The 72,089-nt window shown below is 47.3% G+C and overlaps 2 long non-coding RNA genes across 2 annotated transcripts; both read right to left on the bottom strand.

The window, feature by feature from the left end:
- Window positions 1-12,557: 12,557 nt before the first annotated feature.
- LOC125083623 (uncharacterized) lies at window positions 12,558-41,676 on the bottom strand. Its single transcript, XR_007122325.1, has 3 exons — window positions 41,558-41,676; window positions 38,400-38,513; window positions 12,558-12,606 (listed from the first exon to the last, which is right to left on the bottom strand). It is a non-coding gene; the product is annotated as an uncharacterized LOC125083623 (long non-coding RNA).
- A 591-nt stretch (window positions 41,677-42,267) lies between these two features.
- LOC125083622 (uncharacterized) lies at window positions 42,268-52,827 on the bottom strand. The gene is made up of 3 exons (XR_007122324.1): window positions 52,737-52,827; window positions 44,063-44,145; window positions 42,268-42,432 (listed from the first exon to the last, which is right to left on the bottom strand). It is a non-coding gene; the product is annotated as an uncharacterized LOC125083622 (long non-coding RNA).
- Window positions 52,828-72,089: the final 19,262 nt, after the last annotated feature.

The raw sequence follows: 72,089 nt of genomic DNA on the forward strand, positions 1-72,089 counted from the left end.
TGGAGGTGTCTTCGGGTTTAAGATGAGTTTCTTGTAGGCAACATATAGATGGTTTTTTGTTTTTTATCCATTCTGATACCCTGTGTCTTTTGATTGGGGCATTTAGCCCATTAACATTCAGGGTAAGTATTGAGAGATATGAATTTAGTGCCATTGTATTGCCTGTAAGGTGACTGTTATTGTATATTGTCTGTTTCTTTCTGATCTACTACTTTGAGGGTCTCTCTTTGCTTAGAGGACCCCTTTCAATATTTCCTGTAGAGCTGGTTTTGTATTTGCAAATTCTTTCAGTTTTGGTTTGTCCTGGAAGCTTTTAATCTCTCCTTCTATTTTCAATGATAGCCTAGCTGGATATAGTATTCTTGGCTGCATGTTTTTCTCATTTAGTACTCTGAATATATCATGCCAGCTCTTTCTGGCCTGCCAGGTCTCTGTGGATAAGTCTGCTGCCAATCTAATATTTTTACCATTGTACGTTACAGACTTCTTTTCCCGGGCTGCTTTCAGGATCTTTTCTTTGTCACTAAGACTTGTCAATTTTACTATTAGGTGACGGGGTGTGGACCTATTCTTATTGATTTTGAGGGGGGTTCTCTGAACCTCCTGGATTTTGATGCTTGTTCCCTTTGCCATATTGGGGAAATTCTCTCCAATAATTCTCTCCAATATACCTTCTGCTCCCCTCTCTGTTTCCTCTTCTTCTGGAATCCCAATTATTCTAATGTTGTTTCGTCTTATGGTGTCACTTATCTCTCGAATTCTCCCCTCGTGGTCCAGTAGCTGTTTGTCCCTCTTTTGCTCAGCTTCTTTATTCTCTGTCATTTGGTCTTCTATATCGCTAATTCTTTCTTCTGCCTCATTTATCCTAGCAGTGAGAGCCTCCATTTTTGATTGCACCTCATTAATAGCTTTTTTGATTTCAACTTGGTTAGATTTTAGTTCTTTTATTTCTCCAGAAAGGGCTTTTATATCTCCCGAGAGGGTTGCTTTAATATCTTCCATGCCTTTTTCAAGCCCGGCTAGAACCTTGAGAATCATCATTCTGAACTCTATATCTGACATATTACCAATGTCTGTATTGATTAGGTCCCTAGCCTTTGGTATTGCCTCTTGTTCTTTTTTTTGTTGTGAATTTTTCCGCCTTGTCATTTTGTCCAGATAAGAGTTTATGAAGGAGCAAGTAAAATACTAAAAGGGTGGCAACAACCCCAGGAAAATATGCTTTATCCAAATCAGAAGAGATCCTTGCAGAAAGTGGTTGATTTTCTGTTTCTGGAATTGCTGTTCTTCTTCTCTTCAATCTCCCGTTGGATTTGTAGGTGTTTGCAATCTTTAGATAAGCTATTTAGCTGATCTCCCGCTACCCGAAGTAGTCTCAGCCTGCTACTTCTCCGCCATCTTGACTCCTCCCTCCATATGCAATGATTCTTAAGCTTCTGCTCAGAACTAAACTCATTGATGCTTCCACTCAGATTTCACTAGCCAAAGCCCAAAATCAATGAGTTAGGTATGTGCCTTCCGCCTACCAGAGGCAGGTGAGTTACATGGTAATGGATGTGAATCTATACTTTCATGGGGAAGGAGGTAGTGATGAAGAGTTGTGAGGAAAATCAAGTTGATTATAGCCACTTGCTGAATGTATTTACTATACACAGGAGATTTAACCTCTCAGCATCTGTTTTCTCACCTACGAAATGGAAATGATAAGGCCTCCTTTACAAAGTCATCCTAAGAACCTAAAGAAGCAATGATTATAAAAGACCCTAGCACAATGCCTGGGATATAATCAGTAGGTCCTCGTTTTTCCTTACCCAGTGGCTGGTGGTGTATCGAGATGTGGAGATTTCCCAGAGCAGCGCTTCTTAAATTATGCTTGTTGAAGGAGCAACGTTTTGTTTTGTTTACTCCCAGCTGGTACTTTTGTAAAACACAATAAAAATGAGTTGCTAGAAAAATAAAATAAAATTAGAGACATAAAGTGCTAGCCCTAATTCTTTATTATTAGAGTCAACGGGTTTATCAAATTGCATTCCACAAGAGACAGCCCGCTATAGCAGAGGTCACTGACGGTCAAGTTCCAAGAGTCCTGGTCTCATAAGACTTGTCCCTTCTCCCATTATCCCTCCACTGCCCAGCTTGACCCTAAAGACACCACCCAAGGGAGGAGTGTTCTGAATTTTATGGGAGGTTGAAGTTTCCACTTGGACCAGACTAGAATTAACCCCTGAAAGTAGGGCTATTTTTAACACCTAAAAGTGACTGAATAACAATAATGTTATCAATATCTGTTCATTAATTATAACAAATGTGCCATACTAAAGTAAGATGTTAAGACTATAGCAACTCTCTGTACTATCTTCTTAATGTTTCTGTGAATCAAAAACTGATCTAAAAAGTAAAACTCAGTTAAAAACTTTGCCAAAAGTGATTGAAAATCTCTGGGATCTGTTGGGGATGCCCTGGAGGGGTGAGGCATTTAGAGCCAACAGAACATGTTGGAAAGCAATGGAGAGAGAAAAGGAAAGCTGTTTCTGGTGTGTACCCTAAAAGGCCAGTACTTCAATATCAGATTATAGTAGAGATCCATACAGATGGAATAGTCTTTAAAATATGACAACATTGAGCTTTATCATTTTTTCCCTCTAAACCAAATGTAGTAAAACTCATCAGCCTTTCTTCTGTTTCAAGTATGGTGATACAGAAATGACCAAAGACCCTGCCTGTGATTATCTGGAACCTGTCATTGTCCCTGTCCTCATCTCCCTATTTCTGGTATCAGCTCCTTCATGTTCCTTCTGAAAAACACCCCGTCCCACTCACCATCCCGGTGACCCAGGTAGGACTGAGTCCAGCCTCCACCCCTCTGAACCATAGATCAGACATGATCCAGGTCTGGCCAGTCCCCCAGGTCAGAGTGATTCACTCTGCGGTGGTCATACATTCCACGTTAGCCCTGTGGGTTCTGCCCCTAGGATGGCAGAAGTTCTCTTTCAGCTCTGAGGTTGGGAGGGAGCTGCAGCGCCCTCTTCTGATGGATATTGTACCAGAGGGTCCGACTCGTAAAGAGAACTACATGGAAACAAAACTAACCTGGAGGAAAACAGAAAAGAAAGTGCTAAATCCTTTGAGCACCTAGATCCAGCCCTACCTGACCCAATACCCTGGGACTTTTCAATTATGTAACCCAATAGTTTCTTTTCAGTTCTTGTCTGGTTGGATGCTTCTGAGTTTTTGTTTAAGCCAATTTCAGATGAGTTCTGTTCCTTGCCAAGAAAAGACTGATGACAAATTTTGCATGAGTCCCATCCTTGAGCTAATTTGATAGGGGAGACAAACCTAAAAAGGAATATAACCAAGATGGTGGCTGGACTCTCCTGGCCCTTAGAGATGCAGGTGCCTGGCTCAGGGATCCTCATTCCAAGAGTACAACACAGCTTCTTCTCATTCCCAGAGACGGGCCGCTTCCTGGGCTTCGCCCCACACCTGGGGCTGAGGTTTGCTCTCTGTGTCTATTCTAAATCCACTCAAAAGCGGAGTCTGAACTTTAGCAACTTCCCAACATACCCAAAAGCATTTGTGAGTGATACAGACTTACCTAAAACTTCGCAGGGAAGATGGGGGAGGCATCGTGCACATCCCATAGGGATCAACTTCAACCTTCAGTTCTAGATATTCCCTCCCCCCACCACCCCTCTGCCGCCTCTGTGATGGAGGGGAGCCGAGGGACTTGCCCAGCCTCAGAGGCCTCTCCCTGGCCCCACCCCGAGTTGTTTTCCCATCACCAACCCTATACTCCTAGATCTGCACACCTCTTTCCTCTTATTATGCAAAGTGACCTAACTTTGGTTTCTGCCTGGAAGCTATTGATTCACAAACACACAGAGGTGCTTGGCAGAACAAAAGCTTACCTGTTAACTTAATCCACTCTCTTTAGAAGCAGTTTGGGTTTTAAACAGGAAAAGAAAAACTTATTACAGACAAAAAAAAAATGTTACAACATAATACAATATATACTGCACTAGGTGAAGATGGCAAGGTTTAGAGAAGAGAGGGGAGGGGACTCATGGACTCTGCCCAAGGGGCCTCTAGGAAGGCTTCCTGGAGGAGATGACATTCCAGGGAATCTTGAAACAAGGCAGTTTTGACAGGCAGAGAATAGAGGGAGAATGTGACCAGCGGAAGGAAGGACACAGACTAGAGTGCAGAGATGGGAAAGTTCATGTCCACATGGGAAGCACCTTTTGGAGAGTGCCCACGACACAGAGTGCTTGTGGCAGGGCCAGGAAGTAAGTAGGGTGAGGTTGTGGGATCCCATTCCAGCAGGGGTTTGGATGCCCATGAGCACCCAAAGTGGAAGGAAGCTACTAAGAGATCTTAATCAGAGCTGTAACACAGCCAGAGCAGAGGCTGTTTCAAAAGATCAGGCTGGTCACTAGTTTGGAGAAGAAGGTGGAAGGCTGCTGGAAATGGGTAGAATTGGTGAGGCAATGATTCCAAGCTAGAAATGTAAGCAATCTGATGGGATTGGGCAGGGGAGCATCTACACACACCGCAGAACTTTGTGACCAATTGAAGAAGGCTGGGAGGAATAATTATCTGTCTCCCCTTTACAGTGTGCGCCCCTGACCAGTGGGTCTAGACTTTTCTACCTTGCATTCCCAGCACAGCCCCTGGTGCAGGGCAGGCACTCAACTGTGCAACACACTGTGCACGTGTGGGTGCAAATGCAAGGGTACTAACTGATGATCTGCAGGGGTGGGGGGGTGGGTCTGTCCTGAGCACTGAGGAAGAGGTTGCTGCCACAGAGATGGGAACCAGGGCAAGACCCTGGTTTCAAGAAGAACGAAGGAGAGTGTTTAGTGTTGCTTATGGACAAGGATACCATAGACCAAGATGAACAATGAGAAAGGATTCACTGAGGAACCCTAGCCTCCATCGGCAAAGAGGTCACCAGGTGAGCAACCCTGTGAGTGCGAAGTACTTGGGTGCTGACCAGGGCAGGGCGGGGCTGGTGGTTCAGGTCCAGGATGGTAAAGGATTCTCAGAGATCCACCTTATGGGACAGTCAATCAGACAGGCTGACAAATCTCCAGGGGACAAATCTCAGGCAACATTCCATTTCCGCCATGTCGAAGGTAATTAACGCTGCTGAGCAAACCAGCCCAGAACCCAGTGGTTTGAAACCAGAGGCGGTGATTGTAATGCTGAGACCCTGCAGAGAAGCAGGTCATCGTGGTGAATAGCAAAAGCATAGGGGCCCACACCAAACCACACAGGCACACAGGCCTCTGATCAAGTCTTATCTGCTACCGTTCCATTGGCCGAAGTGACGCACCTGGATGAGCTCAACAGATACCCACAGAGGGCAAAGCTCGGCAAAAGGTGAGAGTATATTAGGCTATTACAATGGAGTGAACTGGGACTGATAGTCCAATCCATCATACACCATCTTCCTCCCCCCAGAAGCTCCAGGCTCCCTCTGACACCAGCCAATAAGGCAAAACTATCATGTGAAATGCTCCCACCAAGAGAGGCAGACACCAGGATTCTGGAAAAACACAGCTGATGGAGGTCTAGTTAACCATAAGATCTGGGCCCCCATCCACTTATTCAGACAACCCACACATCTGAAGCAATTAGAAGTCTTTTAAGGAAGGTTAAGTTGGAGGGTCTAAGAAATTTGGCTATGTCCTTATGACAAATCTTCCCATCTCCTTGAGAAGATCAGAGAGGAGATTTCCGTAGTGAATTCCAACCACGTAAGTCATAGCCACCAAGGTTAGCTCTAATGTCATCCACTCCTTCTCAGCAAGCTCCTCCCTGCATACCACTTCATGCATATTTCATCAACACCTTAACGCCTTTATAAAATATTGATTGCTCATTCCCACGGCCCAGCTCAGGGCCCCAAAAGAGCTTGCGTGCCGATGTCTGGAGTGTGGGGCACGTTGCAGATGGCAGGACCCACTTGGGGGACCAGGAAGACCTTCTAGCCCCAGCAGGGAAGAGACACTTGGGGAGTTAAATTAACACCATGTTTGCTAATGAGAAAATGAGGATCCAGGAGGAGGTTCACGGGAAGGCAGATGAAAGGAAATGAAAAGGTCAGGAGGAAGGAAAAAGGAAGTGCTGGAGTTGATGGTGGGACCAAGCTGAAAGCCTGATCATCAGCCGCATTTGTTGTTAAATTTAATGGGCTATAGGTGTTGATTGCTCAATCCATAAAATGAGCTATTAATTTGCTGTTCTAACAAGATAGGACCCATCTTATGCAAATTGGTTTGAAAGTCAGCATCAGCTCTGAGGAAATGGTTCCCACCTCTCTAAGTCAGAAGTTTCCCAGATTTTTCCATCAGAGGGTGAAATGGTTCCCACCTCTCTAAGTCAGAAGTTTCCCAGACTTTTCCATCAGAGGGTGCTCAGTCTGCTTGGTGCTATGCCAAAGAGGAGGGTCGCTGAAGTCAGAGAATCTAGGTCCCTTGTCCATCCCCTACAAGACTGATCCTCGAGGCAGGGCTATGTCTCTCTTAGTCACCTCCAAGTCCTCAGCACCTTGCACAGAATCTACTAGAAAGAATGATTGACAGAAGGAATGTGTGAGCTCCAGCAGCAGATCTGCCACAGCCCCATGTGGGAATTTAGACAAGTTACTGCCTTTCCTTCAGCCCCTTGTTCCACCAGCTGTAAAGTGAGGGCTTTGGACCAAGCATGGTTGTGGAGCTCCCATGGTCTGGGTCATCAGTGAGCTCTTTGCATGGTCTCTGGGGCTGTGATCCCTGAGACATGACAGGGAAAGGGACAGGGACAGGCTTAGAGCCCTGTATACACATGCCTCCACCAAGTTACTGTCCACGACGCGGTCTTCAGGAAGCCCTAGCCTGAAAAGCCTCATCTACAATCTTGCCCTGGTGCTGACTGGCTGGGGGACAGTCACTTTTCTTCCGTAGGAATAATGGCTTTGACCTCATGGGGTTTAGGGAAGCTCAAGCTGAAACAATGAGGGTGGGGGCAAAGAGATGCTTTAAAACTGAAATGTTGTGTGAACACATTAGCTGAAGGAGAGTGGGCTTTGGGGACAAAGGGATCGGGGTTCAAATCCCAGCTCCATCACATGTCAGCTGTGTAACTTTGGGCAAATTACCTAACCTCCCTGAGCTTCAGTTCCCACCTCAGCAAAGTTGCAGTGATAATTCCTATCTCACAGGATTGTCAGAAGAATCAAAGGACATAAGGTACGTAAAGTGCCTAGTCCTACAATGTCAAGTACGGCAGGCCTGGGTTCGCCATTTGCAGGACTCGATGCGAAATGAAAACACCAGGTCCCTTGTTCAAAATTATTGAGAATTTTAAGGCATGATCACAGAATAGTAAAGCCTGCACAGGACCTTTCTCTGTGCAGGGTCCGGTGGGATGTGAGCCCAACACTGCTGACACATAACAGCTGCTTCAGATATGTTGGGCCTTTTCTTTCCTCTGCCTCAGAACTTGCTCTCCTCCACACATATAAATAGGATTTGGAAACTGTTTTTAGAAGAAAATCACTATTATTATTCCTGAGATGGCTTCACTTTTCTTCCTCTGAGCAGAACAGAGTCACCCGTCCTGATAGACATCAGATAAAGGTGGAAAGGAATCAGCTTGCTGGCTGCCAGCACACGCTGCCGCTGGAGTAACAGGTTTACAGGATAAGCCAGGAATTAGAACGAGGAGGCGTGACCAGCAATGTTTTTCCACACATGGCAGGAAACCATGCACAAGTTCCTGAGCACACCATGTTCCTTGTTTATGAACCTTCTGTGGTGCCCCTGGCAACCTCTGGCATCTTCAACGTAAAGTTCATTATCCTTAGCAGGCCTTAGCAGTGGCCTCTGTGGTCTGATTTTCCAGCTGTCTTCCCCAGACACCCTACCACGGTGCTTTGTGAATCTGTTTTTGCTCATTGCCTTCATGCACTCTAGTGTATATATCCATGCCTCCGTTCACTCAGCTTCTGCCTCCTGGAATGCACTTTCCCCATTTCTCAGTCCAATAAAAGTTTTCCCATCCTGAGTTTACATGCTACCTCTTCCAGGAAGCGAAGCACAATAGTCTCTACAATATGGAGACTGTATCAGTCAGCTCTGCTGTTAGTAACAAGCAATCTCCAAATCTCAATGCCTTATAGCATAAACATGTGTTTCTTGTTCACATTACCAGAGGGCCACTCACTGAATGTGGGTCAATTCTATGTGTCTGCCTGCTCAGTTTTGCTCCAAGTTTTTTCTCATTCTGGAACCCAGGGAGGGAAGAGCAGCACCTGTCCCAGGGGGGGAAGAGCAGCATGTCTCATGGTTCCACGTGGTAGAGAAGAGGAAGGCACAAGAGGCAGAGCCAAACCACATGGGTGTCTTTAAAACTGCTGCTCACACAGGGTGTACCTCATGCTCCACTAGCCAAAGTAAATCATGTGGCCAAGCCCCAAGTTAATGGGGTGGGAAAGGACATGCCACCTACAGGGAAGCATAAGGAGGAAGGGAATGAGAGATTGTGAGCAAATCACAAAACGGACTCAACAATCAGAGACCCTGTGCTTTGAAGTCAAATACTTCTTTCTGGTTTGAATCCCAGTTCTTCCACTTATTTATTGAGTATGCTTAGGCAAGTTCTTAACCTTTCTGTGCCTCCATTTCACCATCTGCCCAAACAGGGCAATAATACCTATTTTAAAGACATCTAGGAGGGACCAAGTGAGATAAGGGCTGTTGACTGTTTTGCACGGTCCCTGGCACATGGTAAGCATTCATAAATAATATTTTTATCAATATATTTTTTTTAAGAGAGAGAGAGAGTGCTGGGGGTGAGGGACAGAGGGAGAAGAAGAAAGAGAATCTTAAGTAGGCTCCACATTCAGCATGGAGCCAGACCCGGGATTCAATCTCACAACCCTGAGATCATGACCTTGATGTGAGAAACAGAGGCAAAAGAATTTCCTTACTACCTAGACCCCACTGACAAGTCCTTGAAACAGGTAGAGTGACCTTCCTCTAAGAACTCAGCTTCTTCAATATTACTACTTTGTTAAGGGCAAAGGCAATCTTATCCCGGCCCCCAGGATCCTGTAAGTCTACTTCAACATACAAAAATTCTTTCAGAAACTTCTTTTATCTCTACTCCCCAAGATACATGTTGGCACTCATCCCCCAAGGATAAGTCCCACCAAAGTCCATCTAGAGTGTCTCATGACTAAGGTTTTACTAGATGTAATAAATGACATTTTCCCAATAATAGTTAGCCACCTCAAGGTCCTAGAAACCTTCCTTCCAAAATTCCTTAGAGAGTTGCGTAATCTCTAACCCCCTCCCAGCTTGAAAGTACACAATGGGCCACTCCTCTTGACCCCAGTGCAGCTCTTTTTGCTCCCCAGTTCTGTCCCCATGTTTTCATGACACCACCTTTTTGCACCAAAGGCATCCCAAGAATTCTTTCTTGGTCATCGACTTTGAACCCTAACGTCCTTCTTACAATAACCTGAACCAAAATCAAGACTTGGATGATCAACCAACCGAGTCACCCAGGCACCCCTAGCAATAGCATTTTTTTTTAAATTTTATTTTTTATAAACATATAATATATTTTTATCCCCAGGGGTACAGGTCTGTGAATCGCCAGGTTTACACACTTCACAGCACTCACCATAGCACATACCCTCCCCAATGTCCATAACCCCACCCCCCTTTCCCAACCCCCCTCCCCCCAGCAACCCTCAGTTTGCTTTGTGAGATTAAGAGTCACTTATGGTTTGTCTCCCTCCCAATCCCATCTTGTTTCATTTACTCTTCTCCTACCCCCTCAACCCCCCATGTTGCATCTCCTCTCCCTCATATCAGGGAGATCATATGATAGTTGTCTTTCTCCGATTGACTTATTTCGCTAAGCATGATATCCTCTAGTTCCATCCACGTCATCGCAAATGGCAAGATTTCATTTCTTTTGATGGCTGCATAGTATTCCATTGTGTATATATACCACATCTTCTTTATCCATTCATCTGTTTATGGACATCTAGGTTCTTTCCATAGTTTGGCTATTGTAGACATTGCTGCTATAAACATTCGGGTGCACGTGCCCCTTCGGATCACTACGTTTGTATCTTTAGGGTAAATACCCAGCAGTGCAATTGCTGGGTCATAGGGTAGTTCTATTTTCAACATTTTGAGGAACCTCCATGCTGTTTTCCAGAGTGGTTGCACCAGCTTGCATTCCCACCAACAGTGTAGGAGGGTTCCCCTTTCTCCGCATCCTCGCCAGCATCTGTCATTTCCTGACTTGTTAATTTTAGCCATTCTGACTGGTGTGAGGTGATATAGCAATAGCATTTTAAGTGTATTATTACTAATCATAATTTTTTATTTACTCATTTGTCCATTTTCACATTCATTTATTCAACAAACATTTCCTGCACATACATTGGCATCTGCCTGACTCCCCTTCTTAGGGCTTTTGTCCTGAAGAACTTGGTTTCCATTAACAAGTCCTGTGGTCCCCAAACCAAGGTTTGGCTGACATCTTCAGTCACCCTACAACTGCACACATAACCTCATCTTCATAGGAGAGTCCTGAAGATGTTTCCCTCTTGGCCCATTTCCATTTCAATCTAAGGAATCTATGATCACTCCAGTAAAGGAATGTAGGCACATAAAACTTTAATTAGTTTCATGAAGTTAAAATTGCTTTCATGGGTGGAAGGAATAAGGTAGGGGATGTTGAGACTAAAACTGAAAAAAAAAAAGAGAGAGAGAGGAAAGAAGGTTGTAGGGAGAAGGAAGAAACTCTCACATGAGGCTAAAAATGAATTGTCTGCATTTTGCTGAAAACACTGCAAATGTCAGCTGATTCTGCTAAGGAATTGTCTTTGTAAATCACTCAGCTTTTCAAATGAATGAGAACAATGGGAGAACCCTGAGCTGGATAGCCACGTAGGTCTCAGCCCCAAACAAAGGAGCAGACAGTTCCCTTGAGGACAAATAGGGAAACAAGCAAAGAAAGGCACACTCGCCCAAATGCCTCCAGCATCTCCCAGACAGTTTCATTTAATAGAAAACCCACAAATCCCAGCTCTGCCTTTACCATCTGTGTAGCCATGAGCAAGCTGTTGTTCTGCTGTGAGTCTCCGTTGCCTCCAGTGATGAGAAGCAGCTGCAGGATCCCCTTCTCAAGGCTGCTGGAAGACTAAATGAAATACTGTGTGAAAAGCACCTAGTCAGTGCTTGGCACAGAGAAGCCAGGTGGAAAGAGTTAGATTCCTTCCCTCACTGTGTTGAGAAGCAAACTGTGCTTGCTTTATTCAGAGTTGGGTGATTGCTGGGTTAAGCAGTCTTCTCCAGAGAAACAGAACCAATAATATAGAAAGAAAAAGAGATTTATTATAGGAAATTGTCTCACACGATTGTAGAGACTGACAAGTCCCAAGATCTACCAGCTGTAAGCTGGAGACCCAGGAGACACCTTGGCCTATGGGACCAGGAAGAGCCTATGTTTTGGTTTGAGTCTGAAGGCAGGAAAGGCCACCAATGTCCCGGGTTGAAGGCAGTCAGGCAAGAGGAATTCCTTCTTACTTACTAGAGGGGCAAATTTTGTTCTATTCAGGTCTATTCAGACCTTCAACTGATCGAACAAGACCCACTCACATAAGGGAGGGCAATCTGTTTTATGCAATCTATTTATTTAAAGGCGAAACTCATCCAAAAATACCCTAACGGAAACACTCAGATAATATCTGGCAAAATACCTGGGCAGTCCATGGCTCCATCAAGTTGGCACATAAAATTAACCATCACAGCTCCTAAGACTTCTGTCTAAAGCCAAGGTCTCCTAAAAAGACAGTGTCATAGCTTGCAGGTAAGCACAAGTCAGATTACTTTCTATTTTCCATGCTACTGAGAGGGTCTCAGCAACCCAGAGCATATGGCATGATAATTGCATGTGGTAAAAGACATCAGTCTCTGAGCCTGCTTCCTCCTCTGTTAACAGAGGCAGTAATGTCTTTCATTCTAACCAGATACTATAGAGGGTCAAAAGGAAAAATCTGATACATGTGTGCCTGAGTTCTGTCCTGTGCAGTACACATGTGGCAGGAGAAATCAGGGTGCAGTCCTTGTACCAGTTGTACCAATGGGCAGATCACTTAAGTAACAGAACAGGCCAATAAAGAAGTTCTTGAGTAATAAAGATATGGAATCATCTCACATGACAGGGAGCCTGGGTCTGTGCCCAGAATTGGCTTATTCAGCAGTTCAGTGGCATCTGCACACTTGTTCAGCCTCTCTGGGCCACATGGGGCCTTCTGGTCAGTTCTTTTTCTTTTTTTTTTTAATTTTTTTTTTAAGATTTTATTTATTTATTTGTCAGAGAGAGAGAAAGAGGGAGAGAGAGCAAACACAAGCAGACAGAATGGCAGGCAGAGGCAGAGGGAGAAGCAGGCTCCCTGATGAGCAAGGAGCCCGATGTGGGACTTGATCCCAGGATGCTGGGATCATGACCTGAGCCGAAGTCAGCTGCTCAACCAACTGAGCCACCCAGGCGTCCCTTTCTGGTCAGTTCTTAAAAGGGCTAAAATAGCTCCCATTCCTGGAAAGGAGGACCAAAGTGGGGAATGGGCTTTCTCCTCCTCCATCTCTCTCTCCAGACAGGAAAATTTTGCCTGAACTTCCCCAACAGACTTCCCCCTTGTGTCTCATGTTCATGACATTTGCCAAGAAGAATAGTATCTACGTCATTGGGGTGGGGGGCGATCCTGATTTATCTCCAGAGGTTGGGCACATTGCCCTTCACCAAAATCAGAATTCAATCAGCAAGAAAGAAAAGAGCGTGATTGGATAGGCAACCAATAGTAGTCCCCATTGCTTTCTACTCAGGCTTCCCAATTAAGAGCAACAGGTCAGCATGAGGCTGTGTTAACGTGGCTATGAAAATAAATAGGTGAAGCAGAGGGACAAAGAAACTCTTGATCCCTCAGTAAATCAGACCATGTTTTATTTAAGGACTATGCCTCCATCTTGGGCCAAAAAATTATCAAAAAACATCAGTAGACAAAAAGACAGCATAAACTAAAGAGAATCTGGTTTTAGTAACACAGACAACTCCGAAATAATACCAAACTGACATAGCATGGTCATCAAATAGGTTCTTTTTTATTTTTTTCTTTTTTTTTGAGGAGGGAGGGAGTTGAAATCTCAGTAGTAAATAGTAGTTTATTATTAATTCCTTTACTTTGCTCTAAAAGCTCTGTCTTATTAATTTTGTATTATGCTTACTTTGTTCTGCTATTTGCTCATGAATACCTCATCTTTTGTTCATAAAGTTGGAGAATCCAGAGCTTTTGTTTCCCTTGTTTCTGAATCAAAGATAGATGGTCTGAGAGCTACTTTCCCAGACTCTTACATCATCCTTCATCAAACACCTGACACCTGTTTACCCCTCAGGGCATAGAATACCTGTTTGCCCCAGGGGATAATAACACAAAACAGAGGTAAAACTCTTGTCAGAAATCTGCAAGACCAAGTCAAACAGACATTGCTCATAGTAGGTACTGAATAAATGTTTGTCAAATTAATGAATGCTCAAGCACAACAAATAAACTCTAGCAAGGAAATGACATTTTCCTCAGTTTTCTTCTGGGGCAGGTAATGTAGCTGGTTGGTTGGTTGTTTGGTTCATTGTTTGGCCAATTGGTTGGTTGGTTGGTTGGTTGGTTGGTTGGTTGGTTGGTTGGTTGGTTGATTGATTGTTTGGTTGGTTCTTTAATTCATTTGTTTACTGGCCAGTTGGTTGGTTGCTTGCTTGCTTGCTTGGCTGGTTGGTTGGTTCCTATTATGTGTAAAGCACTCTGCTCAGTGCTGATCCTTAAAAAGCATCTTGCAGGAGTGGCACACACAGACTTTGCCATCCATTCCTTCATCTTCTCCAAGCCAGGACTTAATGCTGGGCTGTGAAGAGAGAGACACCCAGGCCCAGCTACAGACAGTGATAGAAACAAATGACAAATAACCCAAAGGGGTACTGTCAGGATAGAGAGCTGGAAAAGCAGAAGACAGTAGATCAAGTGCTCAGATGATCTACTGATGGCTTCTGGCATCCAGTGCCTGATCGAATCTCCTCACCATCACTGACACACTGAGTCACCTTCTGCAAGCCACTTAACCTCTCTGTGACAGGATTGTGATAGGAAATAAATAGGAAATGCATGAAAAGTGTTTACACAAGGCCTAGCCCCAGAGCAAGAGCTTAAGACCCATTAGTTACTAGGATTATTATCAGGAAGGTCAGAGGAGACTTGATATAGGAGAAAGGGGCACTTGAGCTGAGCTGCAAAGTTAAGTAGATGTTTGCCAGGACAGGTGTGACCAAGGGCAGAAAAGTGGGAAAGGATGAAGTATGTTTAGAAAACTGCTAGATGAAAAGCTATCTAAAGTGGGGAGCTATTTAAGACACAAACTTGCAACTAGGAGATAAATAAGTTCTGGACAGACAATGCGCAGCATAGTGATTATAGTCAACAATAGTGAATTACACACTTCAAACTTGCTAAGAGAGCAGATTTTACTTGGTCTCACCACAAAAAAGAAATAACTATGTGACATGATAGAGATGTTACCCAACACTTAGGTGGTAACCATATTGCAATATATAAATTATCAAACCAACATATTGTACACCTTACACTTGCACAATGTTGTATGTCAATTATATCTCAAAAAAGGAAGGAAGGAAGGAAGGAAAGAGAAAAAACTTATTTTTCTCCAGGGATATGGGCTACGGTCAGGCCATGTGTATAGGGAAGGAAGGAAGGAGGAAAGGAAGGAAGGAAGGAAGGAAGGAAGGAAGGAAGGAAGGAAGGAAAGAGGAAAGGGAGGGAGGAAGGAAGGGAGGGAGGGAGGAAGGAAGGAAGGATAAGGGTAGTTGATAAGGGGATGGGGGAGGGAGGAAAAAAATCAAGATGGAGGTAGAAGTCCTAACATCTAGATAGGAGATCCAGAAAGAGAGAAATGAAAATGAAGACAATATTTGAGAGAGTTAATGAAGATAAATGTCCTGCAGTTTAATAAAAGGTAAAAAAAAATTCTAATTAAAAGGGCTGAGGGGAGCAAAGAGAAAAAGCAAGGAAAACCCACACCAAATACCTCATGGCAATGTATGAGCCTCATTCAAGACAAAGGATGAAGCCAGAGAGTTGGAGGGAAAGGAGGGGAAACTCTGCATTTCAAACCTGTCTGACCTGAGCCTTTCTCCAGTCCCCAAACTAGAAAGCCCCATCCCCTGCTTTACAGTCTCAGAGACTCCTGTGGCTTTCTCTCAAGCTGAAGTTTATCAGGCCGGTTTCATCACATTATTATTAAATTCAGGTCTCCTCCTCCTCTGTAAGCACAAAAGACTCCATATCTGCTTTTCGGAGTATATTAAACACAATTGCCACTGAGCAGCTCGTGGTCAAATGAGCTAACTCATACTCTAGTCTGAGCATCTCACTGTCCAGTGACCATTCCTTGGGCCCATCTCCCTCCACAGGGGTCTGGCATGCATGGCTGTGACCCTGACACCACCCCCCCCGGGCTGTGGCCAACCCCTTCCACCTCAGAGGACTAGACCCAGCCTCCCTGACACCACTGCCATACACAGGTAGAGTCTAATGGAATTCGACTCAAGGTCCGTGACAGGAATCTGCTCTTGCTTCCACCATCCACTCACCCCACCCACTTTGAACCCCCCAGTCCCAGGATAGCATTTCATAGTTGTCACACATGCCTAAATGCAAATGGACTTGACATGGTCACATAGTGCCAAGGTGAGAACCTCAGGCCTCCTGGGTCCCAAACCAGGATGTTTTGTCTGTCATGCTCCACTTTGCCTTCAGAAGACGCCCGTGAGAGCAAGTTTTTCCAACTGAGTTACCTGGTAGCTCTAGGTTTGAAGCAATGAGAAACCACAAAGGCTTATGAAGCTGGATAGCCATAGGTGTCCCTCTCCTGTCACTCCTATGGCATTGGCTCTGAGTCAGAGAGACCAAGGTTCCCAACCCAGCTCTACCACTGACCAGCTGCATGACCTTCAGCATTACTTCTCTCTCTGACTCTCAGCTTCCTTTCCTCTAAAGGCTAAGTATTAATCCCTGGATCTCAGGTGTGAGGACAAAAGCAGATCATGCACCACCCGGGCCACAGAGTTGGCACTCAATAAATCTATCTTCCCTACCCCTTTCTTCCTGCAGCTGTGTTGTAGGCAATTCAGTGAGTACTGAGATAATGTCTCTCTAACTCACCACTGTATCTCCACACATATCAGAAGTATGGAAGGTGCCCATTAGATGATGGATGGATGGATGGATGGATGGATGGATGAGTGAATGAGAAGTTTTGCATTCTGATTATGCTGGGGAATTGATGGGAGGTATTAGGTTGTATAATGACATTTATTGGTATAAAATAAGTCACTAAAATGACTCAAAGAAATCCTTTCTGTCATATTACAAAATCCAAGGCAATCCTCACCCCAGTATTTATTGGGCCAAGCTCTCTGTGTTGGGAAAATGGCTAAATTCTCAGGAGAAGAGTAATATGTTATGTCACATAATCTCAGCCTCTAATACTTGACATTATAAGCTCTGCTAATAACTCCAGGTCACTTGTCTGTGAAAGAAAGATAAGGATTTGAAAATTATGCATATTAGCATATGTAATCTACTACCCAATGTTGTTGACTCTGAGACCAAGATGTTTTAATTCACTTCCCCCACACCTGTCCTCTGACAACATCGTCATTTCAGGCATGTGAGTGAAGAGGGATGACTACAATGTGACTCCATTCTGGATCTTTCGTGTCATTCCATGTAGTACTGGTTTCCACACATATTAGGAAGATAAGGCCCTTCCCTGGAAGTAGGAATGTTTCTAGAGCTAAATACTAGCAATAATAATCCTTGAGGAAAGTCTGGGCTCACCTAGGATCTGCTGTGTGGCATTCTGCAAATTGTCTATCTTCTCAATATCTCCTCATTCATTCATTTATTCCCTACCTTCTTCCATCCTCTGAATCCATAGTAACTTAATCATGGAATATAGAGATACTCTTTTGTACCAGATGAAAGATGGTTACTAATCCCTGACCCTCCTCCAATGAAGAAGTGACCTGTATACCCTCTTCTTTTACCTGGGCATGCTTGGTGGCTGCTTTGGCCAACAGAATACAACAGAAGTTATGCTGTGCCAGTTTTCAGGTCCTGGCTTTAAGAAACTAGCAGTTTCTACTTCTTGTATCTGAGACTACTCTCCCTGGGAATTCCATTATTCTCCACTATTCTCCCTGGGAATTCTGGATGTCCTTGAAAGAAGCCTAACTTCCCTGAAGCCACCATGCTAGAGAGGACACATGCAGGCTATTGATCATCAATGGTTCCAGCTGAGCCCAGGCTTCCAGCCATCCCCACCAGGGCACCTGCAGATGCCACATTGTGCAATGACTGTCCAACTGAGCTTTTCCCAAATTGATGACCCAAAAATCATGCACGAAATAACATGGTTGCTTTAAGTCACTAAGTTTTGGAGTAGTTTGTTACACAGCAGATTGCCAAAGCATCTTTTTCATAGGGAACAACAGAGGACAATGTGTTTCAATTTAAGGCTTATTTGCTCTTAAGTTCTTCTTGTTTGTTGTTCATTTGGGGAAACCATGTCTGTGGACAAAAGTCCAAAGAGAAAAAAGCCACCTAGAAAGAAGGAGATGATCAAATATAAACAGACAATTCCAGAAAGAGTAAATAATTGCAAGTAGTTAAGAAACGTTATACTATTTACTTGCCCATGCTACTAAACAAAGAGATGCAAGCCAAAATAATAATGAATACTCTTTTCATCTATCCAATTCACAAAGTTTCTTCCTAATGATAATAGTCTATGCTGGTGAAGGGAGGTGGGTCATTGAACATCCTCACAGACTCCTGAAAAAAGTAAAAATGGAGTATAAAATTTCTGGAAACCCAGTTGACTAGTAAGTTTTAGATCTCGGTGTCTATCCTAGAAAAATTATCTGATGTGTGGACGAAGATTTATGTACAAAATATACTCATCACGGTATCATTCATAAAAGTAAAATATTATGGGTAAAAAAGCTTAAATGTTGGGTTTGGGGGAATGGCTAAGTAAATTGAACTGCCTCCACAAGATGGAATATCGTGCCACCATTACAAATGATGCTTATGAAGTGTTCTTAACGACATGGAAAAAATGCTTAATGATATAACATTAAGTAAAAGAGCAAGATAGAAAAAGGTTATAAAGTATGATTTCAGCTACTTTGAAAAGCATAAAAAGACTGGAAGGAAATACGATAAAATGTTAATGGTGTTTATCTGTGGGTGGTGGGATTACGGGTTGTTGTTTTTCTTATTTATCCTTTGCTGTATTTTCAACATTGGGAATGCATTACTTCTGCAATCTGAATTTTTTCTTTCATTGTTGTTGACCAAGAAATGGTCAACAGTGGTAAATCTTAGGTCCAAGTTGAGACGCATGAATATGGAGAAAGGGGTATCAGGAGGCTTTCGAGAGTCTCTGGAATTGAAAACCTGTGGTAATGCAGACCTTTCAGGGTGAAGTTTACTTTTGTCCTTGTCTGTGAAAGGAACAATATTTGCTGAATGCATGAATGGTGTAAACACAGAGTCTGCTTCCACAGCAGGGCTTGATTTGATAAATAATCCCCACCTCGTTCCCAGGAAGTAGCTCTGGGCTCACCACACGCACACCATTTGGGACTGAGAAACTTACAACCACTGAGGCAAACGGAAATAGGTCAGAATCCAGGTAAATTGTCTTCAGACTCAAAGTGACAAAGTCCTTGAATTTCAGACACCAGGAATCTGCTTCTGCAGCTCCTTGGGCACCTGTTTGGGGCTTTTTGTGGCAATTTCATATAGTGTTATTTATGAAGAAAGAAATGAGAGAGCAGAACTTTTTAAGGACTTGGAATTATAGAATCATGGGCAGCAGGGACTCTCAAGGTCATATTTCTAGTCCAAACTGTTGTTTCACTAATGAGAAACAGAGACCCAAGAGGTGAGGTGCTTTGCCCAAGGTCAGCCCATGAGTCAGTGCAGAGCAGGACTAACACCCGGGTGTCCTGACTCCAGCTGAACTTACTTCTCAGTGCTGCATTCCCTGAGGCCTTAGTGGCATTGATTCACCAGGTGATATGCAGCTTATTTATTTATTTCTTTGATTGTCTTTTATCTGTATTACCTCATGAGAGCATGGAGCTTGCCTACTTGGTACATGGTAAGTACTCAAAAAATATTTGTTTCATGGAAGGATGGATGGATGGATGGAGGGATGGATGGATGGATGAAGGATGGATGCATGAACAGACAGACAGACAGATGGGTGGATAGATGGATAACCTGAGGCAGAATGGTATAATGGAAAGACCATCTGTTCTGGAGTCATGCTGACCTGGGGTTAGATCCCAGTCCTGCTACTTATTGGCTGTATAACATCAAGCAAGTCATTCAACCTCTCTGAGTCTCACATAATTGCCTCATAAAATGACAGTGGAGGGTTTCTGAGAGTTAAATTAGCTACTATATATAGTATCTAACACTTTTTTGCTAAATTCCTGTTGCTATAGAAATTGCTAATTAGGAGAGCCTGGATGGCTCAGTCAACCCAGTCCATGATCCCAGGGTCCTGGGATAAAGTCCTTCCCTCTCCCTCTGCCCCTGTCCCTGCTTGAGCTCTCTCGCTCTCACTCTTGCTCAAATAAATAAAATCTTAAAAAAAAAAAAAAAGCTATCTGTCAAATAAGAAGAAATTGCTAATTAAATGCTACCTTCTCTTCTCCCTCCCATGAAACCAAGTCTGAGGCATAACTGTTGTCTCCTGAGTCTTAACATGGAGACATCAGTTTTGTCCTGACTTCAGATAAACTCACTTGGATATTCTGGGAAAACAACTTCACATATTACATCCATCAAAATAAAAGCCAAGTCAATTCAATGAAATTTGTTAAGTTTACATTGGTGGCCAGATTGATGCTAAGACCTATACAGACACAGAGAAGAACAAGGTACGGTCTCTGCCTTCAAATATTTGTAAAGAAAGAAATTCCACATGTTCAGCCAAAGAGAAATTCTATGCCTCCAGAGCTCATCAGGTCAGAGGAACAATAATAATGCCCCCACAGCAGGTACAGATAGTCATAAGAGCTCCAGCCTTGTTCAAGGTCTTCCCACCTGCACAGAAATCCCGAGGAGCTATGCCCCATGAAGTCAAACTTAAGAGAGTCTGGAGTCAAACTCCAGGTTTAGTGATGATGTCAAGACTCAAAAAGCTTCAAAGAACAGACAGCTCACTGTGTAATTAAAATTAGTAATTAAAAATACCTTCAGGAAGAGGTGGCCCTTGGCTTAGATCAGGGATGGTACATACCTGTCACTTGTGCCTCCCTCTTCACCCCATGCCATCAATCATAGCACACACTTACACTGAGCTCAGGATCCTACTGAAACCCAAGGCCATTCTCAAAGACAAATAAAAAGATACCTACTTGCTCCCCCTGAACCAGTCATTGATTTGGGGTCAAGTTTGGGAAGCAGCATGATGCAATGACAGAAGTACATCTCAAGTCACACAGACCTGGGTGTGACTTCTAACTTTTCCACTAATCTGCTGTGTGGCATTAGCTGTGCCAGTTTAGTCAGGAAATCTTCCCTCTCAGACCCCGACTTATTTACTTCTTTAAGAAACATGTTTGTAGCATTTACCATATGACAGACACCCTTCTAAGCACTTTACAAATTTTAGCTCATTTATTCACTGCCACCCTGTATGGTGGATGCCATTATTATCACCAGTTCACAAATGGAGAAATTAAGACACATAAAGGTTAAGCAGCTTTCTCAAGGTCAAACAGCCAATAACCAATGGAGTCATGATTCAAACTCTGCCCTTAACCAACATACTATGACTCTATAGTTCCTTTATCTGAAAAGGGAGACTTTAAAAGGACCCTGGATGAGCTTCTCTGAGAATTAAGTGATGTGAGATCAAGATAAAGGGAGAAGCAGATAGCAAAAGTGAGCAAAGCACAATGGAGTTCATCAACAAACCCTGAGGCTGATTCTTTACTTTACCAGAATTAACCATATGCTGGTCTATATATACAAGACAAATCTCATCAAATTTCAAGAATTGAAATCCTGCAGGAAAAAAAAAAAGTGAAAGTAAGCTACAAATTAACACCAAAACAAGAGATTGCTAAAAACAAATAATAATAAAATAAAAAATAAAATAAAAAATAAAAAGGTAAAGAAATGCATGTTTTAAATAACTCTTGTGTCAAAGTAGAAATAACACTGGAAATTAGAAAGTACTTTCAACTGAATGATAATGAACATACAACATTTCAAAACTAACAGAGCTGCAGCTAAAACTGTGTGCAGAGGCAAAATGTTAGCCTCAATTGCATAAACAAGGAGAGAAGATAGCTGAAAAGCCAAAGATCTAAGCTTCCATCTCAAGAAGGTAGAAAAGACAACAAAATAAAACAGAAGGAAGTAGGAGAAAGGAAATAATGGGCAAAAATCAGTGAAAGAGAAAACAGCACAATAGAGTTGATGAACAAAGCCAAAAGTTGATTCTTCCAATACTAATAATATTGATAAGTGCCTGGCAAAACCAACTGAGGATTAAGAGAAGGCGCTGATAACCAATACCCAGTATCAGTCATGACAAGGAGAAGGTCACTGCAGGGTCCCATAGAGATTCAAAATATAAGAAGATATTAGCAGCAACTTTTTGCCAGTAAGTTGAAAATATAATTGAAATGGACAAATCCTAGGAAAACATAGTCTACTAAAATTGACAAGAGGACAAATAATCTGACTACTGTCCAAGAGCTAAACCAAAAAAAAAAAAAAAAAGGAAAAAAAAAAGAATTCACCATGGAAACTTTCCCCAAAGAAAACCTCCAAGCCTGCCCAAGAGGCTTCTTAAAGGAATTCTACCCAGTGCTTAAGGAAAAATGCCATTTTACACAAACTCTCCCAGAGACTGAAACTCTTCTCAAACCATTTTATTTTATAAAGCCAGCATTATCTTGATACCAAAACCTGAAAAATAAATTAGCAGAAAATTACAGACTAATTTCTCTCATGAACCCAGAGGCGGAAATCCTCAGCAAAATATTAACCAACAGAATTTGGTGAGTTGATCTCTTTCCCATGTTTGAGACCAGCTTAGCACAGTAAAGTTGCTCAGGGAATCCGAAACAGAAGTAGGGGTATAAACTGAGGTCCCTCTTCTCTCAGGAAGCTGCATCCCCAGCCCATCAGAGGTGCCATCATCAATACATTTGAGAGAAAAAAGGAAAGACAGAAAGAGAATGAATGAGAACATTGTGATTATTTTAGGAAAGGAGAATGGAGATATTGCAGGCAAAATCACAGACCCATGGGCTAATTCACCCTTTGAGAAGGGAGCAGCATGCATGGAAAAGGTAGCTGGGGCGGACCCAAGGAGCCTGCTGGGAGCCTGGACATCTTTGAGGCTTGAAAGCAGAGGAGTCAGGGGGAAAGAGTCAGCATTTCCACACCTGAGAATGGACTCCAAGAGCCTCGATTTATAATTGAATCTAATACCCTCTGCTCCCTCACCTTTGTTCTCTCCACAGAGAGAACAAATGAATCCCTCTCTTAGCTTGGCAGAAGCGAGGCAGATTGGAGAGCTGAGCTCCTTTTGAAATGACTGCCCATCACGTGCCAGCCCTGATTGGAATGAAAAGGTCTCACCCACTCTGAACAAGTCAACTGCTGAGGTGATCTGGGCCCTGCTGGAGAGAAGCGAGGGCCACTTCCCTGACCCACTCCTTACCCTCTGTTATGAGCTCTGGGGAGGCCAGCAAATGGCCAGACACCATGGGAGTCCCTGGGGACCACCATCAGTGTGACCAAGAGAAGGTCTGCAGATGGAGGATAGTCCAGTCTTCTCCTTCCCCATGGGAGTGACTTGCCCAAGGTCACCTTCAGTGAAGCCCAGAGCCCTCCTGCTCCTCCAGCCACTCTCCAAGGGGCTGTGATTACGGAACTCAGGATGACCTTCCACACCCAGCTCATCACCTCCTTCATTTACTGGACAATTTCTACCCTCATTCCTTGCACCCTTTCCAGTCCTAAAATGAGAGAGCCCATCCCTCCCACTTTTCATTCATTCATTCATTCATTCATTCATTCTTCGCTTCATTCATTCATTCACTCAACAAGCATGTATCCAGTTGTCTGGAGTAGAAAGGGCACACACTTCAGAGCCCTGACAAGTTTACCAAGTCACTTGATCAAGGCACTTCCCTCTCTTTGAGCCTGTGTTCTCACCTGTAGGCTGACTTCAAAGACCAACCCTGAAAGGCAGTAAGGATTAACTGTGAATTTACTCTTGAAGCCTGTGATATACTGATCAGTGTTTAATGGGTGTTCAATAAATGTCTGTTTCTTTCCTTCCTTATTATGTGCAGGCACTGGGATGACATTGGTGAGTCCAATGTTTTTGCCTGACATCAAGAAGCTCATAATAGGGGCGCCTGGGTGGCTCAGTGGGTTGGGCCACTGCCTTTGGCTCAGGTCATGATCTCTAGGTCCTGGGATCGAGCCCCGCATCGGGCTCTCTGCTCGGCAGGGAGCCTGCCTCCTCCTCTCTCTCTTTGCCTGCCTCTCTGCCTGCTTGTGATCTCTGTCTGTCAAATAAATAAATAAAATCTTTAAAAAAAAAAAGAAGCTCATAATATAATTAGGGGAGATAAAAGATATACAAGCGGAGCTGGAAGGAGAGGAGAACATCACGCAAAGCTAGGAGAACATTTAGAAGAGACGGAGTGGCTAAGCTACTTGGGATGGAGGTGGGACAGTGGGTTGTTCTGCTCATCACAAGGTGAGCAGGGACAGCTTGCAGCTGGCAAGATCTGGAGCAGACCCTGGGGGATCCTGAATGCCAGGCTTCAAGTGTGGGCCACGTTCTGTTACACCATGCCATAAAAGACAGGGGATAGGAGCCAGTTAGGATCCATTGTCAAATGAGTCTTTCAGACCACACCTTCCATCTTCTTGCACTGAGATAAGGCACTCTGTCCCTGCTGCTCCCAGTCTTAACAGAATGACCTCCCCAGTTCCCAGCAAGTAACTGGCTCTCTGCTGTTCTGTTACCACAAAGGGGGTCTGAGCCTGGGGTCCTCCATGTCAGGCTCCTCCTGAGGCCTCAACCACAGGTGGGGCCCCCAGCACCCAGATGAAACAGAAACCAGGACACCATCCTGAAGCTTCCCTTGTGCTCACACCTCTCCGGCCAACCCACTGGGAAGCCCTGCTCAACCCCCCTCTCTGAAATCCATCTGCAGAGAGTTCTGACCCTGCCACACCCTGTGTAAAATTCTTCATGGCTCCCAGGACAAGCTGCAGGTTCCAAGTCTTTGAGATTCTCCCAGATCTGACCCCAACCAACCTCTGCAGCCTCACCTCTGGCCTCCGCCATCTGACCCCAAACCCACCCAGTCAGACCCAACAACTTTCATTTCCCTGGACTCATGGTGCTCTCTTGCCTCCAGAATTTGCACATATTACACCCCACACACACCTGGAACCCCCATCCTTCCCCCCCTCCCCCTCACCGCTTTCCCCTGATGTTACAGATTCATCTGTGTCCCCTCAAAATTCATGCTATGAAGTCCTACCCTTCAGTACCTGTGAACGTGAACTTATTTGGAGATAGGGTCTCACGGAAGTGGTCAAGTCTAAATGAGGTCCTCAACGTGGGCTCTTATAAAAGGAGAAGTTTGGAAACAGACACATAAACAGGAGAACACCATGTGAGGACGAGGGTAGGGATCAAGGTGATGCTTCTAGAAGCCAAGGAACTCCAAAGACTGCCCACAAACCACCAGCATCGGGAAGAGGCATCAAGCAGACTCTCTCTCACAGCCCCCAGAGGGGACCAACCCTGCTGATGCCTTGATTTGGGGCTTGTGGCCCCCAGAGCTCTGAGCCAATAAACTGGTGTTGTTGAAGCTGCGCCATTCGAGGAACATGTTATGGTTGCCCTGGCAAACCTATAGAGCCAGTCAAACCCTAATCACCCGCCAAAACTCATCCTAGGTGCCTTTCCTCTGGGAAGCCTTCCCTGACCCCTGGCCCTACACTCCCAGAGCCTCTTGTCTGTCCGTCCCCATACTGTAGCACCCATCACACTGTGTGGGGCTCATCTCTCCTCAGACAGCCTGAGCACCTGCAGCTGCCCACCATCCATCTGGCTCACCAGTCCCAAAGCCCAGCATCCTGCCCAGGGCAGAGAAGGGCCTGGTCTATGTTTCTGAGGAATGAATGAATGAATGAATGAATGAGCAGAGGCTCATAACACCCTGGGCCGAGTGGAGAGATGAGAAACTTAAAATTTCAGTGTCCACAAAGATGTGGAGGACTCAGGATGGAGGCTGTTCTGAAAGCTCAAGGCAGACTGGCTGGGAGCCATGTTCTATCAGAGACACCCCAGGCTGGCTCAGGGTGTGATTTGGAGGAGAACACAAAATGCTCCCCAAGACTGGGGCAGGGGATGGAGGCAGGGCTAAGAAGGGTCAGCCTGGAGCCACCTCATGAAGGGTGGAGACCTCTGAGAGCTGCGTGTGGCAGCAACGGGTTCAAGTTTCTGCTTCAGATCAGCAAAATTCAGACTGTGAGAAATTTGATGGAACTAATTACCTGGTTTCATCCACCAGATATCGCAATGAGGGAAACGAGAGATGGGATAGGAGAATCTATAGGTTGAAATAAAGGCCAAGTGTGTTGAGGGATGGGGGTACCTTCCATGCCAGACCCTACAGATTGAGCTGAGTGAGTAATTTTCAGAGCAAAGTAGCAACTTGTGGGCACCCAGGAATCAAACATCCTGGAGAGGAAGCTCAAAGCAGGGACCAACGCCAGACTCTGCATAGTCTGGACTAGCTGGGAGGGCAGGGTTGTGCCCACTGAGGGAGGGAGAAGGGGCCATTTGGGTGGCAAAGTTTCCTGGACCCTGGGTTCCCTCTCAGGTCACCTATGGAAGCTCCTGGGGCTGCAGAGGTGGGCGAGGAGCCTGTTCAGTCGGGGGATGGGCAGGAAGCTGGTTATGGTCGCTCCGTGTACCCAGAGCAAGTGTCCAGGTGGAACCTGCTGTCTGGATGAACCAAGGGGAAATCTAAACCTGCCTTGTGCTCTGAGCATTCTAACCACAGGGAGAGAGCCAACGTGGCCAAACCACAACAATCAGGAAGAATTTTCAAGATCAGAGAAGCAGCCCAGCACCAGGTCCTCTGGAGCCTTAGCTCCAAGGGATGGTGGATTTTACCCTGAGATGGTGGATTTCAAGCAGATGAGTGTTATGATCGATTGTGTGTTGGGAATGACTGGCTGCCACAGAGAAAAGATACTATAAAAGGTAGAGCCACTGTCCTGGAAAGCCCATACATTCTGGAAACACATCTGGGTTCAAATTTCTGCTTTGGATCAGTAAAATCTTGACTGTGGGAAATTTCACAGGACTAATTACCTGGTTACATCCAAAAAATATTACAAAGTGAGAAAAGAGATGGAGAGGGGACCTATAGATTGAAATAAAGTGAGGCAACGCATCACCTATCACAATGTATAGTCCCAATACAAACCTCAAACTGGCACCGAGCCACGGGTGGGGGTGTTAGGGCCAATTTAATGTTAAAACCTGTTTAACTATTAGGGCCTGCTTAGCCAGAGCAACTCCATATTGCCATATTGTTGCTTACATCTGCGGACTTAATTCCAGGAATAAACGCCCCCTTAGTTCCTGGTATGGTTCCGGGTATCGATTCTGGGAGTAAAGGCCTTAACAATAGAAGCCACGTACCTTGTGTCTGCGGTTATGCCCTATAAAACCAGCCTGTGAGATCAGGAGGGGGTCACTCTCTTCAGAGGCAGCCCTGGCCGGTCAGTCTGACTTCTTTTTTTTTTTTTTTTTTAATATTTTATTTATTTATTTGACAGAGATCACAAGTAGGCAGAGAGGCAGGCAGAGAGAGAGAGGGAAACAGGCTCCCTGCTGAGCATGGAACCCGATGTGGGGCTCGATCCCAGGACCCTGGGATCACAACCCGAGCTGAAAGCAGAGGCTTTAACCCACTGAGCCACCCAGGCGCCCCTGTCAGTCTGACTTCTAATGCTTGGCATAGAATAACTTTCATTTTGTCTCAGTCTCGTTCCCCTGGCCGGTCAGTCTAACTTCTAATGCATAGAATAAGGCTTTGCATAACTTTCACTTTGTCTCAGTCTTGTTCCTTTGATAATGGACCCCAAACATTCGGAATGTGGACACAGTACGTATTTGATATTTTAAAGAATTCTTGTTAATTTTGTTTAGGTGGGATAATATTTGTTTTGTAAAGTCCTTGTCTTTTTTTTTTTTTTAAGATTTCATTTATTTGACAGAGAGAGTGAGAGAGCACAAGCAGAGGGAGTTGCAGAGGGAAGAGTGAGGAAACAGACTCCCGGCTGAGCAGGGAGCCTGATGCAGGGCTTGATCCCAGGATGCTGGAATCATGACCTGAGCCAAAGACAGACACTTAACTGACTGAGCCACCCAGGTGCCTGAGTCCTTATCTTTTAGAAATACCATCTGAAATATTTAGAGATGAAATTAACTTTTTAGCATACAGCTTCCCTAGCTGCTTGCTGTGTGGAGTCTGGCAAGCCTCTTCACCATGCTGGATCTGTTTCCGCATCTTTAAAATGGGCATCACAATATTCAGTGGGAATGTGCCTGGCACAGGGCAGGCTCCCAGTAAATGGCAGGGTTATTAGGACCAGTGCCTGGAGGATGTTTTCTACTGGAACTCCAATCTCCTCATTGACCTGGGAGCCCCAGAGACAGCCCCTTTGGTGGAGTGTGGGAAGAGGAGAGAATCTAATTTTCCAAGGTGAGCCTGCCTGGGCTCAGACTGAGGGTGTCTCCAGATGAGAGGCCCAGTCCAGGGGAGTCCCTAGGCCAAGGCCCAGTCTGATCGCTAAACCTCTTCCAGCTCCCAGGGCCAGTGCAAAGCCGCAGGGCCCCCAGGCCGGGGAGGACTGGACATTCCTGAGTAGCGTTGGCCTGCTCCTGTGGTTAAACTATGCTGGTTTTCTGCATCCTCAGGGGATCTAGCCTGCCCTCTCCCTTTGGCCATTTTACTCCTCAGCCAGTCCCCCAGGGTCGTAACCACTTCTCCGAATGGCCTTTGATTAAAATCCAATGAAGCTGAAAACCAAGCCAGATTCACAGGAGACAGAAATTTCAGCCACTACCTCGGGGACTCGGTTTAATTCATTCAATGCACCAGGGAAAGGCTGGCCCCAGAAATGAGCCTTTGACCCCAGGGGCTGGCGTCTCTGCACACCTGCCTTGCGCCAGGTCTATGAATTACGTTGTCTCACTTGCTTTTCCTGCGCGGGTGGTCTTTCCATCTGCGCCCCTCTCCTGGGAGCCCCTAAAGTCAGAACAGAAACCACAGGTGTCTGCTCCGTGTGAAGGGAAGTCAGGTCACTCACGGCCTCTGCCCTGAACATCACCTTTCCGTGACAGTCAGAGGTGAACCACTCTCCCCACCCCACGCCGGCAGAACTAATTCCCCCTTTCTCTTTCCCCACCACTCTCTTGCTTCCAGTAGGAAACGCATGGAGGGGGCGAAGGGAGGGGAGGGGGCGGGGCATGATGGTAAGGGGGCGGGGCATGATGGTAAGGGGGCGGGGCAAGGGCGGGGGCGGGGCGTGATGGTAAGGGGGCGGGGCAAGGGGCGGGGGCGGGGCATGATGGTAAGTGATACGCATGCCCACTTCCATCCAGACTCCAAGTTCCTTGAAGGTATTTTCCAAACTGGGAAACAGAAGGACTAGAGTGGTTCGGCCCTTGAGGAAGCTGGGGTGGAGACGCTGAATGAGAAGAATTAGAGCATGTGCCGTGTGCTGCCTACACCCTGGGCTCTGAAACAAGTCCTAGACCTTCGGCAGCACAGCCTAAAGGCACCTTCGTGCTGCAAGATCGGGGACATTTCTCCTCCTGCACAAATGCTCTCAACACAGATGGAATCCAGAGCCGACATTTACTGAGGGGACACACGTGACAACACCAACCCCCTCGGCTCATCCCGTCCCAGGACAAACTGAGCCAAGGAAACCTACTTTGAGTAGGTGGCCTGGAAATCATTTCCACTGTCCTTTGGCCCAAGTTGGTGGCTGTCCTCTATTTTGATCATTCCAAACTCATTGGTTTTGATGTGACACGGTGTGTTGTTTGGATTTCATTTTATCAGTGTTAATCAACCAAATTGTTATTCGAGGCACCCTGACAGTAATCTCGAGAGCTATTTATAAGAACGCCCCTCCCCTACAAGAAAATCACTAAGTGTGAGTTTTAAATGTGTTGGCCCGACTCCCTTATGAAAAACAAAACAAAACAAAACAAAACAAAAAGCTTCTAAAATGCAAGTTTTGAGAACATGAGGTTTCTGAGAAGCGCAGCTGTCATGTTGGGGCAAACCAGGCTGTGTTCTTCCCATTTTAGAGATGAAGAAGGCAAGCAACGGGCTCGCCGACTACATCGTAATCACCACCGAGCTGGGCACGAAATTGAGATAATTTCTAGTATACACCTACAAACAGAATTGCTGGGTGTGTTGAATATTGCTAAACTCTCCACCAAATCAATGTACCATCATACGACCACCAACGAACGTGTCAGTGTCCTGGTCCCCATTCTTTTTTAATAGGGGCCATCTGCAATACATAAAGAACAAATTCACTTTCATTTTAGATTTTGTTTCTGAAATTATGAATGAGGTTGAGCATCTTTTCAGATATTAATATTCTTTTATTCTGGAAAGGGCCTGTTTATAACTTTTGCCCATTTTTCTCTTTGGCTCCTCCATTAGAATTTCTAAGTACTTTTATTAATGAAGAAGTGTTCTGTCATGTGTCACAAATATTTTTATCAGTTTGTCATTTGCCTTTTCCATTATTTATGCCTTCTTGCCATACAGAAATATTTTTAAATTATAGGTAATGGGTTTTTCTATCTTTCTTGCCTTCATGGTTTTATGTGTTGGTTAGAGGAAACCTTGTCACTCGATGTTCTCTTAATTTCACCCACACTTACTTCTAGGACTCTAGAAGGTTTCTGTGGACTCTGTGGTTTCATAATTTACATTTAGATCTTCCTTAAATTGCTATTTATTTCAGTATAATGAGTGAAGTAGGAATGTTGCTTGCCCCATCCCAACCACAAACAACCAGCCAGAAGACCCAATACCATCTATCCATCTTTACCATTCTGAATTAAATGCCATCCTACTAAACACAAAATCCTTTCACATTTTTTAATCTGCTTCTGCGCTCTCTATCTACATCCAGTATTGTATTATTTTCATTGTTACCATAGAGCAAATGTGTTCTAATATCTCATAGGGTTGTTCCCTGCTCCCCATTTTCAGATTTTTACTGTTTTTCCCATGCTTGGATTTTCATACGAACCATCAAGTAATTTTGTCGTTACCTACCATTACTTTGTTACTGTTAACACATTGAATTTATAAGCAAATTCAAAGAGAATCGTCAGCTTTATAAAATTGATACTTCCTATTCTGAATGAGGGGTACCTGTCCAATTAGAGGTTTTTTAAGGTCAATCATTGTTACAGGTTGAATTGTGTCCTCCCAAAAAATCATGTGTTGAAGTCCTAATCTCCAGTCCCTCAGAAGAGGACTGTATCTGGAGATCGGCCTGTGGTGGCAACAGCAGAATTTAAGCCCACGGAGCTGAGTGAGAGGCAGCCCCAAATTCCCACATTCCTCTTCGGGGAGCTGTTAGGATTAAAGGTGCTGGTCAAGGCACTCTGCATACACTGAGCCCGGGCTACCCTTGAGGTATCTGATGTGTCCGAGAGGGTTGGGATTGAGTCTCCACAGCATATCCCCACAATCTACACAGACAATTTATTTTTTTTTTTAAGATTTTATTTATTTATTTTACAGACAGATCACAAGTAGGAAGAGAGGCAGGCAGAGAGAGAGGAGGAAGCAGGCTCCCTGCCGAGCAGAGAGCCCGATGCAGGGCTCAATCCCAGGACCCTGAGATCATGACCTGAGCCAAAGGCAGAGGCTTTAACCCACTGAGCCACCCAGGCGCCCCTACACAGACAACTTAAAGGCTTCCTTGACCCTGGGAAGTCTAGAAGTTAATCACGAAGGCATAAGGAATGTTCCTGGACTCAGAGAGATCCAGGGGACTGCAACCCTTGTGGCAAGTTTTGATGTCACCGAACTTCCATGGGGACAATTATCCTTGCCCACCACAGTTCAAGTAGACAATGCATGGAGGCTCCTATCTCGGGGTCTGGCACAGAGGAGGGGCTTACAAGGGAAAAGTGAATACCTTGGAGGAGAGAGTAGAAAGAACTTTGAAAGCTCTGCAGAAAAAAAGTGTAACAAGAAATGAGCCCCTTTCCCAAGAATGGGCCAATGCCGTGTGGGCCAAGGACAGTTTCCGTGGGTTTTTGTTTGCCCTTAGATGTTGACTTCCTTCTGTGGAGTTATAGATAGTCTTGACATTCGCTGCTTCCATTAAGTAAGAAGATGGGGAGCACACAAGAAGAGGTTGGGGGGGAGGGCAGAAAGATTTTTTTCCAACAGAAAAGAAATGTCATTTACGGAGCCGTATCAGGCATCAGCGTTGCAGGGAACAATTCGGATGGGGCAAATTAGGCAAATGTTCCCGTGATGAACCGTCCGTGCACGATCAGTCATGTGACAGTAAATCTGACTTGAATGGCAGCCCTGTTAGCAAACTGGAGAGAAAATTGATGCCCGTCCACAGCCAGGGAACGCACGAAGTTAAGAGCTCTTCCAGACACGCACCAGTCAGAGTATAAATATGTATCACTGGCTCCTAAAGTGAGTTATGATTTCATTCTCCTACTGGTACATGAAATCTAGAGAGGGCATTTGTCTTATCTTTGAATCGGGGGTGACAGCTCCAGCAAAGTGGTCGCACAGGGGAGAATCTGCTTGGCAGATAAATCAGGTGCCGTGAACGAACCTGTTGTTATCAATTTGATCTTGGGGAAGGGGGGATACCTCCCTGCACACGGGCAGGACCATCAGCGCACCGAGCGGAGCTTCCCTCCACTGTATCACCTGCAAGTGCTGTTTTCTCCAGCCTGTCGTGTCTCTGGACAGGCTGGTGTGTGGCCACCAGCCCCCAAATTTCATACAAGGTGCCATCTGGCTTTCCCACTAGAGGGTGAACTCTCTGGGGTGAGATCCATGTCCAGTGCTTCTGTATCCCTCCCTATCTTGAGGACAGGATCTACCACTGTCTGTTCATCAAAATGAACAGAGAGGTCAAGCCGGCAAACTCTCTTCCCCCAGCTGCCAAAGAAGGACCGGCTGGGAGTTCTGAGCCAGGAGCTGGGGAGACAAGGATGAACCAGACATGACTCCTGCCTTCAGGTGGACCATGGTCCTCAGCAGAGTTCAAAGTCCCCATCTATCTCCTCCCCATTATGTGAAGGCAGCAAAAATGTCACTGTTCTGAAGTGCATCTTTGTCATCTACACACAACAGAGATAATATTCCTTACCTCCATTGCTGGTTTTATGGAAGGAAGAAAGGAAGGGAGTGGAGGTGGGGGAGAGGAAGGGAAGGAGGGAAGAAGGAAGGGAAGGATGGAGGAAAGGATTGGAGAGGCAGAAAGGACTAAATGTGGGGACCAAACTGTCCTAAGACGTGAACAGGTGAATAAATGAGTGAATGAATGAAGGAACTCTATTTCTCCCTGCCATCTCCTGGTCCATCTCCTGGTCCCACAAGCCATCCTTCTTCTGGCCCATGTGGCAAGATGCCCGTGCCACGTTGTTATCATTCTACCTGGAGAGAGATTTCATAACCCCCCCCCCTTACAGCCCGCTTTTCAATAAGTGGGACCTAGTTAAAGCCCCACTGCTCTGAGAAAAGGCATCATTGGACAGAGAGCCCACGCCTTCACCCATTTACGACTATTAATAATACATGGCAAAAAGCTGCAGCTTTATTTTATGTTGTCCTCCAAGTCAAGCTCTTTAAATCAAATATTTAGGGAAGGAATATTTACCCACACATCTTCGAGGAAGCATTTCTGGCCTTAAAGGCAAATGCACCCTTTAGCCATCATGGGCCGATACACGCAACAGCTGAGTGTGGTTTCTTGAGTTCTCAAGTCACCCCTACCAACATAGATCAATTTTATGGATAAGGAAACTGAGGCTCAGAGGGGGGTCAACTCATAAGCAGAATGGCAGGGGTTCAAACCCAAGCAGTGGGACTCAGGGCTCAACCTGAGTCCCTGAGCTGCCTGGAAGCCACCACACCCCATCCCCCGGGCCTGGGGTAGGAGGCTGAGACCAAGAGTGACACTGGAGGCATGAGCCAGCCCACACATGGGTGTCCACTCCTGCTGGAGGCAGAGCAGGGACATGGAGGCTGGTTTGAGAAGAGAAAACAAAAGGAGCCAAGCCCTGAGCTAAGGGTGCATCTGAGCCAGTTGCAGAAGTGAAAGAAGCAATGGCCAGACTTTGGAAAGCTGGAGAGACCGTGACAGACACAGGAGCCCTCAAGGGACAGTCCAGGAGCTTGGAGATGATCTGAGGGCCCTGGGAGTTATAGGAGGGACCTGGGGCAGGGCGGGGTGCAGCAGGGAAGGTGAGCACCCTGTCTTTGGCCAATCACTCAGAGGCAAGGACATACCCCAGGGGTTCTGATGGAGATGCCCAGCACTGAGCCAGGAACAAAGTTCCAGAAAAGGGCATGCCACAGACCTTTCTCTTGAGAAAAGGCAGCAAATCCCTACTCTCTGTGGGGCTCTAGCTGGACCCTCTAATGGTTATACCCTAGGTGAAGGATAGCTAATCCGGTTCCCATTGTATGTAGGAATGCACTGAGGTCAAGGAGGTTGCAGGAGCTGGGGCTGGACAGGAAAGGCAAATGCAAAAACGACACAGCACCCACATGTGTCCAAGGAGCACTGAGAGTAGGGGAGGAGGGACTCAGCCAAGTGGATGAGGTTTGAGGAGGAGGAGGCATTTCCCAGACACAAAAGGGAGGAAAGGGCCTGCCGTGCAGGTGACAGTATCCAGGGCAGGTGAAGCCCACAGGGGGGTCAGGATCCTGCCGCTCAGGGAATGTGGCAGGAAATTAGGTGTGGGAGAACCTGGGTTAGAGCCTGAAGAGCACTGATGTCCAATTAAGGAGTCTTTATCCTGCCGGCACTGGAGGCCGTCTGTGGGGCTGACAGATTCACATGGTGCTTGAGGGAGCACTTGCAGGTTTTGGGGAGGACAGGTTAAAGCAAAGGAAGAGTGGCAACCAGGATATTGCCTGTTATGGCCACGGCCCCCAAATACTCAACATCTGCTGTCCTCTCTGGGCTTAACTAGACTAGTAAATGCAGTCATAGCTGTCTCCTGGGAGCACATTAAAGCCACTCCCTGTCCTCTCCCAGGTCAGCCTCCCTAGTGACCCAGGACTTTCCCTGCTACTCCCCCCACTGCGAGACCAGGGGTCCTCTACCTTCACACCCACCCTGGGGGCCTTTCTGGACTCCTCCCACCTGCCGGCCCTACACAAGGCTCTGGGCAAGACTCCTGGGCAAGGCATGCTGTGTTCTCACCGCTGAGCTCATCAAAAGGCAACAAGTCTCTGTGAACCCAGGCTAGTGGCCCCCGTGCTATCCCCACCCCCAACTCCTGTCCTGGGTTCTCTAAATAATTACCTCCAGGCACATTAGCAGCCTCACGCTAAATGCTGAAGTGTGTGTTTCCTGCTCATGGGGTGGGTTAGCGCTGACTCTGCAAGGGTCTCTAAGTGCTGGACAGCTAGATAGGGCCTGGCTGAGCGAGGGCCAGCCCGAGGGTGTGGGCCTGCCCTCCCCACCTGCAGCTCAGGAGAAGGAGCTACCACGGAGAGGGGGTCATGTTTAAATGCATTTTTGAAAGGCCTAAGAGCAGACAACTTCTGCAAGCCACAAATGGAGAGGGGGCGGCCCAGGAAGAGCACGAGTTCTGCTTAATGCAATAAGGGGAAGGTGGGATAGCAAGTAGAATGGAAATTGTGGAAGCAAGCCAAAGCCCGTCGTTGTCCAGAATTAAGGTGTTTCTGAGGTCCCAGGTCTAAGACACTACTCAAGGTCCATTCCCAAACACAGACATTTACTGAGAATCTGCCTTGATGTCAAGGTCACACAGGTAACTGCCAAGATTCCCTTGCAGCTTGAAGAGTCAAATGACATTAAGTCTGACCCATCTCACCTTGCAGGTCAGAGACCCAGAGTCCCCCCTCAGCCTCCCTCTGGGCTTCCTGAACGTGGAATTTCAATTTCTTCTAGTCCACTCAGGCTCCCAAGGGGTTTTCTGCTTCAGTGACTCTGTTTGTTGCCTATAAGTACTGTCCCTTCTCCACGATGCATCACCCGCAGTGGATACCCACCAGCACCCCTGCCCCAAGATGACAGGAAAGGCAGACTTTGCTGCAGGTATCTTGGCATCTGGCAGAATTCCCAATACTTTCCTGCATCCACATGTCCAACCAAGGGACCATCCTTGTCCCAGGCACCTTCTTGTCTTCCCACATGGTCTGACTCCTGCCTCTCTGTTGAGCCCCGCCTCCCTCACCTGCCTTCTTGCACCCTGAGCTCTAGCCACTCTCCTATTCTTCAGTTTATTGAATGCACTACACTCCTTCCTGCCTCAGGGCCTTTGCACAAGCTGTGTGCTCTGCCTGCAATGCTCTTTCTCTATTCTTTCCCAGGGGAAGAAGGAGAGGGCTCCTACTCCAGTCTCAGCACAAATGTCCCTTATTCAGTGAGTGCTCCCAGGACTCCTCAAGCTAACTATCCACCAGAACCCTATATTCTTCATCATTCTTTGGCTTTTATTGCACATATCACAATTTGCAAGAGTGTCACATGTCAAATTCACCTACCAGATGGCAAGCTTTAGGACAGGGATCAAAGGTTTGGCAGATGGCCAACAAATATTAGTTGAGAAAACATATATATATATATGAGTTGAATTAATGAATGAATGGTGTGTTTGGGATAGAGAAATAGTTTAAGAGGAGTGGTAAATATCAGTGTCATGTTGAAGGAGGGCTTCAAAGAGAAGGCAATACCTAAGTAGGATTTTGAGGTACCTAAAGCCCATCAGAGGGCTCAGATCAGGGACAGGGGCCAAAGTTCTTTGGAAAGAGCACAGCCTGAGGTTACAGAACAGAATGGGTGTCTGGGGAAATCACACATGGTTTCATTTGACCTGGGAGTTAAGTGCAAGAGAAAAAGGGGTTGAGGAGGCAGCTGGAAAGATGGGCAGGAGAAGGAGTTAGAATTTAATAAAAAGGTAGCAGGGAGCCATTGAAGGACTATGAGCAGGAATGATGTGATCAGAGCTGATTTCAGAGCCAGGACACAGGCGCTAGTGGGGAGGGAAGCAGCCAGGTGGGAATGGCATGGAGAGCAATCAGATGGCTGTTGTGGTGGCAGGGACAGTGGATAGTTGGGTGACTGGGGTGTGTGCAGTGAAATGAGGACTCACCCAGGAGGACTGTGCATGGGAAGAGTTTGGGAAGTGCCTGTAGTTGCCAAGATGGAAGTGTCCATAAGGCTGTGGGTTCTGTGATCAGCAGCACCTAGGCTAAAGGTGCCAGTCTTGGAGGCCAGCTTGGAGGTGGCATGGATGAGAGAGCTCAGGAAGAATGGCTGGAGGGAGAAGAGCTCCTAGCTCTTTGCATTCATGGCAGTCGTGGTTTCACAGGAGTGGGAAGCTTCATTTGTGGGGTGAGGCAGGGCGGGTGGTGTTGGAGGCAGGAGTCAGAGGCCGAGGGAGAGATGGAAGGGCTTGTCATCTTCTGCCTCCTGCCATCAGGCATCACTCAGGTGGGCCCCTGATTGCCAGCACCAATGAAACGGCACACCAGCGGCCGGCGGTCTGTCATCAGGGGCTCACGAGGCTGGGCTGAGCTGCCTGGGTTGTGTGCCCCCGAACCCGATGTGTCTTCAAGGGCATGTGGCTGGTCTTCTGCAGAGTGGATTTCTGCTGGTCTTGCAGAGGGACGTCGACTAGTGGAGTGGTCACTAGCAAAGGTCAGAATCTGTTTCTTGGCGGGGTGGTGGTTGGGGGGGAACGAAAACAAAGGACTGGAGAAGGGAAAGCCACAAATCCCAGGATGGAAGCTGCCCTGGGCCAGGCAAACTCTGTGATCTGGGGGTGATGGTAGTGAGCAGGGAGTGCAGACTGAGCACCCCTGCAGAGCTCACGGTATAGAGAAAGCTCAGATCTCCAAGAACAGGTCAAAGGAGGTGACTCCAACTTCAACAATTCACATGCAAGGTTTTTTCTGGGTGCTCCTTCTCACACCTCACATGCCCAAAGCCTAGATAGTTCTACCGAGCATCTCACCCCAAACCCTCTGGCCGGGGTCTCAGCTACCTTTGCCCACACTAAGTGGCCACAGGCATTCTGAAGCCACATCTCCCCTTGGACCAAATCCTGCCAGCACCTCCCCTCTCTGCCAAAGACCAGCCTCCCCACCTCCCCCTGCCCCCCTCCCCGTGCAGCCCTGTGGGGGGTGGGGGTCCTGTGAGAGCCACCAGACGCCAGCAAGAGGGAAGATGAGACCCCGCTGTCAACAGTAGGCACATGGAAATCCAGCTTCGGGCCATGGTTTCCAGCTCAGTGTGGTGGGCAACCCTCTGTGAAGATTCCTTTGTTGCGACTACACTCCTCCCAGCCCCAGGGATCTTTATTGGGGGGCATTTTGTGGAACCTCATCTTCACCTTCAGGAGGGGAATCCTGTCACCACAATGTTTCACCCACATGGCTGGAGAAGCCGCTGTGGCAGCTGCCTCTCCCATCTTGTGTTGCTTGTGGGTTTGACCTGACAGCACCATTCACCCCCTGTCCCCTCCCCATGGCCACTGACATACTGATGGGACGTGCTCAGGGACTACAAGGGAGCACCGGCTCACCCCCAACCCCGGGACCCCAGCTGCAAGCTGCACAGACAGGGGGACACACTTCTGGCTCGTGTCCACTCACTGGCCCTCCTAGGGTTTAGCTCCCCAACGGCCACTGATGGGGTACAGTCGTAACAACCTGGACATTCAGGGGAGCTGACAGCTCCTAAGAGTCAAGTTGGACCAATAGGAAAAGGGAGCCACTAGCCACATTCCCCCCCCCCCCCCCCCCCCCCGCTTCCGCCCTTAGACAGACTGAAGATACAGCGCCTTCTGCTGCCCCTAATGGCCAAGATGGTCACCATAGCCACAGTCTACCTTGGGTCTGCAGAACTTCTTCCTGGCCTTGCTGCCCCCGACGCCATGCTTGCTTCCTTGGGACTGCCTTCTCCAGACTGATAACCTGGGAGGTTGTGCCTCAGCTCCTATTTTCTGGGAAACATGAGCTCATCAATCACAGCGTGGCCCTGAGATCTTCGAAACTTCCAATTCCGGGCCAGCGAAGACCCAGAGCTTCAGCTCATCCCCCTCCGGAGCTGCTCCACCAGGGGGCGCTTCTGAGACACACTTTCCTGACTCACGGGACTATCGCAGGGCATTCTGGGTCACAGTCTGTGTGCCCAGAAGGGCAGAGGACGGGGACAGCACTTGCCAGACCGGCAGCAGCAGTGACTCCTGGGCTGCAGGGGTCCCTGGAGCCGTCCGCAGAGCAGCAGGGCTGGCAAACAGGGGACCAGACAACCCCCGCCCCACCCCAACTGCACCTTTGGCAGGTGCAGCTGGTGCTCCTGTGGTCTTCAGACCTCCTTGAAAGGGGCGAGCTTAGTGCCGGTGTCCCTGAGGCACCTGTAACAGAAGTCCCCAGCATTCGGCAACTTCTCAGCTGGAAAAGCCGGGGCGCAGGACAGCCAGTCCGCCCGCCTGGGCTGCTGGGAAGCAACATGGTCGCAGCCTCAGCAATGGCGGGGACTTCTCAGAAGTCCGGGTTCTGAGTATGGTTCTGGGAGATGCTGCTGACATTCAACCTAGGATCTGCTTCTTTGGTGCAACCAGTGATTCCACAAGCACGTGGCACTCCACAGTAAGACCCCTGGGGATGGGCCCCCGACCCCAGCCAGTACAAACCCCAATATCTCTCCCGATGTCCTCCTCCAACCTGGTAAGGCTCGGACCAAGAAGACGAGGGTCGGAGCCAAGATAACCTGAGGGTCCATGTGTCTCAGGCCTTCTGATTCCAACCCCGTGCCCTTCTCACCCGACACCAGTAACAGAGAGGGTAAGAGCTGGGGAACTTTGAGCCAGCAACCAAGGCTCACTTCAGACAACAATCCTGTTGGTCTTGGAGGCATCTTTTCTTAATTTAGGTAACTGCACCATTTGGCACTGAGGGGTCCAAGGAGGGTGTCAGGCCTTAGCCACATCCTCCCCACGAAGTCCCGGCCAGGCCCCAGCTCACCTGCCCCAAAAGCCGCTGTTCACTATGCCAAAAACAGGCCTTAGTAGAGAAAACAGTAGAAGTCGCACATACCATTTAAACAAAATAAATGCATGTTCCAGAAGACTCACACTCCCCAAAACTAACCAGATTTGTCAAAATTAAGAACCATCTTAGCGAGGATGAGAAGTGGTTGCCTCTGGTGAGTTGCATCATGGGGGCCCTGCTCTTTGTCTTTTTCAATACTATCATTTCATTTTTAAAGCCCAGGCATGGATTATTTTTATTAAACAATGTTTAATTATTAAAATGGAGACTAATACATATAGAAATTATTATGTATTATTATGCACTAAATACATACGCTTGGACATATATACTATATATTATTTTGTGTATATTATATATCATAGGCATTCAGAAAGTCCTAATTTCATGATACAGTCTAGTCATATGTGTTGAACAAATTTAGCTTAAAGGAAAAATGGAGGGTTTTTTGTTTTTTTTTTTCTTAACATTTTATTTATTTATTTGACAGAGAGAGACAGTGAGAGAAGGAACACAAGCAAGGGGAACAGGAAGAAGCAGACACTCTGCTGAGCAGGGATCCTGATGTGGGGCTCAATCCCAGATCCTGGGATCAGGGCCTGAGCTGAAGGCAGTTGCTTAACAACTGAGCCACCCAGGCGCCCCGAAAAAAATGGAGTTTTTAAAGACACCTGCTACAGCAGATAACTTCACTCCTGAATCATAGTCCTCAGGATTCAAAAATGCATTTTCTCTTAAACCAACATTATCCCTTTGTAAGTTTTCATGCCAGCCCTGGTTTATAACGTGGTATCTTTTGCTCCCCTGAACATTCTCCTTTGTTTTATTTTTGCAAAACTTGGTAAAGTGTTTGTGCAGCAGCCTTTCCATAGATAATCATTACATTAAAGACGCATTTTTCTGGGCCTGTTTTAAGGAGCTCTGCACTAAACAGAGCTCTTCTGTCCCACGAATTTTGAGTACCTGGAGTATAACTGTCAAGTTTCCATGTCACGAAATACAGCAAACACCACCCCAGTTGCTGAAATGCGTGTGCATCTAACTATGAGAGAACACACCTACCCTCTTCTCATCTCACAATCTCGGTGATATTCCCCCCAAGACTAATGTCGGCATTCAAGACCCTGTTGATTGTACCCCAGTGTTCATAGCAGCAATGGCCACAGTAGCCAAAAAGCGGAAAGAACCAAGATGCCCTTCAACAGATGAATAGATAAAGAATATATGGTCCATATATACAATGGAGTATTACGCCTCCATCAGAAAGGATGAATACCCAACTTTTATATCAACATGGACAGGACTGGAGGAGATGATGCTGAGTGAAATAAGTCAAGCAGAGACAGTCAATTATCATATGGTTTCACTTACTTGTGGAGCATAAGGAATAACATGGAGATCATTGGGAGATGGAGAGGAGAAGTGAGTTGAGGAAAATTGGAGAGGGAGATGAACCATGAGAGACTGTGGACTCTGAGAAATAAATTGAGGTTTTGGGAGGGGAGAGGGGAGGGGGTTGAGTGAGCCTGGAAGTGGGTATTGTGGTGGGCACATATTGCATGGAGCACTGGGTGTGGTGCATAAACAATGAGTCCTGGAACATTGAAAAGAAATAAAATAAAATAAAATGAAAAAAAAAAAAAGACACCACTGAAAGTAAGGCATCCTCAGACACCTGAAGTGTGGTCCCCACCAGGTCCTGAAAATGTATCACATACCCCACTGCAGCCAAGTTCACCTTCCCCAAGCACTCCTCCACCACCCCTCTATGCACTTCCCTGTCTCCCCCAAAATGCCCTCCCCTGATACCCTCACATGTCCACATTCCTGCAGGTGAGAGCAGTAGTACAAAGAACCAAGAAGTCGAGCAGGGACTGTGTGCATGGGGCACATTCTGGCATCCTAAAGTAGCCAGCATTTACCAAATGACTCATACATACAGTCTCTCGTACCCATTGCCATGTCATCTGCACAGCCATCCTATGAGACCCACTTCCAGAAAATGAGCAGCAGAGTTCAGGAACTTGCCCGGGGTCCTCCAGATAGTAGTGTAAAGGCAGGACATGGGCCAGGCAGTTCATCACGACTCAAACCTCCACTGCAACACGACACTGGGCTCTGGGGAGGCAGGAGGCAGAAATGCCGTAAATACTTGTGGTCACAGAAAAAGGCTATAAACATGTCCAACAATTAAACATTGAGTTCCCATATGACCCAGCCATTCCACACATAGGTGTCCGTCCAAGAGAAATGAAAACGTATATCCACACAGAAACGTGCACGCAGGAGCCGAAAGGTAGGGGCAACACAAATGTCTGTCCACAGATGGACAAAATGCTAGGTGGCCATGCAATGGAACATTCTCCCGCCATAAAAAGGACGGAAGGAATGACACCTGCCACTACATGGGCGAACCTCAAAAGCTCTGTGCTAAGCGAGAGGAGCCAGGCACAAAAAGTCACCACGAGACATCATTAGTGACAGAGGCCATGTGTGTGCCTACGTGGGGTCCAGGGGGTAAACGGGAACTCTGCCTTCTGCTCAATCTTGTTATGAACCTAAATCTGCTCTAAAAAAGAAAGACTATTAAAAAAAAAAAAAAAAGAATCCCTGTGTTGGTTTGCTAAAGCTACTGTAACAAAGTAGCACAGACTAGAGGACACTTAGTAGCAGAAATCGTAAACAACAGAAATTTCCCTAGTACCATTCAGGAGACTGTGGGTCTTGAGATCAAGGGGTCAGGGGCTGGGCTTCTTCAGACGCCTCTCTCCTTGGTTTAGAGATGGTCGTCTTCTCCCTGTGACTTCACATGGTCTTTCCCGTGTGGGTGCCTGTGTCCTAAGCTCCTCTTCTTTGAGAACACAAAGCCTGTGAATACCCAACTTTTACATCAACATGGATGGGACTGGAGGAGATTATGCTAAGGGAAATAAGTCAAACAGAAAAAGTCGATTATCACATGGTTTCACTTATTCGTGGAACGTAAGGAATAGAATGAAAGACATTAAAAGAAGGAAGGGAAAAATGAAGCGGGGGGGAATCGGAGGAGGAGATGAACCATGAGAGACTGTGGACTCTAGGACTCAAACAAAGGGTTTTGGGGCGGGGGGCGGGGGTAGGGGAATGGGTTAGTCTGGTGATGGGTATTAAGGAGGGCAAGGATTGCATGCAGTAATGGGTATTATATGCAAACAATAAATCATGGAACAAAAACTAATGATGTACTGTATGGTGACTAACATAACATCATTTTTTTTAAGTTATGAGTACTATGGACTTAAAAGCATTAAAAAAAATTTTTTTAATCCTATTGGATTAGGATTAGCCCACCCTAAGGACCTCAGTTTAACTTAATGACCTCTGCAAAGACGCCACCACCAAATGCGGTCACAGTCTGAGGGGCTGGGCGTTAGGACACCAGCACATGAATTTTGAGGGGTACATTTCATCGCCTAACAGTCATGCATTGCATGATCACTTTTTTTTTTTAAAGATTTTATTTATTTATTTGACAGAGAGAGAGAGAGAAATCACAAGTAGGCAGAGAGGCAGGCAGAGAGAGGGGGAAGCAGGCTCACTGCTGAGCAGAGAGCCCGATGCGGGGCTCGATCCCAGGACCCTGAGACCATGACCTGAGCCGAAGGCAGAGGCTTAACCCACTGAGCCACCCAGGCGCCCGCATGATCACTTTTATATGCAATATGCAGAGTAGACAAATCCATACAGACAGAAAGAGATGAGTGGTTGCCAGGGCTCCTGGGAGGGAGAATGGGGCATGATTAGTTCATGGGTACAAGGTTTGCTTTCGGGAAGATGAAGATATTTTGAAAGTAGAGAGAGGTGGTATTTGGGTCTATGTAGCAAGTGAATGTACCACAAGGCACGGCATCCTATGCTTGAAATGGTTAATTGTATGCTCTGTGAATTTCACCTCAATTTTATTTTAAGCTTAAAAAGAAGGCAACAAACATAGGCTTCCCTCAAGATGCCTGCCCCCCTCTCTTCCCTCCCAGCCACGCTTTGTGATTTCTGCCTCTCTTTGCCCAGGGGAGAGCAGGACTGGGGGCTGATGGGGCCCTGCATTTCCCTAAGTGTGATATAAGATTAAATCAAATTTGCCGAAGGAAGAAGAGAATGGCCCCCATTTGGGGAGAATGTAAATGAACCAATGCTCCAAGCAAAATATCAATCCAAAGAACCCACCGCCACGTGTCTGAGACAGGCCAGGTGTGACGTTTACTCCTCTGTTCTGGGCCTCATGCCAGCGCTTTGCTATAGAATCTTAGCAAATGCCATTGGCTGGGAGCGACTTCCCAGACTGGGTGTGAGGATGTGGTGTTAGAACAAAAGAGTAGCTAAACTGGGGGACAGTGACAGGCTGTATTAATGCCTCCCTGGGGCTGAGACCTGGGACCCACCTCTTCTAGGGAGCCCCTGGGACTCCCCAGGTCTCTAGGTCACCCCTGGGTTCCCTCCACCCCAGAACTTCCCATGGTACCTTGCAGATGTCTCCCACTGGGAACTGGGAGGTCAGGGACAGTGTGGCATCCTAGCCCGAATGCCCATTACCAGGCGTAGTGTCTGAAACAAAAGAGCAGCTCAGTTAAAGCTGGAGACAAGAGAGAGGGGACGAGAGACAAGGGAAGTCATGCCATATAGAGCCACAGTACAGCTCAAAACAACTTATCTCATCTTGGGATCTGATCACCTCTGGCCTCACTTTCACCAGAGAGAGCTGTTTCCAGACAACCAAAGAAAAACTGCTCCAGAAATACTGTAAGTTCAAACAAGCACAGGTTTTGAAGACTCTACACTGTACAAGTTTTGTCCTTGCTCTGTCTCTGTCAAGTCCAAGTCCAGACCAGAGGCACCAATAGCACCAACAGCATCATCCACCATCTCAGAAACTGAAGAGCTTTTGCCTAAACCCCTGGGCACGATGATGATGTCACTGCATTCTGGTCTCCTGGGCAACCCCCATCACTCAAGCTACAGATTTCTCCGTTATCTGAAAGCATCCCATTCCTGCGAAAGCTCCCTCCACCTCAATGTCATAAAGAGAAGTAACAATTACCAGCAACTTACGGGGAAAAAAAAAAAAGCATGCATTCACAGACCCCAAAAATCACCTCTTGCAGGCTTTTCTGATACCAGAGGACACATCTTGCAGACAGAAGCGCAAGGTACATGACAGTAAAGCAAATGCTCGCAGATGCAGCTCAGAGTCCTAGTGGCAAATGTGGAGATAATGTGACTTAGGTGGAGACCTAAATCACTTCCACTCCCAGCCACTCACTAGCTTTGAGATATAGCGGAACACACCCGTCGTGTTGTACAGTTTCCAAATCTGGGCTTGCACCCACCCTTAAGTTGTATGTCTAAATACCAGTTATTATCCAGACACGTAATCATTCACATGCTGTGTGCTTTCCCATTGGGATGTACCAAATTCGCACGAGACTGAAGGTCTCCTCCTCACTGGAATGAAGAGAAATCTCTTTAAGGTCAGCTACTTTTGTTTGCTGTGTACGAGCTCGAATGCTTTTCAATGGTGACCCTGTGCTTTCTTTCAGCGGTGGCTTTGCAGACAGTTGAATTTGTGAAAGGATGGGGCTGCGCCTGTGCTGTGTGAACACACTCTCAACTTTAGATTGCTTGCACTAAAATTTTTGATGCCTATTACTTTTGAATTTTTGTGCTTTTATGTTGGAGTAAAAAAAAGAAATCTGGGAATGGGCCAAAAATATCTAGGAATTACTTGGTCTTTGGAGATACCTAAACGTAATGTGAAAATGGAATTGGATCTGAAATGTGCTATAATCCCGTTGTACTTTGATCTTTTATGGCTGGTGCATGGGGAGCCCAGCTCAAAGATGGCGTGGCAGCTCCGTAGCCCAGGAACGTCGCTCCTCCTGGGTGGGAGTTTGTTGGCTTTCACGTCTTAGGCCACTCTTTGTGAATAACTTCGGTAAAATTGGGAACATAGAACCTGCACTTGAAAAGTTATGTACCAGAGGGCTGTAAGAAATCGGAGGATGAGGGATAACAGGGTTAACAATGGAAGGGGGGGCACCTGGGTGTCTCAGTCAATTGAGCATCTGCCATCATGCCTCAGGTCATGATCTCAGGGTCCTGGGATGGAGCCCCACGTCGTTGGGCTCCCTGCTGAGCAGGGATCCTGCTTCTTTGTCTCCCTCTGCCTCGCCTTCATGCTCTATCTCTCTCTAGTGCTCTCTCTGTGTCTCTCAAATAAATAAAAAAAATCTTTAAAATAAAAAATAAAAAAACAATGGAAGGGGAAAGGAAACAGACCAAAGAGGAAACCCCCAGCTTGTACTTTGCAAGTGGAAATGTAAAATGGTGTCACCGCTGTGGAGCAGAGAGTTACCATGTGAGCCAGGTGTCCTGGTCCTGGGAGTCTAGCCAAAGGAACTTGGGAAAAAGACTCAGCCCCTGACATTCCAATGTTGACTGCAGCATTATCACAAGAGCCAAAAGGTGCAAATAACCCAAGCATCCATCAACAGATGAATGGATAAATAAAATGTAGTCTATTCATACAAAGGATTACTGTGCAGCCATAAACAGTACAAATATTATATGATTCCATTTATGTGAAATGCCTAGAATACGCCTATTCATAGGGACAGAAAGGAGATTAGAAGTTACCAGGGAGGGACGCCTGAGTGGCTCAGTCAGTGAAGCTTCTGCCTTCAGCTCAGGTCATGATCCCCGGGGTCCTGAGTTCAAGCCCCGCATCACGCTCCCTGCTCAGTGAGGAGCCTGCTTCTCCCTTTCCCTCTGCCTGCTGCTCCCCCTGCTTGTGCTCTCTCTCTCTCTCTCTCTCAAATAAATAAAATCTTAAAAATAAAATAAAAAGTTACCAGGGAAAGAGGAAAGGGGAGCTACTGCTTGCCAGTACAGAGTTCCTGTTTGGGGTTAAAAAAAAAAAAAAAAAGTTTGGAAACAGAGCAGTGATGTTGCACAACATGGTGAATGTAATTAATGTCATTGAATTGATTATACACTAAACAATGGTTAAATGGCAATTTCTATGTTATTTTCCCACAATTTTTATGTCTATTTTCCCACAATTTTTTTTTAACTTAGGAACAGAGGAAGAGCAAAATTGAGGAAACCCAAATAGGTACCTGTGGGGCTGAGCTGGCAGGAAAGTGGGGTGGGCAGTGGTTCTTGATTTACTTCACTGTTAAACTGCTCATGCGTTTGCAACATGTTCATAGTGTATAAACAATATTAGTGACTCTAGAGGATCTGTGTCTGTCCCATTACACCATTAAAGACTTTTTCTTCCAACTCTCTAAAAAAAAGTGTTACGTGGGGTTCTACTGGGAACCTCTGAGTTCCCAGCAAAAGATTTTTTTAAAGACTGTATTTGTTTGTTTGTTTGGAAGAGAGAAAGAGCACGAGCCAGTGCGGTGGGGGGGGGGGGGGCAGGTGCAGAGGGAGAAGGAGAGAGAAGGAATTTCAACCAGACTCCACACTGAGCACAGAGCCCAACTGGGTGGCTCAGTCTCATTACCTTGAGATCATGACCTGAGCAGAAACCAAGAGTCACGCTCCCAACCGACTGAGCCACCGAGGTGCCACCCCCCACCACCACAGCAAAGGATTTTGGACAGAACTTTCAGCCTCAGTGCATGTCGGTGGGCAGCCCGTGATTGTCATCTTTCTCAGGCATGTGGAGATTCTGCCTGTGATGTTGAAGGGGCACATGCCACACGTGAACTTCAACGTGAGGGCAATTTGTACTCATCCCCCCACCTCGAAGTGAAGCATTGGTGAAGCCACGCAGGAAAAGAATGCTGTGTCCTGGAAGAACAGAAAGTAGGATTAGAAGAGCCAAAGCAGGTGGGTTCTCCTCCCTCCCAGGATACAGACCCTCTTTCATGGTTTTGGTTGGAACTTTACTCTTGATCTTCGGAAGGCAGTGAAATGAAATAGAAACAAAGGAGTTTGTCAGCTCCCAGGTAGCCAAGTGGTGAGAAAGTTTAAATTCAGAGGACATGACAGGATAGTTAAAAATACACAGAGACCTGGCAACACCCAGAACAATGAGATAACAAAGTAGGTCAGGGCCGTTAGCGGTGGTCAGAGGATGTGGCTTGGCGCCCGGCAAAGAGGGAGCCCACACTGGGTACTGGAATAGTTAATACTGTCTGTTGTTTAACATACAGAATTATGTATTTCAGAGCGTTGTCACTCATCCGTAGCAAATAGCAAAGTAATAAGGAAAGAAGAAAGGAGGAGAAATAGGGAGAGGAAAGGAGGGAGGGAGGAAGAGACGGAGGAAGGGAAGGAGGGAGGGAAGGGAGGAAAGAGAGGGGGGAGGGTAGGGAGGGAGAGAGGAAGGAGGAAAGGGAGGGGAGAAAGGAAGATGCTAGATGAGGAAACTCACAAATGAATTCCTTTCAATAGGGAGATAAAAATATAAAGCAACACTTGGGGAAGGTGGGGGAGTATTGTCAGTGAAGTACTGATCAGAGAGAATCTGTGGTTTAGGGGATGGAAAGGATCAGAGTAGCTAAGAGCGAGCCAGAACAGTACCTGGTAAATTCCAGAAAAATGCAGAGCAACCAGTCCCTGATGTAGCAGAGAGGGGAAACAAGGAGGCAGAACAGACAGACAGGGGGAGAGTTACATATTTTTTTTAATCTCAAGAGGAGAGCTCCCCTTGGGAAAGACAAAATCTCCATCAAAGCCACCTGCCAATATGCCATTCCAGGTGCCTTGAAAGCAGAAAGGCCACTTTATGCTAATGACGTGATAATAAAGGAAAAGACATATAGAAGGGAAGAAACAGTGCACGTGTGGTGTGTGAACTTCCTTCTGCCTCTAACAAATTACCACAAACTTAGTGGCTTAGAACAGCACAGGATTATTTCTTATCTTACAGTTCTGGATGTCAGCAGTCCAAAATGGGTGTCCCTGGGCTAAAATCAAACCATCTGCAGGACAGCTTTTCTCCTGAATGTTCTAGGGGAGAACCCACATCCTTGCCTTTCCTGGAAGCTGGAAGCTGAAAGTCCTGGGCTCACAGCCCCTTCCTCCACCTGCAGAGCTCACAACCCAGCACTGGGAATGCCCGTCTCTCCTCCTGACCATGGCTTCTCTTATGTCTCCTTCTTGCACTTGTAAAGACCCTGTGCCTATAATGGGGCCATCAGAGAAACCTCCCTCTTTAAAGGTCATCTGAATACCAGCGTCAATTCCATGGGCGACCTGAACTTCTCTTTGCCATGTAGTGTAACATTGTCCCAGGTCAGGACAAAAACGTGTCTTTGAGGGAGCCATGACTCGGCTTCCCACAGGGTGGAACCACCATGATTTAGTGAACACCATCCCAAGAAAAGGTCTGAAAAGAAGTCTGGGCTGGGCTTTGCCACAGATGGAAGCTGGTATTTAGGGAAAGACTGTATCTTGCAGTCACTTTGAACCTCCAGCCCAAGGAGAGGGACCTTCCAAGTCTTGGCCCCCTGTGTCTCTCCCTAGCTCTAGTCAGACTCTGTGTTGAGGAATCAATCACGCAGCCCCATATCCCAGCTACCTCGCCAGGCTGATTCATCAGCTTCACTGCCCGGAAGCAAATCCCAAATTCTCCTCAGCCAAGACTGGAGAAAGGCAGATGTCTGTTCATCATCCTGGAGCTCCTTTTAGGAAAGAAGTGGGGGAGCCTCCTGTGTAGATCATTCCCCTGTCCTTCCCCTCTCCCTGGCAGGTTGGACCCATCCAGACAAGTCCACAGTAGGCTTCATTCTTAGATCCATTCTGCAGGTGAAAAACTAAGGCCTGGAGACGTTAAATGGCTTGTCGATGGTTTGTCCTGACTAGTAAACATGGAACTGGGATTCAGCTCCAGATCCAACTGACCCCCAAAGTTCAGTCGCCCATTCAACGAGCTTGAGTATGCCATTATTTGGATTGTAGGTACACAGATACAAGACCAGGATCTATCTCCAATGTATTCAATTTAAAGGATACACTGACAAAGAAAATATATTATATATAGAAGAATATATATGATATATTGATATCACATATATAATGGAATATTATTCAGCCATAAAGAAGAATGAAATCTTGCCATTTACAATAATATGGATGGATCTAGAAAGTATAATGCTAAGCAAAATTAGTCAGTCCGAGAAAGACAAATACCACATGACTTCACTCATATGTGTGATTTAAGAAACAAAACAAAAAGAGAGACACACCAAAAAAATAGACTCTTCATAGAGTGGGTGCCCAGGTCATGAGCACTGAACCCTGTACAGAATTGTTGAGTCCCTATATCATTCATCTGGAACTACTATAACACTGTATGGTAACTACACTGGCATTGATCTTTTTTTTTTAAAGGACACACTGACATTTATTCTGTTAGACATAACAGCATCGGGGTTTGCACCAGAAAGCCAGAGAGGCTATGGTAGCTCCCAGGAATGACAAGTCACCCTGTCCTGTTGGCCAGGGGATGGTTTCTGTAGAAATGGATAGCTAAGCCGAGTCACGAGACTCAGGGAAGATTCATCCGGGCGAAGATGTCATCAATAGGAGACCTTACGGGCAGCTGCATCTCTGCTCTAGGTCTTACTCCAGGTCCCAGAGCAGCCTCTATCTACCTGAGTTATTGTCAGTCATAACAGCAGAGAAGATCACACAAACCACGTGCTGGTTCTGGAAGTTTCTTCCTTGAAGTCACACACGTCACTTTACCTCCATTTATTGGCTCGAGAAAGCCACGTGGCCAGAGCCGGCAGAAATGGGGAAGACCAACAAGGGGTGATCCTTAGATGTGAGTAAAATCTAATCCATCATACACAGAGGCAAACTCATAGCCTGCATTTCACATACCCGCCCAATCACAGAGGACTTGATCTTTCTCTCCCCGAGGCAAGAAGTCATCAAAGGCAGGGAAAATTTGGGTCCACAACACTGTGTCAGATGGATCAGTTCCTGACTGTGGGAGTAGGCATCCTCCCAAGGTTTTCCTAATAGATGAATAATAAACATTCCACTGAAATCTTTAAACGGATAGAGGAGTTTAATTACAAGAATTTAATTTTTCAGAAGCAAAAGCTGCCTTTATACAATTACAGTGAGACAACTTTTAATTAACTTTGGAAACTTTCTTTTGCTTGGAAAATCTAATTAAAAATACTTAGGGAACTATTAACATAACACAAGATTCAGGAGGGGGGGCAGAAATAATATTGAGAAGGCATGGGAAAGAGACACGGAAGAGATGTCACTGAGAGTCCGTGTCACCTAATTTCCCTGAGCATTCAGTGTTTCCTGGCCCTCCCCAAGCTCTGGGGACATGGGGGAGGGATTTTGCCATCAGTGGTTTTGTGGGATTCCTCTCTGCAATGGAGTCCAGCAAGACTTCTCTCTTTCCTTCTTGTGCTTTTGGGGCTTCCTCACCTCTGATGTCTGGGATACAGAGGAAGGGGCAAGTGGCTACGGTGTCCCTGGGAGGGGGCAACCAGGGTGACGTTGTTGACTTTGCAACCTGTCTACCCCTGATGTGCACCCAGGGAGATTTCAACCACAGCGGGTCTCCGAGAGCAGTCCCCGATCCCACAGCACCAACATCAGCAGGAAGCTGGTTAGACAGAGAATCTTCCAGACCCTCAGGCCCCTCTTGAGAGCCACTGGATCTGAATGGGCACTGGCACATGATGTCCAGGTGGGACATGTACACGCATCGAAGTCTGAGAAGCACTGAACTTGGCCATGGAGATCTCCAAAGGTAAGGTGCCAACAGTCTGCTTGGGTCTGATGTTCATGACATCAGTTTGGGGAGCACGGACATTATCTACAGAACCCCAAGTTCGAGTCAGGAAGTCTGACCTCCACTTGCTCTGTGAGGCGCCCCTCAACCATCCTGGCTTGTTTCCTCACTGTGACTTGAGGAAAGCAGTGCCCACCCTTGCAGGTTGGCCAAGAACGTGGGTGGGCAGCGCTGAACCAGGGACAGCTGCCTCAAGTCCCAGAGTTCTTTGCCAATGACGTCATCAGGCGAGGCTGGTCCCACTGAAAATCAAAGAGCCCCTTGGGGGTGAGCTGACCGAGAGTCCAACCCGGTCTGCCACCAACTCACCAAAGACCTGGGGCGAATCAGACCACTGCTCTGGTCTCCGTTTCTCGACATTCTCAGCAACCGAGCAGAGAGTCACAAGATGTGCGGGCTCAGCTGAGATCTAAGGTCATCTCAGAGGCTCTCGAGGGCTCTGGCGTGTGTCATTTAAATAGAGCTTCCTTGTAGGCGGACCCCAGCTCCCCCAGGTGAACGCAGACTGAGGCAGAGGGATTTCTGGCAAGGGCGGGCCCCCTGGAGGCTTGCAGAGGGAAGGGATGGGACCTCTGCGTGTTACAGAAATGTGGCTTTCTCAGTTAGTCCCCTCTGCGACCCTAAAGTCAAAACCAAAAAGAAAACAAACAAATGAAACTGATTCTCAAGTGGCTCTGCCTCCCCCGGCCCACCCGGCCTTGCACCCGCCCACCAGGGGCTCCGAAGACAACCAGTTGACCCAGATTCCTGAACCCAATGGCCTCTGTCAGGTTGTGCAAGGCGGAGCCGTAGGGAGGAACTTTAATGTTACACTGACCCCCTGTGGAAGTCAGAGGTGGCTGACAGGGCTCCCACCTCCAGCAACCCCCCACGCACCCCCCCATCCACCCCGCAGGACTCCCGAGGACCTTCTTAAGTGCCCTCAAGGAGGGCCATCCACCAGCTGCCTCTTCTGAGGCAGAGGCCACTGGCAAACCTGATTGCATTGGGGGAACCCACCAAGGTCAGACAGAGGACAACAGAAGGGGGCAAACCCTCTGCTCCAGCCTGAGGCCCCCCTGCCAGCCTCCAACCACCAGCTCTGGCCTGGATCTTTCTACAGTCTTTTCAGTAGCCTCCCTGCCCCCAGATTCACCCTCCTCCGGGCTGGGGTACATCCCTCAGTCTGGCTTTCAGAGGACCCCGTGATCTAGCACAACCTGCCTCAGTGAGGCCAGGAGCATAGAACAACTCCCACACCCACAGTTTCCCTTTGCTCAGGCTGTTCCCCTCACCTGGAACCCCCACCCCCACCCCGCCGGCCTCCTCAGAGTCTTGCCCAGGACTCGGAAGAACAGCAGAAATGCTCCCTCCTCACCACGCCTTCCCTCCTGGGCTGGCACCCGCTCCTGTCTCGACCCAGACAAGTGGTGGGTCACGCGCCCTCTTTCTGCCTCTATTTTCTCAAATATCACACCGCGGTATCACATCACACACTACTCCAGCCAGTGCGGCTTGCAGGAGAGGCATGGGGTGTGATGACATCACAGAGGCCGTGGAAATCGTTAGGTCTGTGACTCAGTCACGTTACACCCTGGCGGTTTCTGCCACACTGTGTCTTGCGTCATAGAGAGGTTTTGTGTCGCACTCTGACCCAGAATGATGGAGCCTGGCCAATGAAACCAGCGAGTGGCAGAGTCGGGCCCGGAATCCTGAGGTCCCACTCTGTGCTGAATGCCAAAGACACCAAGAGGCCCTCAAAGAGCCCCTGGTTGGTGGTGGGGCCAGCCAGGAAGATTACGGTTCAGGCTGATGAGGGCTGGTTCAGAGGCGCCACATAGCAGGGCCCTTGACCCAGCCCTGAAGGTCAGGGAAGGCTTCCTGAAGGAGGTCACATCTGAACTGAAACCTGAAGGGCCGATGTGTGCTGGCCAGACGGTGCACGCCGGTTGGCAGGGAAGTGCCACGGGTGTGGGCGATGACCCCCAAGGGGAAGGGACCACAAGAAGCCAGTGTGGCCAGCACAGAGATTGGGAGGGAAGGCGGCAAGGCTGGAGGAGCCACATCAGGCAAATATTGCAAATCTGAGCTTGGTGGAAAGGCTCTGCCAGCGTTTAGCAAGAACGTGGCATGGTCCGATTGTCAGCTGAAAACCACTCCTGTAACTTCAAGATTGGGGATGGGGAGGAGGCAGAGAGTGTCAGGCAGTCCCTCCAGCAGACGCTGCCCCTTTCTTTGGACTCTGCCCAGCAAAAGAAAGCGCCAGGTAAACTGCAAGCCCAAGGGTTTATAAAACTGAAGGGACCACAGAAATAGACTCCCAGAGCCCACAAGGGCCTTAGATCCATGTCACCACTGCCAGACCGAACCCCCAGCACGGGACTCGCGGCTTCCTCTTTCCACTTGGTCTTACCCAGTGTCTGCCCAGGGTCCACAGGTGCCAGAGTGAACCATCTCCCAGGGAGAAGCGAAGATCTCGCAGTATCAGTGACCCGGTCTCCATGAGCCTGATTTGGATCCCAAAAGGCCAGAAGGGCATTTTCTAGGCCAAGGTCCTGGGAAGGTGGCAGTTGTGAGAGCCCAGAGCCCAGAACGGAGAGAGCAAACTGCTTGCCGCGCTTCTGCTCCATTTTGCCTGGTTACTCTCCAGGTGAGAGTCGCTGGCGGGAAATGCCAAGGAGAAGGAAGACTAAAACCCAGCAGGGTGAGGACCCAAGCCAAAGGCCATGGCACCTGCCAGGGGGCAGCCCCTGATAGGACAGGCACTTGTTGCGGGGAGGAATGGGGCATCTTAGGGCTTCCCTGCTTCCTTCAAACACCTCACTCCTGAGGGTTTTCTCTCCATTTGTGAATTTCGGGGGGGGTGGTGCAGGGAGGGTGTGCAGAGTGGACACAGGATTTTACACACGTACGTTCAAGACTCTGCATGTCTGTGTTGGACTGTTCTGTGTGTTTGCCTGGAAGTGTTCCGTGGGCGATTTGCTTGTTTCTTTATGGGTACACTTCATCTCAGCATTCAAACGTGTGGGGTCCCATTTGCCCCTTTGTGGGTGTTTGTGTAGGAACCCACACATGCGTGCAGCTAGGTGTGAGTTCAGTTAGGCGTCTGTTACCCACAGCCTGGGCACCAAGTAAATTTCTGAAAATGTCGATCTGACCCCCAACATCCTCCTCTCACCTTGATTTCTATAATGGCCCACCTGTCTGTCCATGTGTAGATCGGGAACAGGAAGGGCACCATTGGGGGGGGGGGGGGGTCTCACGATCTGGCATCTGATACCATGGGTGCAAGTTCCAGTCTACCTTTCACTAGCTGGTGAGCTCAGGCCAATGAACTAACTCAGCTATCAAGTGCAGAGGATAGTCAGGTCCACGACCTGGATTAAATGGTGTGTGTGCTGTGCATGGTCAGGGCTGCACGGTCAGCCCTCATTCTGTGCCCCGAGCATGCCAGGTCCTTGCCAGCCAGGCCTTCTCCCATCTATCCCCAGCCACTCACCAGATATGCCACTAGCCCCTGTGTGTCATACACTCCGTGAGTCACAGACACACTGCCCTCCACACGCCAGGCAGTAGGTGATGCCAAAGGGGAGCAGACCATACCCAGGCCGTGTGGGAGGAGCATGGGAGCATAGCGGAGGGCTGGGGAATCAGGGAAGGCTTCCTGGAGGAGGCAGCATCTAAGCCATAACCCGAAAGATAAGAAGGCATTGGCTGGGTGTAGGGAGGAAGAAGAGACAGCCAAGCAGAGGGCACAGCGTAGGAAGATGAGAAAGAGGCATCAGAAAGACACAGGAAGACCCCGGAGTGTCGGCTGTGACATCAGCACTGCCCTCAGCCCCTTCCACACCTACCAACACATTCCTTCTCACCGCAACGAGGAAGGGCTGTCGTCCCCACTTTCCAAATGAAGAAGCTGAGGCCCAGAGACGTTAACTAACTTGTCCGAGGTCACACAACTGTAAGGCTGCAGAGGGAGGGGAGAAGAGCCAGACCAGCCTCGAGAAGCAGATGCAGGGCCCACCAGGTGTAGGGTCCCGAGCGCTCTGGCTTCGGAACAGCAAGACCAGTAAGACTCTCCTGGTCTGCTCACTCAGCTGGATGAGCTCGGGCCCCTGGTATCCCCTCGGCTGCCTGGGCTGTAGAATGAGCAGGATGATAGCCTCAGGCTAATGTCTCATAAGGAGGAGCTAGAGAAGGAATGCCTGACTGGGGGCCTGTGCCCAGGAGGGCTCCTTTCTCCTCTCCCTCCCCTGCAGGGCAGTGTGCTGAGCCCCCACAGCTCACACTGCAAACATTAGGAGCTGCCAGTGGAGAGCAGCACCGCTGCCTCACTTCCTTTCATCCCTGCCCCTCGTAGGCTCATTTCTCAGCCTACGCAAGGCAGGACACGGTGCCCAGCATTTAGGAGTCTTGCCCTTGCATGTACTGAGAGGATGTCCTGGAGAGTGTTGTTCGTCCCAGCAGGGAGCTGTATCTCCCTGAGACTCAGGAGGATGGGCTCTGTCAGCCTCTCTCAGAAATAGTTATGGCTTCTCTAGGCAACAGCAAACAAGCTGTAGATGCTGCTTTCCCTCTTTGCTTTGGCTGCTGGGGAGCTCAGAGCCAAACGTAAGTTTGATCATCCAGCCCTATCAGTTTCCTAGTGCTCACTGAGAGGGAGCAACGGAGGCCCTTTCCACAAATGTGGACAACTTCCCAGCATATATGAGGGGCTCAAACATTCTCTTAGGTGTTTGTTTGGCATGCCGTAAGGAATTTGTTCACTCCTAGCTTCAACTTCTTTACTCTTTTCCCCCCCAAAATAAAAATACACACGTCCCACTGGAAATTCCACCCCTCAGAGATAATGCTCATGTGTCCATTTTGGTGACCATCCTTCCAGACAGGCATGAAACAAAAGTATAATTTTTATAAAAATAGCATCATATAATTGACTCCTATATGTCACTGATACTTTTCACATCAACGGATGAAAGTCCACAGGGATGCGCTGTGTGCCCTAATATGGATTACCCCGATTTCTTTAGCCAAATCCTTGTTTCTATGCATTGAAGCTCTTTCTCATTTCGACAATTATAAAACAGGCAGCCTTGACCATGCTGGTTCCTCATTTCTCCCATTTGTGTGATCTTTCTCTAACAAAAACCTCCCAGAAAATGTGTCTTACTTTTGTTTTTAACCTGTCCATATTCTCCGAGTTGTGTAACTGGTAAATCGTTTTGGGAGCTAGAAAAGAGGGGAAAAAAAGATATTTATAAAATGAAATAAATGATGGTATATTACCCATTTGGCAAAATAATGGAGTATTATTCAACCGTAACAAGGGGTGAAGCACGGATATGTGGATGAGCCTGAGAAACCTGCTAAGTGCAAGAGGCCAGGCACCAGGGGCACCTGGGTGGCTCAGTGGATTAAGTCTCTGCCTTCGGCTCAGGTCATGATCTCAAGTCCTGGGATCGAGCCCTACATCCCTCTCTCTCTGCCTACTTATGATCTCTCTCTCTGTCAAATAAGTAAATAAAATCTTTAAAAAAAAAAAAAAAAAAGCAGCCAGGCACCAAAGGGCTCAGTTTTTATGATTCCATTTGTATGAAATGCCCACAACGTGCAAAGCTAGAGAGACAGAAAGTAGATAAGCGGCTGCCTCAGCCTGGGAGATATGGGCTGGGTTGGGGCGGTTGGAAAGTGAGAGGTAAAGGGTAACGGGTTTGCTTCTGAAAAATGAAAATGTTCGAAAATGAATGGTGGGAGGGTCGCACGACTTTGTGAATAACATTCAACCGAAGTGACTTGCAATGCCGTTGAATGGTGCACTTTCAATGGGGGGGTTGTGGGGTATATATCTCAGTAAAGCTGTCCCCAAAATAATAAAATATAACAAAATGAAACAAAATAAAATAAAATAAAATAAAATAAAATAAAATAAAATAAAATAAATAAAATAAACACAGTGAACAGATCCCAGGAGCCTGAGAGGAGACAGGAGGTCTGTAGGAGAGCAGGGAGCAATGGTTGACATCGTGGGGCTCCTTGCCTGGAGTAGAAACCAGGAGGCAGTGTCTCGCCTCCACCTCACTCTGGGAGATGGTGGCAAAAGGCTCCTCTGAGGTTTGGGGACACACAGGAGATGTTCTCAGACCTGCAGGGCCTCCCGCCAGACTGGCAGGCATCCCCAGCCCGACCTCCCCAAGCAGCTGGCTCCCACCAGCTAGGAAGGTCAGGAACACAGGTGGAGTCTCCTCGGGGCTCACGTCCTTTATGTGGTGGCTCGAAGCTCTCCGATTACAACCACTTTTTAATCGTTTGCCAAGCAAACCTATTCCCTTGAAATTTGCTAATAAAAGCCAAGAAGCAGCAAACTGAAAAGAAGAAGAGAGAAAGAGCCCTCAGAGTCCCGGTGGCTGGGAAGGGCGGAGGGCGGGAGGAGGAAGCGGCCCCTTGGGGCCCATTTCTGTTCTTTCTTTAAAATATTTTTTTAAAGATTTATTTATTTATTTTAGAGAGGAAGAAAGGCATGAGCAGGAAGGGGAGAGGGAGAGTGAACCTGAAGCAGATTCCACTCTGAGTGGGGAGCCTGATGTGGGGCTCGAGCTCAGGACCCCGAGATCACGACCTGAGCCAAAACTAAGAGTCAGGTGCTTAACCAACTGAGCCACCCAGGTGTCCCTCAGGGCCCATTTCTTGCCTCCATTGTATCAGGCTGGATTGCTGGGGGCGTCTGGGGGACCGTGGGTATGGCAAGAGTCCCACCACGGCTCCACATGGCATCAGCCTCCAGAGAATGTGCCATGGGGACACTCCCAAAGGCTGAGGGCACAGGGAGGGGTGCAGCTGGGGGCCACAAGCCACCGGGTGGCCTCCGACTTTCCAGGAATATTCCTCCTTTCCTGTCACCCTCCCAAGGGCCTTGCCAGTCCATTCAGTGGGGCACTGGAGTGGCCCAGAGGCTCAGAGTCAGGCCAAGGCTTCAATCCCACTCCCCAGTTCCAGGGCCCCGACCAAACAACTTTCTCCCCTGAGCCTCAGTTTCCTTATCTGTAAGATGAGGATGATGGCCACAATCTACAGTTCATTTTGTTCCCTGGATGGTGTGAAGATCCTGTGACCCGCTGGACAAGGATGAAAAGATTTAGGGCAGCAGATCCTGAAGACCAGACTGACTGTCCCCAGATCCCTGCGGACGCGTATGAAAATACAGATTCCCAGGTCCCCTCTCAAGAGAGGAGTGGTTCTTTGACTATGGGGTGGGACCCAGGCATCTGTACTTGGAAAAAGCCCTTTGGCCCTTCTGGGGGGCAGCCAAGCCCGGAGAACTTCTACTTTACAAACCAACGTGGGTGCAGTGTCTCTGTGAGGGGCAGGGGTTGGGCAGCAAAGGCAGGCCGCTGGCCAGCCCGGGGAGCAACTCTCAGCTGACCAGCTACTTTTCTACTCTGGGCCTCAGTTTCCTCCTCTGGGAAATGGGGGATCCCACCCGTCTTTCAGGTATGGTAGACAGGATGTGAAGTACTTAGCACCTAACGAGTCCCGAATAAAGGGCAGCTGTTACCATTTTTATATTAGTTCATAGTTCGTATTGTTTTTAGAGGCTCTTAGCAAGTTCTTCAGATGACTTAAAACCCAAAAGCCATCATTTTTTATGTTCTTTGCCTAAAATTTTTTTTTTCTTGTTCCATTCCACTAGTAATGTATGTTCATTATAAAGATTCAAATAATTGAGAAGGATTGAATGCTACTACTTACAGTTTGGGGCACAGCTTTCTGGACATTTGGATAAACAGGAATAAACCTACGGTTGCCATGTCATTCACACACACACACACACACACACACACAAAACGGAATCCTACATTGCAAGTTGTGCTGAAATGAGTTTTTCTCCATCCAACAATCTATCATGAACCTCCTTCCAGACCAGTATATTGATCTATTGACCTAAGGCCTAAAAAGTGTTGTATTGGGGCGCCTGGATGGCTCACTGGGTTAAGCCTCTGACTCGGGCTCAGGTCATGATCTCAGGGTCATGGAATTGAGCCCTGCATCGGCCTCTCTGCTCAGCAGGGAGCCTGCTTCCTCCTCTCTCTCTCTGCCTGTGTCTCTGCCTACTTGTGATCTCTCTCTGTCAGATAAATAAATAAAATCCCTAAAATAAATACTTTAAAAAAACAAAAAGTGTTGTATTAAGTGGGTGTGCATGATTTATTTAACTAGCACTTTCTGATGGACGTTTAGGTAGCATTTTTCTGATTTTCCAACCTTATGAACAAATCCGCAGTGCCCATCTTTGGACATTTATCCTTGACCCTTCGGCAAGCCTTCCTAGCAGCCACCACGGATCCCATATCAAATATTTAAAATGCATTTATCTCATTTAATCCTCGCTGCATCTCTGCCCGGTTCGACAGGTAAAGACGCTGAGATGGAGAGTTTCAAGTTCTGTGCCTCTGCTCCCAGAGCTGGTAAAGGGCAGGGCCGGGATGAAGCCCATGGTGGACTGACAGCATCCCTGACCTTCCCTGGGTTGCCCGCTACCACACTGACTCAGTGACTTTGGCCAATGACACACCAGCAAACCAGATGCAAGGAGAAGCCTTAAGAAACATTTGCATATTTCTGCGTCTGCTTTCAAACTCCTGTTCTGCCGTGAGAACAAGCCTGGATGAGTGGGCCAGAGTCGGCCAGAGAATGAGCAAGGCCACGAAACATCTCCTGCAAGGCCATTCTAGACTAGCAAGCCCCCAGCCGTCTTGCCAGCTGACCTAAGATCTGTGAACAAGCCCAGCCAAGACCAGTCAATCCCACCCAGATCAGCAGAACAGCATAGGTGACCTGCAGAGTTTGAAAATGAATAGATAGTTCTTATTCGAGACACTAAGTCTTGGTAAAACTTGCTCTGATTTGTTACGCAGCAATAACTAACCAATAAAAAGCTGAACTCTGACTCACAACCCCTGCTTTCCCCAAGAGCCCACGGCCCTTGTTAGGGGTACCCATACCCATAGCCTATATGTAGCAGACACTGTGCTGACAGGTCTAGAGGTCAAGACTGCATAAGATAAGGCCCTGCCACTGAGGAACTGATCGTCCAGTGAGAAAGAACCTCATGAGTGAATACTGTTCAGAGATTGGAACCTGCGGCTCAGACGGGACCTGTAACTGGCCACAATCACACAGCACTTTAGTGACAAAGAGTAACTTCAGGCTCTTGACCTTAAATCAAGACTTCCTGGGGCCACTCAGAACTAGAAGCTTTCTTGAGTGTCAATAAAAATTACTTTATTGGCCTAGATGCCACCCCTGACTACAGCAGGCAGCAGCCCAGGGACAGCCTGTTCCCAATTTAGTGAGTCAAGTAAAAGACCTCCAGTTTCTGTCTGAAGGCATTAACTACAAATTTATATTTGAGGCCCTGTGTGCAGTTTTTTATGCATCCTTAAATACCAAAACATAATTACCAATGTCAATACATAATGTTTATTTCTTTCAGAACCGACATTTTAATTTTCCTGAGCAGGCGGGAAAAATGATATGCATAAAAATAATGACAAATATTAAAAGTCTCCCAAATAAGGGACTGGGATCACCCGCGTAATCCTAAATTTAAATGCATTCACGATCACAGCCATATTAAAGGTCTGATAAGCCAAATTAGGTTCCATGTAAGCATAATTAATCTTCCTTTTCAATGAAGATATTACAAGGGCGTTAATTTGAATCCCAAAGGCCTTTGGGAAATTGAATTATATAGATAAAGAAAATATTTGACCTTTTACAGATAATTACTATTTAAAAAAATTCACAATGCAAATGAACAGCAAGTAAACCTTGGGTGTTCCTGGGTCCTACTGAAATAAAGTTCTTTCTAAATATTCAGCAAAAAAGAGGCAGATAGTGTGCTCTGTTCTGCCTCCCGGTTTTTCCATTTCTAATTTGGAAGCTTAAAACTCAAGCCAGGGGTCCTGGTGTTTATTAACAAATAATTGAATGGAATTGGCCGGCGCCGATTATGTCAAATTTGCAAATTATCTGTTATCGTGCATAGGTCATTACATTTCAAAAGACACAGCAAATGCAGCTACAGGGATGGTCCCAGGGCCAGCATTCAGCGGGGCTAATGCTTATCGCGGGGAATGACTCAGCACGGGAACAGTGCTCCTAACACCTGTGAGTCAGGTCCCCGTGTCCCCAGGGCGGGTGGGAAGGAGGAGCCTGTGTCAACACCCCGGCCACCCCGGCCTTTCCCTGCAGACAGCTGGTGGCGTAAAGGAAAGAACGTGTGTCCAGGGCTCTCGAGGGGTGAGTGACACTGGACCGCCTCTAGCCTTCAGTTCCTCAACAGTGAATGAGTAGAATGGCACCAGCGGTCATGGCCTTTCCAGATCTGAAAGGAGATTGTGGAGCCCTAATGCCCGAGGCCTAATGTCCTTTGCCGTCGAACAGACCTACCTTTGTGTCTGGTGCCCACCCCCTGCCCCATCCCCTCCCATCAGGTCCCCTGAGTTTTCCAATCTGCAGAAGGGGTCTCTACCACTCACTCGACATCCTGAGGTTCCAGCGAAGAGGAAGGAAGGAAGAGCTTACCGGCACCTTGCAGAAAGGAAGCACTCCTGGATGGTCCCCTGGGCTTCAGCATGCCATGTCCCTCCCCCACACCCCCAAGCAGCAGCCCCCTCCCCAATTCCAGAGCATTCCTTGTCTCTAGGCCCAGGATCTCGCACATTCGCTGCAGCTCTGGCCCTAGCCGCTTCGCAGAATGAGGCAACCACAGCTGCTCAAGGCCAACTTGACTGAGCACTAACCTCCGTGCTGTTCTAAGGGCTTTACCTGGGGACTTCACGGAATCCCCTCGCAATCCTATAAGGCAGGCCAATTACTGTCCCCGCCTTAGAGATGAGGGAAGCGAGAGCCGGAGACATGGCAGGACCGGGGCTCACACACACCGTCTTTTATCCCACGGGCACTACCACCCACAGAACACACATGCTAAGCTGGGGCCCAGCCACATTCCCTCCCCACCTGGGCCACACCTTCCCAGTGGCCTGAACACAAGGACAGGCGCTCCCTCCTCTCTAAAAGCCAAGGCCTTCATTCCATCGACACACTCTAGCAGATTCCCAGGTTCCCCGGCTGGCCAGACCTACAGCCAGAAGGAACCATGACCAAGTGACACCAAAGAGCAGGCCTGAGGACCTCCCTAGTCCCCTGAAGAGGGACATGTTAGAACAGTGTCTACTTCTGCTTCCTCGGAGGACTGAGCTTGGCCCCAGCTACAGGGGCCAGTAATGTCCCCGGATGTTCAGATCTGAGTTCAGAACTAACTAAAGTGCTTCCGTGAACAAAGCAGGCTCACGGACAGAAGGGCAAGAAGAGAACTCCGTCCGCAGGGATGGGACAGAGCGGAGAGGCCAGCTCTCCTGGGCTTTCAGAGGAAACATTCTGAGAGGATTTTGCAGGATGAATGAGAGGCCAGCAGGAGAAACCGAGGGAAGACCGGAAGCAAAGAGAGGCCGTGGTCCTCATTCCTTGTGCACCGTTCTAGCCCCGACTGCCCTCAGCCCCAAGTGAAGCCACCAGGCGCTTACCTCACCCCTGGACCCACAGGGGCCCGCAGGATGCAAAGCGGGACCAGCTCAGAGCGGGGCAGAGGGATGATTGCCCTCATCAACCCTATTCACCATCGTGTTCCAAGCTCACCCCAGGCACCATTCAAAGGCCTCAGCAGAGCTCTGCAAGAAAGGAAGTTATCGACATTGAGACTACCTAAGGAAACCCCACCAAACCCTCACCCTCCCCACAGCCCCAGCAAAACAAGCCCGCAGCTCACCGGAAAGTGTTTTCAGGGAGACACATTGAAATGGCCAGAAACAAAGTCATCTCCCCGCCATTGTCACAATGGAGTCTTCTGTCGCTCTAATTAGAGCAGAATCGAATCTGACCAGGTGAAATTGAATTTGTACTTTTCCCTAATCATACAATCTTCAAACACTGAACGTCCTAGTCCCAATTAGTCTTCCTTGATCTGAAAGGAGAGGGGAGTCATCCTTATTGACAGGAGTGAAATCCCAGAGCCTGGAGTTATCGGTGATTGATCAGCTGAGTCCCCAGGAAAAGGGTGCACGGCCACGCTCCCAGGCGGGGGATGGGCTCGCTGGCAGGTCTGCCTGCTATAGGCAATTTGGTACCCACACAATTTGGGGCAGTTTCTGGGCCTTTCCAGAAAAGGAGATATTTGATTGCCAAGTGGGCTCCACCGCCAAGAACAGGACCCCCATTAAACCTCAGATTGGGCTCAGACCGTCCCCAGGACCCCACTGTCCCTTTCCCAATGGTGGTCTCCTCCCGCAACCTCTTCTTGCACTGAACACACTTTCCTGGTGGTTTAATCTGCCCCCTTTGGCTTAATCTGTCCCCATTGTCTCCACCCTACACCTCTTTCTTGAGCTCCAAATGCAGAGATCCAGAAGCCCTCTGGGCCTCTCCATTCAGTGTGGCCCAAAGGAGGTCGGCATCTTCATGCATCAAAAGCCCCAAAGCAGTCAAAATGAACGGAAACCCCAAAGCGAGGGAATATTCTAAATGCTGAAATCCAAGCATATGTCACTTAGCTTTCTTGTAACCCTATAAGGAAGTACTCTTATTAGGCCTATCTTAAAGACACATGTCTTAAGAGTCTTTGGAAGACCAGAAAAGAACTTGGCCACAATTCTGTAGACATTGGTCTGTTGCTGCAAAGGAAGGAAGTCTGAAGCCAAGCCTGACTTGTCCCTTGCTGGGTCACCTGTTAAATACTTCGCTTTTCCCTTCCTGGATCCTTGCAGGTTATTTGGTTTGCTCTTTTTCCTTGTAATTCAACACATTATCCAGAATTCATCAAAGTGGTGGTCTTCCATTGGCTTGGTCAGGAAGGAAGGGGCCTTTGGACCTACACAGTATGGCTTTAATTTCTGCCTTGGTGCCAACTGTCCCACTCTTTCCACAAGACGCACCATCATACCTACTATTTCCCCATATTTTCTGTCTTTGTCCTTTTTTCCTGCCTTCTAAGGAAGCTTTTTAAGACTGTCCTCCACACGGTTGATTTGATTTTCCATAAAGCCAACTCCACCATGAAGGCTTCCAAAGATACTGTAATGATTCCATTGTCCTCTAGGTCCCTTGCCAATCTTCCCTGTCTCCTCCAACTCTCTTAATATTTCATGGAGATATCTGTTCATCTCCGCTTCCTCTCCTTATAGCTTTCTGCACAAATTTCAGAAAAGCCACCATCTCCTTGCATTCTCCCAAGGGTCCAAAATGAGTTTCTCCCATTTCTTTCTGGATCCAGGGAAACCACTTCTGAGAGGTCGAATCATTCTCTGAGTTTTGAACAATAGTCTCCTTTAATTATTCAGCAATATTTTTTCAGAGGTCCCAAACCATTTCTTGAAGAAGAAGGTGAAACGACACTGGTTTATTCACCAAATATTTACTAAGCAACACTATGTCTCCAGCGGAGAAGGCTGGTGAGGCCTTCGGGAGCTCCTGGCTGCCCACAAGTACAGAGAAACTCCGAATCTGTTTCTCCTCAGGCCGTGGAGTGGGTCTACAAGGTCAGGGAACAGGCTGTCTTCTGCACCTGCCACAGGCCTGGCAGAGCTCTATGGATGGGATACTGAATCCTGAGTGGGACCCGATGATGCTCATCATTTGGGGGAAGAAAAAGGGCGCTCGCTGTCCCTTCCCAGGGCTGGATTTGCACAACCCGTTCCCAGGAGAAGGGTTCTGCTCCTCTGTGATGGAGACAGGTCTCTCCCTGAGCCCTTGCCCTACCTGCTGAAAGGAGACCAACCACGGAGTGGAGTGGGGAACCTGGATCTTGCGGTGTAGAAGGGAAACGGAGGGCAGCTGGCTCCAAAGTTGAGTATATGAGAAACCAAAGCAAATGTGGCTAACAGAGAGCAGCTCCTGACAGCCGTGCCCAGCCCCCCTGCTGCCTAAATCCTGCTTCCTCCACAGTACGGGGCCACAGCACTGGGGAATGGGAGCAGAGCCAGCTGTGGCTTGGGCAAGGCAGTCAGTGGGACAGAGAAGTTTCGTTGTCAGCAAAAGATGTAGCTCTGGGATTTTTTTTTTAAAGCACTTGTACTAAGGTTATCACTGACACACAAAAACCAGCACATTTTTAGTGTACACAGTTTGACGAGTTCAGAGGTACGTATACACCCATGAATCCATCACCACAATCAGCTCCATCACCTCCGTAAGTTTCCTTCTGTCCCTGTTGTTTTTTGTTTTGGGTTTTGGAGTTTGGGCGTCAGAACACTTAACATGAGATCTACCCTCTTGAAAATATGGACAAAATTTTTCGGCATGCAATGCAATACTGTTGATTATAGGAAGTATGTTGCTCAGCTGATGTCTGGGACTTACTCCTCTCGCATAACTGTAACTGTATACCGACGGCTTAATGATCCCCCAGTCCACCGTCCTCCGGCCGTGGCAACCACCCCTCTCTTCTCTGCTTCCACGAGCTTGACCATTTTAGATCATCTCATGGAAAGTGGAACCACGCATGGCTTGTCCCGTGACGGGCTTATTTCACGGAGTGTGACACCCTCCAGTTTCATCCGTGTCACAAACGGCAGGATTCCCTTCTTTGGGGAGGCTGAATAACATTCTGTTTTATGGACAGAGCACATTTTCTTCATCTGTTCATCTGTTGATGTCCATGTGGGTTATTTCCACATCTTGGCCATTGTGAATAATACTGCAGTGAACATAGGAGTGCAGGTAAAATGAAGGATTTCTTAATCTCAGGTCAGAGGGAAGATCCTATGGTAAAAAGGTAGGGGAAGAAGCTCCATTCCAGACCAGTATGATTCATGGGCAACAGCTAGAACTGCCTTTGAAGAACAGACATAATTCAGGAGAAGAAGAAAGTTAGAACTCCACGTAAACTAAGAAAATACACGCACGCCTCTTTGATCATTTCAGAGGTGCACTGATCCTGCACGTCCCGAGCCCTGCGCTCGGGGAGGTAGGGATGAAATCCATGACACCTGCGATTTGCCGCTCAGCCACTTTGCTTCAGCCGGGAACTTGTCCACAATGCCAATTCTCAGGCCCCATTGCAGACCTGCTACCTCAAAGTCTGAAATTTAACAAGATCCCCAGATGACTTGCTAGCACATTAAATATTGAGAAGAACAGATTTTTAAAAAGAAACGAGTACTGACTTAACAAAGGGGTAGGTGGGGAAGGGAGAGGAAAGCAAATAGAGGAAAAGAAAAACCGTGACAGCTGTTGCGTCCAGATCACAGGCATGTGTGGGAGCTCATGGCACTAGTCTCCACTGTCACAGCAGTTTGAAATGTCTGAAGTAAAAAAGAGAGAGAAAAGCACCAATGAATGGACAGAAAATACCATGGTCCAAAGGCAGCAGAGGTCACCACTTCCAGGGACTTCCACGGAGGCTGAGAGAAGGTCCAGGCTCCATGTCACAGATGCCATGCCAGCCCCAGGGACAGGATGTCAGTGGGTGGTTTGTCAAAGGGCTGCGTTTAGGGCACTGGGGGGTGGGTAGCCGTGACCTCAAAGACACAGGGCGAGGGAAGAAAACCCACCAAGGAGGCTCCTGGTGGGATTTCAGCCTTCTGCAGGCAAAGAGCAAATGTAAAAGCCTTCCAGAGCGCAGAAAATCCAGCGGGGTCAGCCACCACAGGATGCCGTAGACGTAGCCGGCTTCTGTACCAGCTGCCTATGGCTGCTGTGACAAGTCCCTACAAAGTTGGAGACTTACATGGACACAGAGGTATTCTCTTGGAGCTCGGGAGATCAGAAGCCTAAAATCACCTTCACCAGAAGCAAGTCAAAGCGTCTGACTACCTCTGTCCAGAAACCCTAGCAGAGACCCGGTTACCTTGCCTGGCCTCCTCTGGCTTCTAGAACTGCATTCCATGATTCCTTGGCTCCAGGTGCCTTCCTCCATCTTCCAAGCCAGCAGTGTGGCGTCTTGTCTCAGCGGCTACCTGGCCCCCTTCTTCCTCTGTAGACAAATGCCCCCACTGCCTCCTTCCTGTAAGGACACTTGTGATTACATTTAGGTCTTACCTGGGTGGTCCCCATCTCAAGATCCTTCATCACACCTGCCAGTCAAGGTCATATTCACAGGGTCCAGGGATTAGGACCTGGATATTTGGGGGTGGAGGGGCAGGGGATGTTATTCAACCTGCCATAGCTTTTACGTTCCAAGGAAAAGTGGTTTCCATCGCAGGATTCTATACAAAGCCAACCCATCAAACAAGTTCCCGAGAATGTAGAATATTTATCCTTCTGCACTTGAATTTAAAAACATGTGTCTGAAGATGCTTCCATAACTAATAATAACTTTTAGAATTTTTGAAACAATAGAAAGTCAAGCAATCCAATTCGAAGGTATACAAAGTCCTGAATAGATACCACTCCAAAGGAAATGCACAATGGTCAAGAAGCACATGAAAAGATTCTCCAGCATCATTTGTCACTAGGGAAATGCTACTGCTTCATACCACATAGGGTGGCTGTCATCAAATACCAGAGAATAGGAGCGCCTTGGTGGCTCAGTTGGCTGATCATCTGACTTCGACTCAGGTCATGATCTCGGGGTCCTGGGATTGAGTCCTGCACCAGGCTTCCTGCTCAAGCGGGCAGTCTGCTTCTCCCTCTCCCTCCCCCACTCTCAAATAAATAAGTAAAATCTTAAAAACAACAACAACAACAACAAAAGAGAATAACAAGTATCAGCAGGGACAGAGGGTATGGAGAAATGGGAACCTTCCTGCATCACTGGTGGGAATGCCAACTGATGTAGCCACTGTGGGAAACAGTGTGGCTGTTCCTCGGTGAGTTAAACATAGAATTAGTCCATGACCCAGCAATCCCACTCCCAGGTATGCGCCCCAAAGAAGTGAAGGCAGGAACTCAAACTGATACTTACAAATGTTCATAGCAACACACTTCCCAATAGCTAAAGGTAGAAACTACCCAGCTTAGTAGATAAAACATGCTCTATCTCATGATGGAGTATCATTCATCCAAGAAATGAGGTAGTTACTGTTGCATGCTTGGAAACATTATGTTAGGTGAAGGAAGCCGGACACAAATGGCCAGTACTGGATGATTCCATTCATTCAAGCGTCTGCAATAAGTACATCCACAGAGACAGAAAGAAGGTTTGCCGTTGCCAGGGGCTAATGGGAAAGGGGAATGAGGATTGACGGACTGCTTCAAGGGGGCAGGGTTTCCTTTTAGGATATGATAAAGTTCTGGAAGCAGATCATGGTGATGGATGCATGACATGGGGAATGTACTTAATGCATTGCAAAGTACCTCTAAAATCGCTCAATTAGTCGATTTTATGCTTAAAAAACTTAGGGAAGAGGAAAAGCATAGACACAGGAAACGATAGCAACTCAAGATGTCAGGACCGAGGAAAGTGCAGGCCAGCTTGCAAGACACTTTGCAGATGCTGGTGTTTAGAACATTCCTGTGAGCAAGGAGGGTTCCCAAACACAGGATCCCCTTCTCCTCTGTACAGATAGAATCACATCACCTTGGTTCTACAGTGACTATTTCCACGATCTAATGAGTATAAATGGTATCTCATTGGGTTTAAAATTTTAGAACCAACCTATAGAGAAATCATGAGAGATCATTGTGGTAACAGAGAATGTAAATGTTACAAACCTTGACAGTGCAAGAATAATTATTTAACAAGAATCGGGGAGCAAGCAGAAGACAGGGGAGGAAGTGTAAGTATACTGATTTCTTTATTTTTCAGCGCAGAGATCGATACTTACCATCTGAAAGGAATAAATCAAGAAATAGAGACTAAGTGTGGTATTAAAAGTTACAAAGGCGGGGCGCCTGGGTGGCTCAGTGGGTTAAAGCCTCTGTCTTCAGCTCAGGGTCCTGGGATCTAGACCCGCATCGGCGCTCTACTCAGCAAGGAGCCTGCTTCCTCCTCTCTCTCTGCCTGCCTCTCTGCCTACCTGTGATCTCTGTCTAATAAAGAAATAAAATCTTAAAAAAAAAAAAAGTTACAAAGGCAATCTGTACAAAAACTCAGATTAATACCAGACCTAAATTCAGTAAGGGAAAGGAGAAGCGGAAGACGATAAATGTGGTCAGTTTCTCATCTTTCTTTGCAAGGGGGAAGCAGATACTGCCTACAGGAGGTAAGTCAAGAAACGGAATTAGATTTAAAACTTCGATTGTTGGTAAACATGAGTCTTTGTCTGGCTTCAGATACCTTCTTCCCCTGGGGATTGCCCACTCGGGTGGCTAAGGTGGGGCAAACCTGCCTCCGTGGCCGGGGGGGAGGAGAGTCACCCACTCCAGCCTGGCCAATTAGAAAGTCCTCTGGGACTTCCAGCTGGTGCTCTTGGGGATGGTACCAACTTTCAGCCAGTGTTGTCAAGTTGGAGGAATGTGAATCGGGGCCTTTCTGTGCCCGTCTTTTTGCTACGGGCATGCATCCATGTAGAGGCTGAAGCAAATCGGACCCAATGACGTGGAGGAGTCCCTAGACATGCCTGGAGACCTTATCACCCTTCAGATTCTTATTACCTTACCTGGTGAAATCTCCTTTTGCTTTAAAAATAAATGAAGTACCGGGGACAGCCATTTGGCTCCTGTGCCGTGCTGATGAGTGGTGATGACTCAGGGAATCCTCCAGAAGGAAGGGGAGCTCACAGCATTGAAAGGGGTCAGAACAACAGCCCATGGACAACCCTAAGGCCTTCAGGACCAGGACACAGACAGAATTCAGCGGCTAGACCATCACTCCACGTGGGAATAATGATCGTGGCAAGAACTTGACTTTGGGACGGCCAGACCAGGATCTGCGCAAGTCAGACACAATTCTTAAGCACTCTGACGTTAGTGTCCTCGTTACCGAAATAAAGATAATACTATAATGTCTGTCCCACAGGGTAACTGAGACGGTAGAATAATGAATGAAAAGGTAATGTATCAATGACACTAGGTTTTCTTTTTTTTGACCCTTAGTTTGGTCCCAGGGTTGGTCAGTTAAACTGATTTTGTTGTCGGACCACGGGCTGTCCCCTTAATTCGATCCTAACCACCTACAAATGTATGCTGTGGTTCCCAGGGGCTGTGACAGTGTGCAAGGTTCACTTCAGCCCCTTCCAAACACTTAGGGTCGGGGTGGGCGAGAAACCACCCCAAGGGTCACAAGTCACTTACCTGAGATTGTTGTCAGTCTCCCCCATCTTTTCCCATGGGGCACCTCACCCTTCTGGCCACTTCTTCTGTTAATTCTATTGTGCTTTTGTAAATGCTGTCCTCATGAAGGGGCAAAGGGGATTTTTTTTAGAGTAACAGGTAAGATTCAGATGATCTGTGTGTCTGAAGATAGGGAGGGAAGCCATCGTGAGGGGGGTGTCTAATGGCTTGTCAATGAGATGGGGCAAATTATTACTGTTAAGATTCCTTTTGTAAATCTTTATGTTTTCTCTTATTCTAAATGTAATATTGTGTCTTGTAATCTTTTATTGTAAGTAATATAAGTAATATTATTTATCGCAGGAAACATAGAAAGATAAAGAAGAAAATAAAACTTACCTACAATCTCACAATCCAACAATCCAGATTTAAACCCTGGTTAGCCTTGTTTAACATTTTGGTAGACGTTCTTTCTTTCTTTTTTTTTTTTTTTAGACTTTATTTACTTGCTTGAGAGATAGAGTATGAGTGGGGAAGAGGAGCAGAGGGAAATGGAGAAGCAGAATGCCTGCTGAGCAGGGAGCCTGATGCGGGGCTTGAACCCAGGACCCCAGGACTGTGACCAGAGCCAAAGGCAGACGTTCAACGACTGAGCCATCCAGGCGCCCTTGTAGACTTTCTTCCACTCTGTTATTACTAACACTCTTGAAATCATATTCTATATTCTACCCTGCTTTTTCCATTCAACATTATGTTGTGAGCATACTCCCATTTTCATTAAAAATTCTTTAAAAAATATTTTTCACCAGCATAATGCTCCAAGGCATCAAAATCTATTTAATCAAGTTCCCATTATTAAAGAGTTTAGATATTTCTGGTTTTCCACTAGTGATCACTCACCCTGATTTTTTTTAACCTATTAAAAAAATTTTTAAGGATTTTTATTTACTTATATGACAGAGAGAGAGAGAGAGAGAGAGAGCACAAGCAGGGGAAGCTACAGGCAGAGGGAGAGGGAGAAGCAGGCTCCCCGCTGAGCAGGGAGCCCAAAGCAGGGCTCGATCCTAGGACCCTGGGATCATGACCTGAGCTGAAGCCAGATGCTTAACCAACTGAGCCACCCAGGCAGCCCCATTTTTTTTTTAACTTATTCAATAAAAGGCTACAACCACGTGTATGTGATGTAACTGATGGGTTCAGCCCTGCAGCCCTCCGGGTTCACAGTAACGCACTCAGGATCCCAGGTCCACCCTGAGGTCTATGGCCACCCACACAGGGGGCAGTGACCCTGCCCTAAAGACCCTCTGTCCTCCCTTGCCTCCTGATCCTCCATGCCAGTCCCCCTGACTGCTCCTCCAGTTTGTATCTCTGGAAGCAGAGACTGAGGCCTCAGCCACGTCCTTCAAGAAGGCTCTGGGATTCCTAAACAGGCAAATCCCTCCCCCTCAGACCCTACACCCTAAGGTAAATATGCAGCTTTCTAAACCCCCAAAAGAAATGGTCGCTTGACACCCTAGCTCCAAAA

The sequence above is a fragment of the Lutra lutra genome, chromosome 13, assembly GCF_902655055.1.
Source record: "Lutra lutra chromosome 13, mLutLut1.2, whole genome shotgun sequence".
Classification (NCBI taxonomy): Eukaryota; Metazoa; Chordata; class Mammalia; order Carnivora; family Mustelidae; genus Lutra; species Lutra lutra.